Source organism: Prenolepis imparis, unplaced genomic scaffold (assembly GCF_030444845.1).
Source record: "Prenolepis imparis isolate NDT839.2.m4 unplaced genomic scaffold, iyPreImpa1.0 SCAF_3, whole genome shotgun sequence".
NCBI lineage: Eukaryota > Metazoa > Arthropoda > Insecta > Hymenoptera > Formicidae > Prenolepis > Prenolepis imparis.
The window spans coordinates 3483969-3553615 of record NW_028141161.1 but is presented as its reverse complement, the minus strand read 5'-3'; the positions used below and the strand labels follow the sequence as shown (position 1 = coordinate 3553615).

The following is a 69647-nucleotide window of genomic DNA, read 5'->3' as shown; positions in this document are numbered from 1 at the left end:
ATCTACGTGTATCTCGCAATATATAGAGAATTTTATTTTATCCGCTTGACACTGTAAATTTTCAAAGCTGGATGTCGCTCGGAGAGAGCATCAATTCGATAAATATTGAACCAGGTGGGGTATCAATCACCATCAATGCGTCTTGTCCCGAAAAACCCGAACAAAGTCGCAAATGGCCAACTGTGAACATGTGCCCTTCCTTGCGGTGACGCTGATATCACGCATCGTTTGTCATTATTATCTGTATCCGTAATTAAAATTTTCCAACTTATGATGAAGGATTACATGACCTGATTTCCAGGAAAATAAAATGACCATCATAAATATCACGCTTCGCGCTCTACATAAAAACGTAACATAAGACATTCAGAAAATGATATTTCAACGTTTTTCAGTGCGAAGTAAAATACGCTCTGATCCTGTGAAAATTCACCGCAAGGGAGAGAGAGAATAATGTTTTCTTATATAAAATTACATATCAAGAAAATATTATATTAAATAAATTAAGAAAATAGTATGTAGCACACACTTCATGAAGATTTTTTTCTTGAATTTGTTATTTACATAATAACTTTTATAAACTTTTTATTATAATTATTTTTAATTATTTATATAATTATTTTTAATTATTTATATAATTATTTTTAATTATTTATATAATTATTTTATTTATATAATATATTTATTTACATAATTGTTACTTCTATATCAATGACTAACGCGATATATAATTAGATAAAATCTTGAGAGATAGAATGCTTAGATATATTATCACGAAATTATACTTTTCGAGGCATAATTTCTTTTAAGTGCATACTTGCGATTCTAATGGATTCTTGCTGATCGGTATCGACATGTGAAGCTTTTTAAAGGAAGCGATTTAAAGGAAGATATATGCAGAAACGCGAAAATATAATACATACCATAAACAGAAATATATTTTATTAATATTAGAGAGTTAATAAATGTACTAACATTTGTTAAACTCAAGGTTAAACTACTTTAAGAAGATACTTCTGAAGATACATTTGTATAATATTACATAATGGTGGAATCGTGAAAATACGTAATTGTAAATTACAAACGAGCCGACTGCGATGGATACAAAATGAATTACATATTTTCTCGATCCCGAGTTCGAATTTTTGCATTAAGAAACGCAATCGGCATATTTGCCTTCTTTAGAAAATGGCGCCCGTCATCAGTAATCGACACATGCGAGTTGAAGCAATACCATAGATTATGTATCAGCGTTTCTCGCTCAATGGTTCCGTGCTCAATGATTCGTAAATTGCTATCTGGTCCATGTGACCGCACGCTGCTTGCCAAATCTGCTCTTTGATAATTCTGACAATTCAAACTATATATATTCATATATATTCATATGTGTTATATATATTTCGAAACATATAACATATATATAATCAATCTTTTTCAGCAGTATCAGCGCATTATATGTGTAGATATTGTTTTTTATAAATTCAATAATTTATTTAAAACTCTGGAAAATTGTACAAAAATAGAGGTTGAGAAAATATTTTCAAAATATGTTACAAAACGTTATTGTATCATAGTATTTGTATCATCACATGCTAATATATCTAAATACAATTATTTATATAAATATATCAATAAATTTTATATTTCACTGTGGTTTGATATCCAATTTTATAAATTAATATCTATGTTTAAAATTTTATTATTATATAATATTGAAATATCGCTGCATAAAAGAATGTGGGAGTAGTAATATGCGAAATTCAACGACTGTAAATTTGAATATGTAAATGAAAACAAATTATTATCGCGGTTCAGCGAACTCTGATATTATTACAAAGACTATTATAAACAGTATCGGAAAAAATTGCAAACGCATACATATTGATACCCTCGCGATAATAATATCGTCTAAAAATATTATTTCAATTCGGAATATATTTTCGCGAATATTATCGCTCTCTTGAATGTCTGTCGAACGTTAATGAGACCATCAGATTAAGCGACCTCTCGGCTTTATTTCATTATTTGATAAGTGATTCGCGCCATTTCGTCCCAATATATACATAATTCCGGAGCAACGTCTTGTTTGCCTACCGAGATACGAGATAGTAAGATCGATCATCCGAGGGTCATGTGCGGATGTGTGGTACATCGTCAAATGAACGGATGATCGGACATACCGGATGCCGGATGTAGGGTCGAAGCTTTTCGTCCGGCGTTCCCTCCCCCCTCTCGTAGAAACAAAAAGAAGAATTTGATAGCCCGCGCCAAAAACATTTTCGTGAATTACATACAACGACTGGGAAAATATTGGAGGTTCCACGAGGGTCCTTTTCCGGCTCTCTTTCTTTCTCTCTCTCTTCCTTTTTCTCGCGCGATGAAATGTCACGCTTGACGTATCGCACCGGCCTGGAAATTTTCGAAGGGCAATTTCCCGAGTATGATTCGTTCGCGGACTGACAGAGACGCGCTTCTTCTCTCAAAGAACAGGCGAAAATCAAGCACGCATGTATCAATCGCGAGTGCCAATCTCCACTCCGACGAAGGAGGGAAGGACGACGAAGGTGGTGGCCTTTATCTCCTCGCCTTTGATATCAGAGGTCCCCCGAGTGCGCTATGCGATGCCTTTCTATGGAAAACTTTTATGCGAAAGTACCTCGGCGTTATTTGGAAACTCTCGGGCTTAATATCTACGCGTAGAGAGCGATAGTTTCGCCGAGAAATTCCAATTTGACCGATCGCGAATCAAATGACGAAATAATACGTCCGACGCTTCGAGAAATCTCTCTCTGTCCTCCTTTCTCTCGCTATATGAAAATGCATTTTCTATTTTTATCGCCTCATTCCGTACGAACAATTTCAATATTGTTGTATTATAACATAACTCTCTTCCCGCGAATCGGAGAGATAATGGATACCTTAAGCTTCTCAACGCGAATGAAATAATAATAAAAGTGGGAAGGCGAAACATTTTTTTATTTGGATTCTACATTTTGTATGAAATCAATATTAATCTTCGGAATCAGAGAAATTTTTCCGTAAATAACTCAACTGTTACCGTGGTTTAATCTGCCGATGGTAAAAATAATATGCCGATATCTCTTCAAATATTCTAGGCAAAAAAGCCCAAAGTGTAATCAATAACAATACAATTTTATCGGGTAGAAATATTTTTCAGCGAGACATTACGAAGCGAAACTGCAAAACTGCAGCTGCGCTACCCAATCGTGAATGTATATACATTCAATTCTATCTATTATTAAAATCATCAATTATTAAAAATCAGTTTTTAACACACATGTATATTTAAACAATATAATATATATGCAATATAATATATATGCAATATATATGTACATATATATATATATTATTTAAATATTGTACACATACATTTTATTATATTATTTATATGTACATGTGTGTTAAAAGACTGATTTTTAATAATTAATAGAATAATTAATTATTAATATATATATTACTATTATTATTAATTATTAATTTTTATAATTAATTATATATATAATATATTATATATAATATTTATTTTGTATATATGTATATTATATATATATATGTATACACACATATATATATATATATACATATATACATACATAAATATAGTTCAATAAAATATAAAGTAGATTGAATGGTTTGACAAAAATGTCGGAATTTGTGCAAATTTAACAAAACAGAACTAAAAAATATTATCAGAGCAACAAACTTGCCCCCTTTCTGCACCACAGTCGCGTTTGTTTTCGATTTTTTTGCATAGAAAAGATTGCTTTCAATATCTTACGAAGACGGTCGTAGAACTCGATTTTTGTAAAAACGACATTGCGGGGCCGTCCAAGCAGACGTTATGTCACACAAGCTTTCTCTCTCTCACTCATACACACGCGCGTTTGCTCCTTCCATCTTCGTTTCCAGTTGACGATTAAGCCGGAAATAAGCAATCGTGACGATGCCTTTGCGCAGTTCCGCTCGTTTCAAAAACGAAGGAATTGATTGAAACGCGACTCCCTCGACGCGCAAAAATCCGATGTCCCGTATTTCATTCAAAAGCGCCATTGTTGATGAGGACATCGCGTTGTTAGCAAACGCGATTCACGATCCCTGTGGAATCACGAATAAAATCCAGAAAAAAACTATATTTTGGAGAAGATGTGAGAAATTTGTAAATATTTTAAGCGATAATTACATCTTATCGAACTGTCACTTAGCTGTCAAAGTCGAGCGATCAGCTGATTGCATATATATAATTTTGATCTTCTAACTAAGAATAACTAACGAAGAATATATCATAGGTTTTTGTTTGAATAATGTATATATCTCGATAAGACTTTTCGTGTATAAACACGTGTCATCCACTCTCGTGCCCCTCCTTCCCCCCTCTTAGATCTTGGGGAGAGGGCAGGGGCGCGAGAAATGTCGCGCGGTACCTATTGCTCAACGAAACGAGATTATCATTGCGACTTATGTATTTCAAGAATCATCGGCTCCGTGATGTGAAACATAATTTACCGGCTTTGAGAATTCTAAGCACAGACACTTTTCCAACGGGTAACGTGTTTCCACCCATGATGCTCCCTCGGCGACGGTTTAGGGGTGCATCGCACGTAAGCCAACGCTGTTACTTGATTCGCTTCATCTTCCACCGGCCGGCTTAGAGAGGGATAGAAACTTTTATCTTATCCTCTCTCTTGTGCTCTCCTCTCTCTCTTCTTTTTCCTTTTTTTTCCTTCTTCCTTTGACCTCGCCGTCTTCCGCGGCGCTTGTGCGGAGCTCGTGGAACTCCGCTCGTGAAAATTGTACTCCAATTTAGTAAGATCCAATTTGTATGGATGGTTGTGCCCGGAATATCAGACCGGAGGTATCGAGTGCAAGAGCGCCGCGGAATTTTGATGGCGTCGAATTGCGATAGGTGGTAAAGTCCGCGGTGGTGTTTGACACGTTATCAAAAAATTAATATGTCGCTATTGATCTCTGGATAGCTCCCCATTCTTTAACCGGGTAAATGCACCTTACGTACGGCAAAAACTTTCCATGTCTATATTGGAATCGTTGTGACGCGTAAAAGGAACTTTCTAAGCATGATTTACAAGAAAACAGTCGGAAGTGTCCCTCACCGATTTTAATGGGGTTTGGATATATTGTAAGCATTAAAAAATATTAGACCCATATTTTTTTTAGCTGCGTATTTTGACGTTTAGGGGGTGAAACACCTCGTTGAAGAAAATCGGTTTTTTTATTTCTGAGCTAATAACGTCAAAACGGTAAAAGATATAAAAAAATATTTCAAATAAAAGTTTTATGGTTTTTAATGTTCTTTAAAACAGTGTAATAATATTTTACAAAAATTTAAAACAGTGTAATAATATTTTACAAAAATTTGACATTTTTGAAAAATATTATTACACTCTCGAATGGACCATGACAAAAAATAAATGTCCCCATGCGAAGAAAACGATTAGGGCCATATTGGCCCGACATGGTTTTCCTCGAAATTTTGTCAAACTGTCAGATTATCAGCACAAAACTTTATAATACAAATTTATTTGTTAAATTTGATACCTCGAGAAAAAAATCAGCATACCACATTGTATAAGAATATTAAAACTTTAATCGACGTTTTGGGACCGTTGGAAGGGTTTTAGTGAAAAATGACTAACCAGGGAACAGTCGGAAGTGTTCCTCACCGATTTTGATGCGCTTTGGATATGTTGTAGAGCATCAAAAAATAGATAGATAGATAGATAGATATAATTTTATTGTCCCCTTTAGGGTTTCAATTTACATACATTGTATACAATCTCCTCCAGCTCCATTACACAGAATAATAAAAAAAAAAATAAAAAAAAAACATGAAAATAAAAAACAATAAGAGTATAAAATCATAAGAATCGGCAAACAATTGCCGATACAATAAATACAAAAATACAAAAAATAATACAAAAGAAAATTCCCTCCTCTCGCCGCTAACCTACCTCTCCACACACACACACGCCTATCCCCCATCCTACCTCTCTTCTTAACCTAACAACTTAACCTAATGTCTTAACCTAATGGCTTAACTTACTAATACTTAACCTAATGGGACTTCCGCTTCCGGCTTATTTCTTTTACATTCCATTACATGCGAGTGTTTACGTGTCTGTCTCTCTCTCTCTCTCAGTCTCTCTCTCTCTCTCTCTCTCTCTCTCTCTCTCTCTCTCTCTCTCTCTCTCTCTCTCTCTCTCTCTCTCTCTCTCTCTCTCTCTCTCTCTCTCTCTCTCTCTCTCCCCCTCCCTCTCTCTCTCACTCTTTCATTCTCTTCTTCTCTCTCCCCCCTCTCTCCCTCCCCTTCTCCCCAATCATTTTCTTCACTCTCCCTTTTCTCCTCCTCCTCATCGCTCCCTTGTGCTATCTCTCCCCTCCTCCCTTCCCTGATTTTCTCCAATTCTCTCAGCCACTTCTCTCCCTCCCCCTCTTCCCCTAAAACTATCTCTACCATGTCCTGCCAAATCCCCGACCCTCCCCATCCCAAACACTCCTCCCAGACATGTTCCCAATTCGTCACCCCTCCCCCGCATATTCTACACCTCCTCTCCTCTTCATCTGCCCAATATTTATTTCCCTTCATCCCATTCCCCAACCTAAATCGCGCAACCCTCTGCCATCTCCCTTCTCCCCAACCCTTCTTCAGATATGCTGGAATACCTTCCCCCTTGATCCATTTATACCATACATTATATTCCGACCCCTCAATCTTACCCCTTCTTTCTTCTCTCTGTCTTTCCTTGTCGCTTAATTCTATTTCTTCCCATCGGAATTCACCTTTCTCTCTAGATTCCTCCACCTCTATCAAGTTCTTTCCCCTATCGTTGAAAAAGTCTCTTCTCTCCTCTTCCCATTCCGATAATCCGCTACCTTTTTTCGCTCTGGTCTTTATTTCCTCCCAACATTTCCTCGCCAACAAACCTCCCCTTCCCTCTTCCAACCTTCCCTCATATCCCCATGCCCTTCTACCCATCCTTGCCCTCATCTTTTCCCTTTGCAGCTCTTCCCTTATCATATACCCCGGAGTCCCCCACTCCATTCCCATTACCCATCTTAGATATCTCTCCTGAATCCTTTCTATTCCTTCTCTCTCCCCATTCCCACACCTCCACCCCATATCCCATCACCGCCCATACTAACGCATCAAATAACCATACTCTTTTCCCCCAATCCGCTCCAAATCGTCTCTTCCCTATTCCCCATACTTGCCCCAGTATAGCTGCCCCTTTCGCTACTCTTTCCCTTACCTGCTTATCCTGCCTTCCATTTCTCTGTACTATATATCCCAGATATTTATATTCCTTGACTTCTTCTATTTCCATTCCCTTCCATCTCCAACTGACCTTCTTGAACCTCCCTCCCCCCTTCCTACACCTCATTATCTTCGATTTCTTCGTGTTTAATTCCAATCCCTTTCCCTCTAAATATCTTCCCAACCTCTCCAGCATGCACCTCATCCCTCCCTCCTCCTCTGCCATTACCACAACATCGTCTGCATACGCCAATGTGTAGACTTTGTCCCCTCCCAACTTCACCCCTCCCCATAACCCCCTCCTCATCTCATCCTCCAAGTCCGCCATCAATAAATTGAAGAGTAACGGACTCAAAGGACATCCTTGTCTCACTCCTCTTCCTGTCCAAAACCTCTCCCCTGTTTCCTCCCCTATTTTCACTCTGAAGCTTACCTCTCCCAACACATCCTCGCTCCTTTTTACCAAGCCCTCTCTCATCCCTCTCTCCCTCATTGCCGCTAATAATACTGATCTATCCACCGAATCAAACGCGGCCTTCAGGTCCACGAAGAATAATACCAACATCCCCCCCTTTCTACTAATTCGTTTATTTATCAGGTAGTTTAACACATATACATTATCCATCGTCCCCATTCCCCTCCTAAAGCCCGCCTGATTCGGCGGAATCAGCCCCTTCCCTTCTATATCTATCCTTAACCTCTCTGCCAACACCGCCATATATACCTTGTACAACGACGGTGTCAGCGTAACTCCTCTAAAGTCCGAAACTTCTTTTCCTTCTCCCTTCTTCAAAATCGGCACCACCAATCCCTCACACCATTCCCCTATCCATCCCTCCTCCTTCCAAATCCTACTACAAATCTCCCATACCCACTCCTCCATTTTCTCCCCTCCGTACTTCCATACCTCCCCCGGTATCCCATCAATACCCACTGCCTTTTTCTCCTTCATTTTATTTATCGCCCTTCTTACTTCCTCCCTACTTAATGCGATCTCCTCATCCCCCCTTTGTCCCCCATGCATCCCCCTCACCACCCTTGTGTCTACTGCTCCTAGTAAATCCCTAAAATAATTATCCCACATACTCCTCTCTATTCCTTCTCCCGTCTCCTTCCTCCCTCCCTTCCTTTCTCTTCTCACTATCTCCCACACCTGACCCTCCGTTTTCGCCTCCTTGGCCTTTTTTATCCACTCCTCGTTCTCTTCCTCTTTTTTCCTCCTGCACAGTTTCCCATACCCTCTTTTCATCTCTTTATATTCCATCCCCTCTCCTCCTTCCCTTCACCATTTTCTCAACTCCTTTCTCACCTTTCTTTTCTCCTCTCTACACTCCCCGTCAAACCACCCTCTCCCTTTCCCTTTGTTCCCCCCTCCGACCTTGTTACCCTTCTTCATTATCGTTACCAGTTTTTCCTTCATCCTCATCCAATCCTCCTCTAATCCGCTCTTCTCTTTGCACCTCCCCCAATTCTTCCCTGAATTCCTTTCTCTCCTCCTCAGATCAGTTCCACCTTTTCATACCCTTTTCTCTCTTTTTGCTTCTATTAACTCCTTCCCCTCTGATACCTATTGTCACCGGCATATGATCCGAGTCCACTCTTACCCCCACCCTCAGATACCCAACCCTTTCCCTTATTTCCTTGTTTCCTATTATATAATCAATCACTGAATTCCCATTTGGCCCCATATACGTCCAATCACCCTCTTCATCTCCTTCCATCCCTCCGTTGAAAATTTCCCATCCCATCTCCTCTAGTTTACTCACCACCATCCTTCCATCCGCATTTACTTTCTTGTCCTTTGACTTCCTCCCTTCCTCTACCCAACTTATCTCCTCCTCCCGGCCCCCCAAACTCCCTGTCCTCGCGTTGAAGTCTCCACCAATTATTGTCCTTGTATTTCCTCCTTCCTCCTCCATCCATTCTTCCATCCCCTTCAATTTTTCCACTATATCCCCATTTATATAAACTCCCACCATCCTCCATCTCTCCTTCCCCAATAAGACCGTCTTTTCCATCATACCCTCCCTTTCTTCTCCCGATTTATTTTCTACAGTTATCCCCTTCTTAACTCCTACCACAATTCCTCCCATAGCCCTCCCCTTTTTATTTCTTCTCTTAGCAAATTGAACCTCCCAAATAAATCCCTTCGGTAACCTCCCTTTTATCTTCTCCCACCCCTTTATATCCACCCAAGTTTCTATTAAAAAGATGACATCCTTTTCCCCTATCATTCCCTCCTTATCTCCACTTGTCCTCTACTGCTTTCTTTAATCTCCTCCTTAATTTCATCCTTCATTCCCCTCATCCCCTCTAATAATTCATTTAATATTTCGTTTTTTAATTCCCTATTCATCTCCCTAATATAATCTTTCCACCCTTCCGGTCCCTCCCTCTTTTCCTCCTCCGGTCCCACCCTCTTTTTCTCTTCCGGTGATCTTACTATTCTTCTACTTCTCCCGAATAACCTTTTCCTCTCCCCTTCCCTTTCTACCACTTTTCCTATTTCTTCCTCATCCCTTTCATCCCTTTTTCTTTTTAACATCTCTTCATTGGATCCTACACTCCCCTTTCTATCAATCGTCGTACTTTCCTTAATTCCCGTTTTCTCGTCCATATTCCCTTCTTCGTGCTCTATACTCTATGCTTATCTGTTCCTTATGCGCTGCCTATCACAATTTCCCTGCTCTCGTTCCGTGCGCTAGCTCCCTCTCTTTATCCCCACGGTATTCAATTCCCTAGCCCCCCTTCCACTCCCTCCGCCACCCTCTTCTACCTCCCAATCTGCTGACTCACCCAGCTGTCACTTTTCCCTGCTCTCTCTCACTCTCTCACTGCATTCTTACATTCTCTCTCCTTGCACACGTTCCGTACCTATCCTCCTTGCATCCCTCTCACCCTTATTCCACACTTATTCCACTCTTAACACTCTTTTTCTTTTCTAATTTACCTCTCTCACTTTCACCTCAACTGTCACCGTTAACACCGGAAACGGAAGTGCATCAAAAAATATTAGACCCGTATTTTTTTATAGGTGCTTATCTCAACGTTTAGGGGTTGAAACAACCCCTCGAAAATAATAAACTTTCATTTTTAGCGAATATCTGCGAAAATATAAGAGATATAAAAAAATGTTTTATACAAAAGTTTTATGGTATTTTATACTCTTTACAATGGTGTAATCACATTTTTCGAAAATGTGAAATTTTTTAATCGACCCCTCCCTCCACCTATTTTGCAAAATTTAAAAATTATGTAAGAACAAAATTGAAGAGCATTAAGTTCCAAATCCATCTATGTATAATACATTAATATTATGTTTCCACGATTAAACGTTGAGATAAGCACCTACAAAAAAATACAGGTCTAATATTTTTTGATGCTCTACAACATATCCAAAGCGCATCAAAATCGGTGAGGGACACTTCCGACCGTTCCCTTGTAAGAACAAAAGTTATGTATTTTTTTTACGTAGAATGCGAATCTGTAATAAAAAGTAGGGGTTCCTAATTGAAAAAATTGACTTGAGTTTTATTGGGCTTAAAATAGGTCCCGGGCCCAAAATTTAAATATTTCTTTTAATAGTCCCTTTGAAACCCTACAACTTTTATTTGAAACATTTTTTTTTTTTAGAATGCTTTGATTTTGAGATATTTGAGTGTATAAGTTAAAATGGGATTTCCTTTGGGACATCCTTTATATAACATAATATACATATAATATTGTTCAAATTATTATATAATTTACATATAAATAATAATTATAAATTATTATTTGTTATATTATTATAATATGCAGAAATTATTATAAATTATTATTTATTAATAAATTATGTATGGAATAAAAATCTCAAGTATAAGATATATACAAGACTTGGCAGTATACCAAGTAGTAAAATTCGTGCCCTGTGTACAATTAATTTAATTCCAGCGAAAAATTAAATTTCGTTGGAATACGCATCAACATCCGCGTTCGGCTCTTAAGGCCTATCACTTATATTTGTATTTAATACGGAAGAGCCTTAATAATAATAATTCTTATTGTTTATTTACGCCGGCCGAAAAGGCGTTATTTAAAGTATTTACTTAAAAGCAGAGAAAAATATAGAATCGAAAGGATCTGAATAGCTCAGTTGGAAGAGCAGTCGCCCGGCAAGCGAAAGGTCTCGGGTTCGATTCCCGATTCAGCGACTTTCGGATCTATATTTTTCTCTCGCATCTAATTCTTTAGGGGGGTTAGAGAGGATGTATGGAATAAAAATCTCAAGTATGAGATTATTCCATACAAGACTTGGCAGTATACCAAGTAGTAAAATTCGTGCCCTGTGCACAATTAATTTAATTCCAGCGAAAAATTAAATTTCGTTGGAATACGTATCAACATCCGCGTTCGGCTCTTAAGGCCTATCACTTATATTTGTATTTAATAAATTATATTATACAAATTATATTCCATTATTAAAAAGAAGATGTAAAGTCGATTCTCGCATATATATCGAAGATCGTGTCACCGCTTTATCTGCGATGTTAATTGATTGTCCCGATGTCGAATAATCGCGCGAAACCTCTTGACGAACACTAACTTTTATTATTTCCGAGTTATTCCGCGTTATAAAAAACGGAGCTGTCTCAAACACGACCGCACTGTTTGACAGCTGTCACAAATCCAAGAAGTCCGCCGTGAGACGTGAATTTTGCTTAATATCCTTGAAATTGTCTAATTATTGTGCTTATTTCAAGATGTTGATTTATTTTGTTATGAACGTTTAAACTTTGAATTCAAAAATTAAGGCCTGTGTAGAACATTTTCTTCGGGTTTATTTTGTAGGCCTTGAAGAGACCTTTATAAAACGCGCCCACAGAAAATGTTCTCTGACTTACACAGGCCTTAATTTTCGCGAAAAACGTTTAAACTTTGATTGCAAAAATTAAGGCCTATATAGGCCCTAGAACATTTTTTGTAGGCTCGTTTTGTAGGCCTTTTTGACGTTAAATGTAAAATATCTTGTAAAATATTCAGTTTTCGGTAATCTTACTTTAATACTTTTACGGACGGAATAATGAGACAAATCATAATTGATGTAAAAAAACACATAATTGCTTTTAAGAAAAAGTACGCATGTTGCAAATTACATAAATTTTTTTGAACAATAATCTACAAAATATGCATATGCTTATCATACAAGAATATGCAAGAAATAAGAAATAATAGGTTCCATTTAAGAAATTGAAGGTGATCTCTATGTGATCTTTAAACGATTATCTAATATATACATATATCTAATATATACATACCGGGTGAGGCAATAATTATTAGCACCTTAAATATCTTTATAAATATTGATTTTAGACAAAAATGTTTCAAACAAAAGTTGTAGGATTTCGAGGGGGATATAACATCGTAATCAAGAATTGCCCTTGAGTGGCGTTTTTCAAGGTCATTTGAAGGTCATTTATGTTTTTTTAAATGGAATTATCTAAATTTTTTTTATATAAATCGATTCCCCGCAATATTCACTCAATAAATATACATATAGTAATAATTCTTCTATTATATTCTTCTAAAATTTGACATTATACTTTATATGTTTATACGCAATTCAAAAGAAAATAATTATATGGTTGTTAAAAAATATTTATTTAGCAACAAAATCTATTATTATATATGTACATATATAACATCGAAAAAACAAATAAATAGTATTAAATAATATAACACTGTGTTATACTCAATTTGTATACAATTATTTTAATAACATTCAAATATATATGTATACATAATTAGTTTTTTGAATATTAATTAAATACAAATAATTAAAAATTGTAAATTGTTTATTCAAGCGATTAATTATAGTTATTTATTAAATAACAATTGTGAATAACAATAATATTATTTCTTGACTAATATCAAGAAATTAATAAGTGATTATAAACACAAGAAATGATTAAAATAACTAAAGTTTTGAAATAACATTATTGTTATTCAATAAATAACTAATTAGTCGCTTACGTAAAAAAATAATTAGTCATTATAATTATTTGTACTAATTTGATATCAATCTTAATACTTCTTTTCTTTAGATACGTTAGTATAACATGTCTTATAAAAATCATAAAATAAGTAAAGATTTATTAGTACATTTACACTAAAAATAGCATGTATAACTAAATAAAACTGCGCTTGTGATTGACAAACTGGATTTGCAAACTGCATTAGGTATATTATTATTGCAATAAGGTGTGTCTAATTTCGCAAATAGAAAAACAAAATAATTATACAAATATGCATTATATTACGGAAACATAAATTATTGAAATATGTATATGTTGTGTGTGTGTGTGTAAAGTTAGATGTGTTAAGTTTTGTTATAAAATATTATATAATACAACTTACCATTTGTATTTTAGTTATAAAAGGCTTAAAAGGAGACAATATTTGTTGATATTTCGGCCCCCTTGAAGAGATCAAATAATACATATATATGATTACGTGTACGGCACAATTAAGCAGAGTAACTAATGCCGTTCTTTCGTCCAAAACATATTTTAAATAAGTCCAGACGAAAAATATATTTGATACATGATGGTACAAGTGAAAATAGGAAGCCTGATTTTGTTTCTTTCTTAATACAAATATGCATGTATCAACAAGATCGAATATTTTCAATAATAGAAACCACCACGTAATATTGTAGATCTGAAATTCAACTTTGATAATACAAAGTATACAAAGTACTACTAAAGAATTTAAAAAGAATATTGCCTATATAAATGATCGAGTCACTTATAGATCTTATACCACTATCGTATTTTCTCTGCTTATGTATTCTCCTTACATATTTAATAATTACATATAATTTTACCTTTTCTAGCAAACAATATAATCGATAACAAGTAATAATTATTATTATATATTGTGAAAATATACTTTGATCGCATTGGAAGAATCCGGAGATGACACTGGATGCATTATTACACCATATTGTAAGCTTGGGGCTTAAATAAAAGAAACCAAGTAATAAAAATACAAAAATAAAGTTTATTTAAATTAAACGAAATAATTTGCAACTTTCCGGCGCAAGCCAATTTCCATAACAAAATACAAATAACCGTAATCGTAATGAACTTTATACAGTCCTCTCACGCTACTAACAATTTCCTGATAACTTTTCCCGATATCGATCAGTCCTTCGATCTTATCTCTTTTTCGCACTCTTCACAGCCCAAGCTCAACTCTTTCTGCCTGCCGGCTTATTCCTCTCCTGCCTCTACCCTTTACTCCGAAATTTTGCAAATCATCATCGATTACGGCGCTCTTGTCCCTTACCCAGAATTAAGGCCAACTTTTCCCCGAAATTCTGCTATTCCGCCGAATCGATGAATCTCTACCTTATCGATTTCTTTCGGTGTATGGATATCTCTCTCTTACGCTTACAATATTCTGAGAACCAACCGGAAGATATATGTTCTTGTATGACCCATATGTTTGCTAAAATTTGTATTACGTTATAAAGTAACATAATGGTTCTCAATTGATACGGCGATCGATTTTTCATGTAGCGAGGACCAGCGTAAAGAACAAAAAATAAATATCCAAAAATTATGAACGTTAACGGAAATAGTGAAGACATCAATGGCCATTCGCGAGTTTGTAAAGCTGTAAAAAAAATGCAAAATGGTTTTTGAAATATAATATACAGTGTGCACAAATATCTTTGGTAATCAAATTTAAAGGCGGAGAGTTCGTTCATTAATATTTACAATTTTGTATATTATAGAGTATCATTATTTAAATAATATTATTTAAATAATATTATACTTTCTTACGCCAACATTTATATAAGTATAAGAAATTTGTATCGCTAATAAAACAAAGTCGCTTTTAAACACTTCAAGAAGATAATGCGGACTTTCTACCGTTTAGGTAAAGAAAGCGTGACAATTCAAACTTTCAATTTTATTTATTTTTTACCATCACATTTGTTCACGCGCGAGCTGTCCGTTTTTTTTGTTCGTCGCGGTGAATTGAGAAGAGAGAGTTTGCTGATCGCGAGAGAGAATCGAAGTCGGAAAGAGGGAATGTGATTCCGCTAAGACTGAGGAGCGAGAAGGATAGCGAATGCTATTGTGTATCAGTTTGACGGTTGAGGTTTAGAGATAACAGCGGAGCGTGATAGAGTGAGAGAGTGAGAGAGAAAGAGTGAGAGCGAAAGAGGAGATTGAGAGTTTAAGAGAAGTGCGATAATACAGGCGATTCGTTATTAGAAAAGAATGTCTTTATTTTAGTAATGTCGAAAATGCGGACGCGATTAATACATAGATTAAATTAACTCTTGAAGTGTCCGAGCACCATTAAAGTCACGTCTTTTATAAAGAGTTCGTCTTTTTCGCACTCGCAGTCACTGAAAGATTTGCGATCGCAGTACAGAAAGTTAATCTATCGCCGTGTTCGCACTTAACTCAGATTTGTATTAGCGTATGTTTATTACTCGATTATATTTTCGATAAGAGACCCGAGACAGTCGCATCCTCGGTATTTAAACTCGGGAAACGTCTAGAAATTTCGAAGAACGGAGAAAGGGAATCCCAAGCTTCGGGTAATCATCGAATATTTCCATGAAACGGTTGTCTGTTGATTATTTATATGAGATATAAATACGAAGACGAGAAAAACACATCGAGAATCAAGACGATTGTTATTGAGCGCGTATTTGCGGATTATCCGCTTTGTAAAGGCAGCACGGCGATAAGACTTTATTATGTTCCAGTTATATATATATAAATTTATTATTCTCGAATTTAACAGATTTAAATTTATTATTCGCGATTTTCACATATATGAATTTATTCTTTCCGATTTTAACAACATTTTCTTCAATTCTTGAATCTTTATTATTTTCTAAATGTAATTTTAATAAGAATGATGAGTTATCTATATTATAAAATGTTTATATAATATTTAGATTTATGAAATATCAAAAAAATGAGATTTGTATAATTAAAAGGTAATTTTTACTTAATAATTATACGGGGTATTTACTTTGACGTAAATAAGAATAAGTTTTGAAGTTTATTCAAGAATATCGCGTATAAAACACTCTGTTTTAATAGCACAAATTTTATCTTAATGTAACAGTCTTTAGAATTTAGAATTAATATATACGTATACTTTTGTAGCATCTTAAAGAATGCATTAACTTGATTAAAAAGATAGAATTACTTACCAGAGAGCTTGACAAATAAATAGTTATACATTTTTTTCATTATGACTACAAATGTCAATAACTATGATCACTTCTGATACTTATTGAAGGTAAATCGCGATTATGTCGTTCCTGCAGTCACTTTGATAGTGAATAAGCAACTGCTTCATTGTGCACTTTAATATACTCTATTCAATGAGAGTATACGTGCTGCGGTTCGGACGAAAACTCGTCCGTTTCGGTCATGTCTCCGCCCATAGTCTCCCCCTCCACGGCTTGTATAACTTTTAGTGCCCGCAACGCATAGCACCAGGCCCCCGAAACATCGGCCCGCCGATATCATATCACATATCGCATATCGCGACGCTTATAATAAAGTTATTTTAAAATTTAAAGTAAAAAGTGTTATAAAGTATATATTCATTAAGTTTATATATATGTGTAGTAGTATTCAGTTTTACAGTTTTGTGAAGAATATGGAAGTACCACAAATATCTCCTGTAAAGAAAAATAAACCGCCAGTTTAAATAAAAGGCCAGGTAAATGATAAATAAAAATTATTAATTTGTTTAGTATATAAGACAGTTTTAAGGTTTTTGTCCTTTTTAGTATGAGTTTATTGCGAGAAACATGTTGACATTTATATTGTTAGGTTACATTGATCTGACGTTTCAATAAACATTTATTAATAATAATATTAATTTAATATTAATATTAATGATGACAAACATTATTATTAATATTAAATTAATTAATTTAATATTAATATTTTTACTTATTTATTTAAATTAATAATAATATTAATAAATTACAAATTCAAAAGGAGGCTATATGGAGTCACGCGTAGGGTGTAAGTACGCAAATATTAAAAACAAACTTGTTGGAAAAACAAATTTATTGAATCTAAACGTTTCGGTCCTTTCTTTGGACCTTCTTCAGTAAATTTAATACAATAAATAATAATGGGGAATCTACATACTACCGCACGTAGCGCAAAAGCCGTGAGCCTCCCCTATCGATATCCCATTAGATAGACAAAGTGACATAATATGTCATGAGGTACTCAAAAGTGGACTATAATGACGAGTATAGTGAGGAATTTCCGAAAGGGGGCTCACTCTTACTCACACACTCATCCATCGCACGTTCACACGACCGTACGCGGACGCGCCCGACGCACGAGTGAAGAAGATATTCGTTCTGATGCTATTTATAAGGCGCCCTACCACGGCTCATAGCCTGTTATCGAAGTCAATGTCAAACAATGTGTGGAATTTATTTCTCCTTCTCTCTCTCTCTCTCCCTCTCCCTCTCCCACTCCACTCTCTCTCCCTCTCCCTCTCCCACTCCACTCTCTCTCCCTTTCCCCCCTCCGTCTCTCACCCTCTATCCCTGTCCCCCCTTCCTCTCGCTTCCCCCCCCCTTTTCTCTATCTCCCTCTCTCAAACATACGATGTATGGAGATTAATGTTACAAATGATTTATGGCTCTCTAAAGGAATTCGATAACAACTAAACGAAGACCGTCTTTCAAGAAATTTGAGGCATATTTGTCACAACAGATATATATGCTTGACTTAGATACTCTGTGTCTTCTTGTCGGTTTAGGCCATTTATTTGGCGCCTGATAAACAGCATCTCTGAAACAAGTCTCTTCCTTAGAAACGGTTCCTCATCCAAGATCTCAACGTTATCCCAATCAAATTCGTGGTTATTCAGCCTGTGATCCGTGATCACGGATTTTTGCGCGGTGTTTCTTTTTATGTGATTTCTGTGCTCCCTAATGCGTGTTCTCAATTGCCTGCTGGTCTGACCGACATAAGAGGCATTACAATTTTGACATGAAATTTTGTATATAACGTTATTATGCCAATCTTTCTGCAGTGTGTCTTTATGCACGCGGATAAACGAGCGTAACTTATTCAAACCTGTGTAGGACATTTTTACATCTAGATCACGGACCACATGGCTAAACCGCTCGGACCATTTGGGTATGTATGGGACATTAAAATATGCAACGCGAGCCGAATTAGTATCAGGTGTTCTGTTAGCGTCACCTGAATTATTATTTTTATTTCTCGCAAACAAAGTCCTAAGCCTTTCGTGAAATGTTTCAAAAATCAGTTGTAATGGATACCCATTATCACGTAACACCCCAATGACCAATTCAAGGTTCTTTTGGTGATATCTTGGATGTGATAACCAGAAACCCCTATCTATTAGGCCAAATATTGTGCCTCTCTCTTGTGGCAGAGAGGGTGACAGGAGTAATAATTCAGATATCTTCCCGAAAATGTTGGTTTATGATACCAATCGAATTCAACGTATCCCCGGTTTAGAATGAATGTAACATCCAAAAAATCGAGTCTATTGCCCCCCTTTTCCAAAGTAAACTGTAATCTGTTATGACAAGCGTTAAACTGTCTTAGTATCGCCTGGCTCGTCCCGGGAGGTACGGCCAACGCGATATCATCAACATAGCGTACGTAGATCGGGAGTTCAAAAGGAAGGTCTCCTATCACCCTGCTCTCCAAATCGCGCATGGTTAAATCGGCTACTATGGGAGACAGCGGAGAACCCATGGGCGCTCCGAAGGTTTGTTGATAGATTATGCCATCAAAGGTGAAAAAAGTTGAGTGAAGAACAAGCCGGACTGCCCCCAAAAATTCCACGCGCGGTATCGTACAGTTATTTTCTATGAAATTCCACCTCGCGGCTATGCCGTCGACTGCCAAATCCAATGGGACGTTAGTGAATAGAGAGACCACATCCAGTGAAATAAGTTCACAATTGTCACCAACGTAAGTTCCATCGAGTTTGTTGACCAGTCGAAAGCTATTCTCCACATGACTGTCCGCCGCCGGGACCGACTTGTATATGATTTTGTGGAGAAACGTCGCAGGACGGTGCAGCGGCGTGTTCAGTGAGGAGACGATTCGCAGGGGGCAGCCCGACTTGTGAATCTTAGGGAGCCCATAGGCTCTCGGCAGTACTCCCTCCGAACAATTCAACGACCTGTATGTCGTATCGGATATATAATCTAAGTTTTTCCACCTTGTAAGCAATTCATGCAAACTGTTGATAATTCTTCTGGTGGGATCCTTCTTTACTCTAATGTAAGTATTTGTATCACCAAGGAGGACCTTCATCTTGTCCAAATAAGATGTCTTTTCTAAAGCGACTGTTATATTGCCCTTATCGGCTCGCGTAAAAATGATATTAGGATTATCGCGTATAAACGTTCTCGCTGCTAGGGACGCGCCCGAGAGCTCCTTATCAAACAAAGATTCTTCAGGGTTGCAACTGGCCAACTTGTTAACAATTGCCGACGACCTCTGGCGAACCAAAGGCCGAACGCCAACTTCCACTCTGTCGATACTATATTCTATACTTTTGATAAATTCCATAAGAACTCGATCTTTATTCTTATTTGGCAAACAAAAGTTGTCGCCCAGTTGCAAAACTCCCTGTATTTCTAATGGAATATCTGTTGAGGAAAGGTTTTTAAACCACTTCTCCCTGATGTGCAAAGGGGAGACTGTGTGGTTGTCAAAGGATAAGGGGTTCAAGTTAATAGTAAAGGAGGAGGAAGTAGAAGGAGCGTTTAGAGGTATGAAGGAAAATTCGGAACCCCCGGACGGTCGCGCACGACGCCCGTTAAACGGGATCAATGACGCGCCAAGATTAACTCCTCCCTGCTGATCACGTGCCACAGAAAAATATTGGACTGGACGAATATTAGCTCTAATCAATCGTTCTTTTTTGGCAATGAGCCAATTAAATTTCTTATCCAGTCTGCTACTTTCACTCACAACAAGTGGAAACGAAGAGACCTGTTTTGTCTAGCAAAAAACTCATTGCAGATGGTGATTGGTAGTGCGCGCGCGACGCTACGTGCCAGTCTGCAACTATGCGTACGTATCGCCTGAATACGCCTATGAGCATCACAGATCTCTACGTGTGTCATACTTTTGGTAAACCGATCAATAATATGATTCAACTTATTTATTGATCTAAAATGGTACAGATTTTTTGTAGCATGCACCTCGTTCTAAGTGCGGCGGTGTAATGTTGTACTTGAGGCAACCTTTCAGAAATTTAATCCCCAATCTAAATTTTGAAATAGACTTCTGTAAGTCTATCCACTTCTTCATATTCTTAACCACGTCGTTACCAAAATTAAATTTAATAAATTGGAAAAATGTTACGGGACGCATAGTTTCAGCCAGCGTATAAATAATAAGTAACAATGTAGGCTCCCTGCATTGATAAATTACAAATTCAAAAGGAGGCTATATGGAGCCACGCGTAGGGTGTAGGTACGCAAATATTAAAAACAAACTTGTTGGAAAAACAAATTTATTGAATCTAAACGTTTCGGTCCTTTCTTTGGACCTTTTTCAGTAAATTTAATACAAAAAATAATAATGGGGAATCTACATACTACCGCACGTAGCGCAAAAGCCGTGAGCCCCCCCTATCGATATCCCATTAGATAGACAAAGTGACATAATATGTCATGAGGTACTCAAAAGTGGACTATAATGACGAGTATAGTGAGGAATTTCCGAAAGGGGGCTCACTCTTACTCACACACTCATCCATCGCACGTTCACAAGACCGTACGCGGACGCGCCCGACGCACGAGTGAAGAAGATATTCGTTCTGATGCTATTTATAAGGCGCCCTACCACGGCTCATAGCCTGTTATCGAAGTCAATGTCAAACAATGTGTGGAATTTATTTCTCCTTCTCTCTCTCTCTCCCTCTCCCTCTCCCACTCCACTCTCTCTCTCTCCCTCTCTCTCCCCCCTCTCTCATAAATGGCCTAAACCGACAAGAAGACACAGAGTGTCTAAGTCAAGCATATATATCTGTTGTGACAAATATGCCTCAAATTTCTTGAAAGACGGTCTTCGTTTAGTTGTTATCGAATTCCTTTAGAGAGATAAATCATTTGTAACATTAATCTCCATACATCGTATGTTTGAGAGAGGGTGATAGAGAAAAGGGGGGGGGGAAGCGAGAGGAAGGGGGGACAGTGATAGAGGGTGAGAGACGTAGGGGGGAGGGAGAGAGGGAGAGAGAGAGAGAGTGGAGTGGGAGAGGGAGAGGGAGAGAGAGAGAGAGAAGGAGAAATAAATTCCACACATTGTTTGACATTGACTTCGATAACAGGCTATGAGCCGTGGTAGGGCGCCTTATAAATAGCATCAGAACGAATATCTTCTTCACTCGTGCGTCGGGCGCGTCCGCGTACGGTCGTGTGAACGTGCGATGGATGAGTGTGTGAGTAAGAGTGAGCCCCCTTTCGGAAATTCCTCACTATACTCGTCATTATAGTCCACTTTTGAGTACCTCATGACATATTATGTCACTTTGTCTATCTAATGGGATATCGATAGGGGGGGCTCAGGGCTTTTGCGCTACATGCGGTAGTATGTAGATTCCCCATTATTATTTATTGTATTAAATTTATTGAAGAAGGTCCAAAGAAAGGACCGAAACGTTTAGATTCAATAAATTTGTTTTTCCAACAAGGTTGTTTTTAATATTTGCGTACCTACACTCTACGCGTGGCTCCATATAGCCTCCTTTTGAATTTGTAATTTATCAATGCAGGGAGCCTACATTGTTACTTAATAATATTAATATAATAATAATATTAATTTATTAATAATTTATTTATATTAATTTATTATTAATTTAATAATATTAATATTTAATTAATTATTAATTATTATTTATGTATTCTTATTTGCTGTTTTTTGTAACCTATATTTTTTATTTGTATTTTCAGCCGGTTTGCAGATGTAAAAAAATTATGATAATCAATTTGTACAAGAAAATAAAAGAAAACAACCCAAACCTTGTAAATAAAGATGCTATTCCTCAATTGATAGAACAGTCGGGTATTGGTATTAATAGCATAAGAAAAACATTGCAGGAATATACAAAAACAGGTACGGTTACATCCCCAAATAAAAGGAAACGTCGCCTATCTTTTAAAGATAAAATCGACGAATTTGATAAGAGTGCTATTCGGAAAAAAGTTCACGAATTTTACATGAATAAAGAATTATCAACGTTGGACAAAATCCTGCATGCAGTAAACGCTGACAAAAATCTCCCAAATTTTAAACGAACAACTTTTTACTCATTATTAAAAGAATTAAATTTTACATATACTACCCGACACCGCAATAGCATCTTAACAGAGAGAGAAGATTTGATTGTTTGGAGGAGAAATTATTTGAGGAGTATAAAGAAATACCGAAAAGAAAATCGGCAAATTTATTATCTGAATGAGACTTGTTGGATTAACGCCGGTGACGAATTCGTACAACTGTAGCTTCTCTACAACTGATTGTTATGAAAAAGAGGAAGAAATGATTTTATTATTTTAATCAATGCTATCTGGATGTTGTTTCTTGTTGGAATAATTATTCAGAAAATTTCAATGCAAGAAATAATTATCCAGAAAATTTCAATGCAAGAAATATTTTTAATAATGTCTATTGTTATAATGTTGAATATTGATTAAATATAATGCCTATAAAAGATATAATAAAAGAATCAAATATGGAAGGACAGGATATCTGATATTCTAATATTACTTGAAATTGATGATTATAACAAAAATTATGTTATAGTGGAAGCAGCTTTGGGTGGCCCTTCTCGTATCTATCCTCTCCACGTGTCATGCAGATGCAAATCGTGAGAGAAGCAAACGTGCGACAAAGAATAACCAGAATAATTATCAATATTTTCTGCCATCCATGTAAGTACGACTGAATATTTTGAAACTTAAATACTTTTATATAATGCTATTAGTATGATTTTATTTATACATAAAATATTTTGATTCCAAACTTATCGAATTGAATAATAATAAATAATGATTTTTTATTGCATATATTTGTAAACTAATAATTACATTGACAGAGAAATACAAAGGGGCATAGGGAATCAGCTATTCACATTCACGGGATATACATATACAACCCCGAAGACAGAATCGGATGGATATGTTTATAGAATACCGGATGTTACAATATCGACTACAACTTCAACAAAAAAACCAGATGAATATACAATCTCAGATATTAAAATATCGATTGCAACATCAACAAAAAAACCGAATGAATATACTTATAAAATTCCGGATGTTAAAATATCGGCACAATTACGATAACTTTGGCCCCTCAATTTGATAGGTGTTTTCGATAGTTTTTTTTATCGAGAAAAAGAATGCCGCAAAAACCACAATGTTCTACAATCAATAGTTTTCAAGAGTTATCAAATTTTTAAAGTTGTATTAAATTAAAACTTTAGTAAATCGGAGTCAGCCCCAATAGCTTTGCGTGTAAAGTTGTAAACTCATGTGAAACCTCGCTTCTCGCGTGAAAAGTTATAAACTTGTGTGAAATCTCACTTCTCGCATTAAAAAGTGTCTGCGTGGAGGCAGTGTATTCCGTTTCCCCTGCGGGGAGCTTCACCAAAAAGCTAGACACATAGGTTTGTGTTGAACTTCGCTTCGCATAAAAAGTTGTAAACCTATTACGACTTTTAAAATTCGATATCTCAAAAACTATTGATTGTAGCAGCATTCTTTTTTTGGTAAAAAACTATCGAAAACACCTATCAACTTGAAGGGCTAAAGTTATCGTAATTGTCCTAAAATATTAACTACGACGTCAACAGAATAGCCGGATGGATATATTTATCCAATCCCAAATAATAAAATATCGACTACAACGTCAATAAAAAAGTCAGACAGATATACAATTTCAAGTTTTAAAATATGGACTACCACGTCAACAGGAACACCAGGCGGATATACTTATATAACTCCGGATATTAGAAAATCAACTACTGCAGCAACAAGAAAGCCAGATGGATATATTTACAAAATTCCGAATGTTACAATATCAACTACAACGTCAACGCCATCACCATTCGTTTCTGCAATACCAAGCGAAAATAAAGCAACACATATATCGTCACAAACTTCAACTAGGCCATCTTATGTACCACCATCATTACCTCTAACTAGACCACTTTATGTACCACCATTATCATCTGTAACTAGACCAGCCTATACTCGGCCACCGCCACTATCACCATCACCTCCAACTAGACTATCTTATATACTACCATCATCATTTCCAACTAGACTACCCTATGTACCACCGTCACTACCATTTGTAACTCAACAACCCTATACTCGATCATCGCTACCACCAACACCTCCTCCAACTTATCTACCACCGGGTAATAATCTTAATGCTATATCTTCGATATCGCCAAGAGCAAACAAAATCTCCACTAAAGCCTCCACTAAATCACTAACATCATCTGTAACTTCAACGCCTGTCACGCAAATTACAACTCTGATTTCGACTACCACCAGGTATAGTCTATTAATAAAAAAAAGTATATTAATAAATACATCTATTAATATGATCTATAAATGTAGTCTATAAATAATGTAATGTACGAATTCTTAACGATTTAATTCTTTTTTATCTCGCTTGTTAAGTTTGCTCTGAAAAGTTGATACTTTTTTCATCACTGATAGTCAGTAAATTGATAATTGCTTTGTTTATTTTTTATATTTCTTTATATTTAAGGTCGAAAAATTATAAAAAATGCTCAATTAATGCAAATTTAATTTTTAGGGACGAGAACATCGATAAATCGAAATCAATGGGGACTGAGGGACATTTGACCAATCATTTCGCGATCGAGGAATCGAAGTTCAAGGAGAATCATAAATTAAGACTAGATGAGAATTATGCTAGCACGGGGAAATATGAAATAAACGCGCAAAAAATGGTAATGAATACGAAGAATTTCGCAAATTCAATTTTGAGGCACAATACCCATAAATCGGAATCAACGGGGACTCAGGGACATTCGATCAATCATTCTGCGATCGAGGAATCGAATTCCAAGAAGAATCAAAATTCGGAAAGGACCAGTATACCAATAATGCGATCTCACAAGATGAACCAAGAAGATAAGCGCGAGAAAAACGGAGAATTTGTGTTAAATAATTCCAAGTCAGAAATCTATTCGGATCTGGATAACAATGATGGTATTGTTGGGAATACCACCACGTTTTCGAATCATAAATTAACCCTAGATGAGAATTATGTCAGCACGGAGAAATATGAAATAAACGCGCAAAAAATAATAATAAATACAAAGAATTTCACAAATTTAATTTTGAGGCACAATACCCGTAAATCGGAATCGACGGGGACTCAGGGACATTCGATCAATCATTCTGCGATCGAGGAATCGAATACCGAGAAGAATCAAAATTCGGAAAAGACCAGTATACCGATAATGCGATCTCACAAGATGAACCAAGAAGATAAACGCGAGAAAAACAGAGAATTTGTGTTAAATAATTCCAAGTCAGAAATCTATTCGGATCCGGACATTATACTGTTAGGAATCCATTTTCGAATAAATTAAGCCTAGATGAGGATTATGCCAGGACGGAGAAATATGAAATAAACGCGCAAAAAATAATGAGTACGGAGAAGAATTTTACACAAATTGCGATAATGCAACGGTGCTCGACTGTTCGAAGGTCAATGTATTTTTATATACAATGCAATTGTTCTCGTATCTTGATTGAGAAATATATTTTTATAATATTTTTGTATTTTTTGTAATTTTGAATTGTAATTTCTTTATCGAAATTTATTTTAAAACTTTGTTATACAATGCTTTATTATTATTTTAGAGAATGTTTCAGATTTTGCCAAAAAAAATAAAATGTGATTAATGTAATAAAGCTATTTATATCTACATGCGTGTATTTACAAGACAGAATGCAAATAAGTTCAATAATCGTGCAACAGGCTTTTATTAATAACAGAAATAAAAATTTGTCTCTATTATTTTGGACATTTCTGGAGGAAAAAATGACGTCAATGTACTTGCCACGTAATCAGCTAAAAATTTCAATATTACGTTTATAACTCATTCGAATCCGAAACTGCTTCCGCACTTTGATATTTGCGTTTAAAGCATTTGGATCAAATCTCTGATAATTTTTAGCGAGAATGATCGAAAGATTTATCGCTTACCGAAGATTTCTTCATAGATGCGGGACATATCAATTATATTTAAAGATACGAAATTAATAAAACTACTAGAACAACTTTTCATTTATCACATGAAATAATAAATATGAAAAAAATATTTTGTACATGAATTATGCTATATTATGGCAAATCTTCAAAAAGTTTCAATCAATTTAAGATTATTTATCTGACATATATGTATATTTATTTTAAAATCGATATATTAAGTATGTAATTAAAAGTGTGACATATTTATATATTATTTCTTATAAATGACGAAGATTAAATCGACCAATTCTGGCAAAAATGAACTTTATTAATTCACGACGTTTCGACCGTAGATTTCGGTCCTTATCAAGTGCTATGATACAAAAATATATACAATTATGAAACCAAAAATTAAAAAGTCACGCTAAATTATTTCACAATTTTTTACACATTTTGCAACATACCTGTGTTCTTAAGACATTAGTCAAATAAATAAGTTATTCGATGTACAGAAGATAACATGTTTAAATAATTAGAGAAGAGAAACGACTGTGTTGTATATGATAGAAATGATGAGTAATCTAGGAACAGAACCGAGACCCCTTATATGACCTTTATTACTTTATCATAAATATTATTTAAATTCTCCGTATCTGTTTGTAAGTTGATTGTTTCGTTGTATTTTTTAATATAGAACATCTCAGCAATTTCTCTTTTCTTGACAAATTTTTCATTATGTAAAATAATTGGATCTAACCAATTAAACTCATGACCATATTCCAATTTAAATATGAAAGATAAATACATTAGTGACAGCGAACTATTAATTTCCCTAGATGTCACATCACTCTTTACGAACATCCCGAAAGAATTAGTAATCAATGGTATCAAAGACAGGTGGACGGAGATTTCTTCGAACACGAAATTTAACTTACCCCAATTTGTACATGCTATCGAGTTTATTATGGAGTCGACTAGTTTTTCTTTCAATGGACAGTATTACGAACAAATTTTTGGCACACCGATGGGATCTCCGCTTTCACCTATTTTAGCGGACATTGTAATGGACGATTTAGAGACTTATTGCTTGGAGAAATTGAGTTTTAAAACGTCGATGTTCTATCGTTATGTTGACGATATTTTTGCGATTATCCCGGTCAATAGTGTCGATGAAATTTTATCTGTTTTTAATAGCACCCTAGACTCAAATTCACTCACGAAATGGAAAACAGTGACTGCATTAATTTTTTGAATACTACGGTCTTTAGAAAAAATGGCATACTTGTTATGCCCTTGTGAGGCACAGGATAGATAAGGGATCGTTACCGAATTAGAACTAGGAAGCTCGGGAACGTCAGGGGGAATTTCACTCCCGTTTGTGGTCTCACAATATATTTAATATAAATAGTCAGTTGTACAAAGTATATGAGCGTCTTGGGATGACGCAAATTAAAGTATGCTTACACAGTTGTTGCGTAGATCACTTGTGCACAATCGTGTCGTGGTTTGGTATTAACGTACTTGCGCTTTACTACAGCTTGACTGGGACCTCGAGAGTTGTCTTAGGGTCCTTTTTATATCTAATAATTGGGTTACTAGTCGCAAGCGAAGGAGGTTAATGGAACGCTTTGCTTGCGATTTTGGTAATTTCTTAATTAGCGCAGTGCTTACTCAGCGTTAGTCTCGTTTTTCGGATTTCGTATGCTTGTCGAAATTCTTATTGCCTCAGCGCTTTTGCAAGCATGCGTCTTACTTATTTTTGTGTAATATATACAAAATAATAATAATTATATTAAGTGATTTTAACAATTATAGTTATAGCTTTTAGGGCTATAACATCCCTCCCCCGTTAGGAAAGAAAACGAGGCACGTAGTTTTCTTAGTTCTATAGCGATATTTACAATGCTTTACAATTTTTGTTCTTACTTCTAATATCGCGTGCTTAGACTACGTTTTAATATTGGTTTTGGTCTTGGTATTGTTGTAGGTTTGTATACGGTTTTCCTGGTTTTTTTTGTTATATAAATTATTATTGCTATTACTACGGTAAGGATTATTCCGTTGGTTGCCATTGGGTATAGAAAGTATTTTTTGGTAAAAAACCTTTGCTCATTGTTTTCCAAGTTATTATTTATCGTGTGTAATTTGGCTCTTAATTCTGTTAATTCAGTTTCGTGTTCTGTGACGTCTGTTAACGTTATATTGTTGTTAGTTTTGAGATCGCGTAATAGTGTTATGTTTAATTCTGGTAGGTACGTTTCCGTTTCTGTTTCGAAAACTGTGTTTCTTGTTTGTATCGTCATTTCTGTGGTTGTCAATTTGCATTTTCCTTGTAGTGTTATTTGTCCCGTATTTCTTATTGTTTCTCTGTACTCATGTTGTCCGTTGCATTGTATAATTACTTGCAGGTCAGTGGTGGTTGAATATAACCAAGTGCCTGGCTGGTGTAATGCGATCCAGACTGCTTTTCTTTCAATAGTTCGCTTTATTTTACAATTGTTATGATACTGTTGTCGCTGTTCGTACATTTGAATTTCGCACGGGGCGTTCGCGTTTATACGGTATATTGGATGTGTCTTTAGACATATATAATCGTAGTTGTTCCTTTTACACTTTTCTAACACGTTTTCTGTTATTAGTACGTATGTTAGCGTTTCCTTATTTAACGCGAGTAGTTCGTTTGTTATTTCTGTGCTTGACATTATCGCGTTATGGTCCGGAATAGGGAGCGCTACTACTCTTATGATATCGTACGTAGGTTTTGTTATTAGCGGAAAATGAAGGATGGTGAAAATTTTTGTTTTATCGCAATATGCGCTTACTGTCATGTATTTTTCTATTTGTAACCAATTCTCGGCATGTATTGAGAACGGGAAATATGAACCTTGCGGTATTTGGTGTACCGCTTCCTTTAAATGCGCGGTTATTATATCTACCGGCATTAATTTTAGTTGTATTGTTTCTTTTTGTATGTGTGTCAGGTAATCTAGTACATTTTCTGCGTCGCGTATTAGTTCTGTAATGACCGCAGTGGTTATCGCAAAATGTTCAGAAATGTCTTCGCGTTCGAAAAATGCCTGTACTTGTTTGCGTAATAGATTTTCGTTTCGTTGAACTATATTTTCTAACGTTTCTATGTGCGCTATCGTTGCGTTTACTACCTTTAATTGGGTTTTTATTGCATGCTGCATCGTTTGTTGGTTGTCGTTTAGTAGCTCGAGTTGTTGGTTGATATGTTCTTCATCTTCTGCGTCCATCGTTCCAAATAATGTTTTCGCTATTGTTCCTATTCCGTTTATTAATCCTCGACGTTTGTTAGTCGGCGGTCTGTAAACCGTTTGGATTTGTGTCATGAGGTTCTTCAGATATTTAGCTTCTTTATTTGTGATGGTCTCGAAGCTAGTACATGCGTCCTTTTGATACTGAACGTGGAACTTCAGTGTGTCGCATTTCAGTTGGTGCTGTTGTACGTATTCTTCTATTTGTTCGTACCTTTGCATTAGTTCTTCTAAGTTTAATTTAATTACAAGTTTCCATGTTCCTTCGGTATAATGTAATTTTCCGATTTTTTCAAAATGTAGGCCTGGGTTGTGAATAAATTCGTGTATTTTATATGGGCGATCCTTGTCGTCGTGGGGCCTTGCGAGTACCTTGCTGTTCCAGCAAGTAAGCATCCTGTAATAATACAGTTCGTTTATGCTTCTATAAATTGTTTGAGTTTATTTGCGTGTATACGTATAGTCTTTCTTCCTTTTTTTATTGTATAATTTACGTCTGAGTTCCTTTCGAGTATGACGTATGGTCCGGTCCATAATGATTCGAGTTTCTTTGATCGTCCTCGTCGTAACGTCTCGTCGTAGACCAGTACCTTGTCGCCTACTCTAAATTTTGTTATTTTTGTTTCTTTATCGTATTGTTGTTTGGCTTTAATTTTCTTATCCTTTAGATGTTCCCTTGCCTGTTGATTGGTAGCTCGTATTCTTTCTCGCATCTCTTGTGCGTAATCGTCGTAATTATATGTTAGCCTTGGGGGTTTCGTTAGTGCAGTCGGTAATTCTGCTTGTCGTCCATATATTAGTTCGAAGGGCGTGTATCCTGTTGCTGTGTGTGGTGTGGTGTTATAAGAAAAAATTGCGAACGGTATCCATTCATCCCAATCGGTTTGGTCTTCGTTAATGTAATGTCGTAAATATTCTGCCAGCGTGCGATGTGATCGTTCTAGTGCGCCGTTGCTTTCAGGGTGATATGCAGTTGTCTGTATTTTGTTTATTTTTAACAGCTTGCATGTATTTTTGAATATTTCACTGAGGAAATTTGTTCCTTGATCCGTAAGGATTTTTTCTGGCGTCCCGTGTTTGAGAACGATTTTTGTAATAAATTCCTTGCTGACCGTGTTCGCTTCTTGGTTTGGGATTGGTACTGCTTCGCTATATTTTGTTAAACTATCTTGGAATGTTAGCAAATATTTGTTTCCCTTCGTGGTTACTGTTAGTGGTCCGACTATATCTAATGCACATTTCTCGAATGATGCAGTGGGTGTATCTGTTATTATTAAAGGCATTTTAGTTTTTCGTGACAATTTGTTTTTTTGACACGATTCGCATTTAGCTATATATTTCTCGACGTCTTTTGTTATTCCGTGCCAATCGTGTTTTAGGCGAATTCTTTTTAAAGTTCGCTCGACACCTTGATGTCCTCCTATGGGGGCGTCGTGATATTCATGTAATATTTGTTTCCTTTCTTCTTCCGTATAATTTTCAGTATTTTCAGTGCTTGTGTTGTTTACTTCTATTGCATGTATTTTTTGCTCCTTTTCCGATTCGCTTGTATCTCGGATTACATTACGGCTTAATGCGTCAGCGTTTGCGTTCGCTCGACCCGCCTTGTGTATTATTTCGTAATCGTATTCTTCTAACTTGAGCCTCCATCGAATCAGTCTCGATCCGGGGTCGTTGACATTGAATAGCCATATTAGTGGTTTATGATCGGTCACGATTTTGAATTTCGTGCCGTATATGTATGGTCTAAAATGTTTGGCGGCCCATATTATTGCGAGTAGCTCTTTTTCAGTTGTGTTATAATTTTTTTCTGCTCGTGACAAAATTCTGCTTGCGTAAGCAATGGGGCGATCATTACCTATTTTACCTTGCGATAGCACTGCTCCGATAGCGTAATTGGAAGCATCGGTAGTCACTATAAATTCTTGTGCGAAGTCGGGATATTGCAACACTGGCGCAGTCATCAGTTTTTCTTTTAATGTTTCAAAGGCGTTTTGTTGGTCTGTGGTCCACTCGAATTTTTCTGACTTTCTTGTCAGCTTTGTTAATGGCTTGGCGATTTTTGAGAAGTCCTCTATAAATTTTCGATAATATCCGGCAAGGCCTATGAATGACTGTATGTCCTTTACTTTTTCGGGCCTTGGGAATTCTTTTATTGCCGTTAATTTCGAGGGATCTGGCGATATTCCATTTTCTGTTATTATGTGGCCTAGATATATAACTTCCTTTCGTAGGAACTCACATTTATTGGGTTGGAGTTTTAAGTTATTCTTTCGGAGTCGTTGCAGTACTTCCTTGAGTCGTTTATTATGTTCTTCTAGGCTGGCTCCGTATATGACGATGTCATCTAAATAAACTAAGCATTTGAGCCCTTGCATTCCGCTGAGTATGGAGTTCATCAACCGCTGGAAAGTTGCTGGCGCATTTCTTAGTCCGAACGGCATTCGATTAAATTCGTAGTGTCCGTGGGGTGTTGAAAATGCGGTTTTATTTTTGTCTTTTTCGGCCATTGGAATTTGGTGATATCCTGAGGCCAAATCCAGCGTGGTAAAATATTTGGCGTTGCCTAACTGATCTAATATGTCAGTAATATTCGGAAGAGGATATGAATCGCCTATGGTTAGATCGTTCAGTCTTCGGAAGTCTATTACTACTCGAAGTTTAGGTTGTCCGGATGCGTCCATCTTCTTAGGCACAACTAGTAGGGGTGCATTCCACTGACTCATACTCGGCCTTATTATTTTTGCTTTTAGCATCTCGGTTATTTGTTGGCTTACTTCGGTTTTATGTTTTTCGGGTAAGCGATATGGTCTTATATTTACGGGTGAAGTATTACAACGCGTATTTATTTCGTGCTCTATTGTGGTGGTGCACGTTAAGGGTTCCCCTTCTACATGAAATATGTCTTGGTATTCTTCACAGATATTTAAAAGTGCCCTGTGTTCTTCATTGTTTAGATGGTCGGTTCGTAATAATTTGCAAACGCGGTTCTTCCGTGGTTCTTCTAGTTTGGTTAATTTGTCGCTAATTATTGCGTTTATCCCGGTTGTAGTGTCTCGTTCGATTTCTTCGATGGTCACTGTTGGTGTTTCTATTTCGACCTCCTCGTCTGTCGTGTTTATCATACTGATCGGGCAAGTGAAGTCGATCGGTTCTACTAGCGCATTTCCGATGTATATACCGGGGGCGGTTTCTGCTGCTTGAACTATGCCTATTTTGTTTATATTTGTCGTGGCTCTAATTATGGTTTCGCAGCGAGGTTTTAAGATAATCTTGCTAGTGGAGTGTAGGTTTAAGATACCTTTCCCTAGCCTTAACTGTGCTTTCTCGAAATCGCAGACGGTGGAATGTTTTTGTAGGAAGTCGAATCCTAAGATTCCGTCGTTTTCGATGGGCATATCGTCTTTTACCACGTAGAACGCGTGTTTTATTTTATGGTCACCTATCTTGATTGTAGCGTTTATCTTTCCTATGGTGTGTACCTTGTGTCCCGTTATTCCGGTGAGTGAAATATCGTCTTCATGGATTAAAGTATCATCTTTTAATTCCTTTAATTTTATTAATGAAGTGGTTGCTCCTGAGTCGCACATCATTTTTACCCTCCCTTGTTTTGCTTCGCGTATGGGTAGTGTTACTGTAGGTAATCCTGGTTCGCCTTTTATGTGTGCGACGCGGTATTCTAGCGCCCTTTTTGGCGGGTTTTTCTTGTCTTTGCTTTCGTCTTCGCTGCCGCTATTAGAGTCGGTGCTCTGTTTTCGTCGACGATGCGATTCGCGTTGCTCGCGTGTATATTTGGAGTGTGATTTTAGGTCTTCGTCTTGTTTTTTATATCCGCTAATTTTTGGTCGTTCGTTTAATTTCCAACATTCGTTGCGGTTGTGCCCGGATTTCTTGCAATAATTACAGTACTTAATGATCGCGTTTACTTGCGATCGTTTCTCCGGTTTTGGGAGCGCGAACTTGAAGCTACTGCGGCAGTCGCGTCCGTAGTGTCCGTTTTTTCCGCATTTGTGGCATTGAATCCGCGTTGCATGCGGATGCTGCGAATACTTTGATTCGTGCGTTTGCTTATCCGCGGCCCTAGGGGTCTCGAGGAGTTTTTCGTCTTCGCCGGCGCCGGTTATTGCCTCTTGTAGAGTTTTAAAGCGTTGCGCCCGTGCGAGGATTTTAAGGTCATGGCGTAACCCTATTTGGAAATTTATTAGTGCTTGTTCCTTTATGGTTTGCTGTATTCCACATTTATTTTCCGGGGTGTAGCCCTTTCCCTCAGTTATTGAGTCGTATAGTTTCATTGCTAATAGGTCGACGCGTTGACCGAATTCTTGTGTGCTTTCGTTTGGTTGTTGTTTTAGTGAATTGAACTCTAATTGTAGGCTCGTCGTGCTGCGTTTGGATTTATAGCATGACTCTAATTGTTCCTTTAATTCTTCGAATGTTTGAATATCGTGCGTTTCAAAGTCTTGCATGGCTTTTCCGTCTAGTTTTGTGAATAAGACCTCTTGAATTAAGGATTCTTCGTCCTCGGGGTGAATTTTTTTCATGGCGTAAGTACATGCATTTAAAAATTTTTTGAGTTTATGAGGCGTCCCATTGAATTCGGGGATCATGGCGCGTGCTTCCTTTAGGGCCAGATACCTTGAAGGGAGACTTCGTCGGTTCCTCACGTCGTTTCCTGATCTTCCGTACGTATAGGTCGTGTCGAGGTCACGGTCTGTATTTCGCGCATTTTCTAATTGGTGTCGGTTCGACGTTTGTTGTGTCTCTCGGTTATTCGTGGGCTGGTCCCGTATCTGGGTGCGTAATCGGTCTATTTCGTTCCGCATTTCGCGTTGCCCTTGTATGAGTTCAATAAGTAGGTCGTTTTTTGGACTGAAAACTGGACGTCCGGCATCGGCATAACACGCGGCGGCATTACCGTCGATTATTGATCGTAAGCGTTCGATTTCCCTGTCGACATCTTCAGGGGGGGCATTCCGCGTCGGAGGGTTTCGTCTCATGTCGTCCTCGCTTTGCGTGCCTAAAACGCTATCGTCGACTGATACGGGGGAATAGTTTCTCCTAACCGAAATTCGCTCGGAAGACGCGCGATCCGAGGGGCGTCTTCCTTCGTCTAAATTAGAAGGACGTACGTTTTCCTCGATAGGTTCGGCACCTACTTCTGGTGAGCTAGCGTCCGAGTAACGTCTATCTAAATTTGTGCGTACGTTATCGCGAATGTCGCGTACCGCTTCCTCGGCTACTTGTACGGGTGTTACGGAACCGAATCTACGATTAAGTTGAGCTGGTCCGCTCCAGAATCGTGGCTTAAATGAGACGCGTTTTTTAGGTCGTTCCGACATTGAGTAACTTCGGGCTTATTTCTCGACGCTAGAGGGGTTTCTCCCTTACAAGAGTATTTTTATAATAGTTAGTTTCGCACTTACAGCAGTAGTGCAGCTCGCATTTTCGATGTATTTCGTATCAGCGGCTGGTGTGGTGGTCCCAGGTTCCGTGGATGCTGTGGCGGTCTGCAGCTTGGCGGTGCTGTCTCGTCAATGGTGGTCCCACGGTGTTGGTCGTCGTTTTTACGGCGATGGCTCTCGGCGTTTCGTACGTTCACTGTTTTATCACTAACGGTGTCAGTTCTCGTGATTGATTTTGTCAACTGATTTTCGGAAGTATTTGTCACTCCTTGTCACAAGACGATCCTTCGGTATATCCCACCGCTGCCACCAAATTATGTTATGCCCTTGTGAGGCACAGGATAGATAAGGGATCGTTACCGAATTAGAACTAGGAAGCTCGGGAACGTCAGGGGGAATTTCACTCCCGTTTGTGGTCTCACAATATATTTAATATAAATAGTCAGTTGTACAAAGTATATGAGCGTCTTGGGATGACGCAAATTAAAGTATGCTTACACAGTTGTTGCGTAGATCACTTGTGCACAATCGTGTCGTGGTTTGGTATTAACGTACTTGCGCTTTACTACAGCTTGACTGGGACCTCGAGAGTTGTCTTAGGGTCCTTTTTATATCTAATAATTGGGTTACTAGTCGCAAGCGAAGGAGGTTAATGGAACGCTTTGCTTGCGATTTTGGTAATTTCTTAATTAGCGCAGTGCTTACTCAGCGTTAGTCTCGTTTTTCGGATTTCGTATGCTTGTCGAAATTCTTATTGCCTCAGCGCTTTTGCAAGCATGCGTCTTACTTATTTTTGTGTAATATATACAAAATAATAATAATTATATTAAGTGATTTTAACAATTATAGTTATAGCTTTTAGGGCTATAACATACTCATGACTAACTGGTTTATGAAACCTACTTGCTCTGGTAGATACATCAATTATCATTCGAATCACCCATTTATACATAAAAAAATACGATTTTTAGCCTAGTGGATCACGCAATTTTACTATCTGACGATCAATTCCATAAAAAGAATATTGACATCGTTAAATTGATTTTGTCTAATAATTGTTTCCCGCGGAATATTATTAATAAGTTTGTTAGCGATAGATTAAATATACTTAAGAAACGTAGTAATGTTGATCAAACCGGTGATAATGACATCCTAAGTAACAAAGAACATGATTATATACAGATACCATACGTTAGAGATCTTAGTGAAAATATCGCTAGATTGTTACGAGATATAGGCCTAACACGGTTTTTAGCATACCGAAAAAACTGAATACAGTGATTAGACGGGTTAAAGACACAATACCTATAAAAAATAGAACGGAGGTCGTCTATAGAATTAATTGTGAAAATTGTCCTTCAATTTATATTGGTCAAACTAAGAGACATTTAAGTACTCGGTTGAAAGAACATTTTAATAATATCAAAGCACACGTTAGCAATCATTCTGTAATTAGTAAACATAAATTGGAATGTGGTCATGAGTTTAATTGGTTAGATCCAATTATTTTACATAATGAAAAATTTGTCAAGAAAAGAGAAATTGCTGAGATGTTCTATATTAAAAAACACAACGAAACAATCAACTTACAAACAGATACGGAGAATTTAAATAATATTTATGATAAAGTAATAAAGGTCGTATAAGGGGTCTCGGTTCTGTTCCTAGATTACTCATCATTTCTATCATATACAACACAGTCGTTTCTCTTCTCTAATTATTTAAACATGTTATCTTCTGTACATCGAATAACTTATTTATTTGACTAATGTCTTAAGAACACAGGTATGTTGCAAAATGTGTAAAAAATTGTGAAATAATTTAGCGTGACTTTTTAATTTTTGGTTTCATAATTGTATATATTTTTGTATCATAGCACTTGATAAGGACCGAAATCTACGGTCGAAACGTCGTGAATTAATAAAGTTCATTTTTGCCAGAATTGGTCGATTTAATCTTCGTCATTTTTAATTATTGTCTGGTGACTCTACAGTTAACATTTGTTACTATTTCTTATACTGTAAATGTAAGTAAATTTCTAAATTTATTCTTTCATCAAACATTTGAACACAGAACCTTAGAAAAAATTAAAATTAAATTATACAAACTTAAAAATGTATATACATATACATATATATATATATATATATATGTATATATATATATACTACGCAAAACAATTAGGGGAGCGCTTTAAAACTTGCAAAATTGGATGATTTTTAAGAAGCTTAGAGAGATCGTAGAATAATGTTTCTGGGTGCATTTTAACGGGTGAAGCCTCAACTTTAAAGTGGGTAATGTAGCATTATTCGTCTCATCGAACTGTTTTTCGTGCGAGGCTTAAAATCAGATGGTGAAAAAACTCTGAAAATTTCTTGACTTTGTAGTTGTCCATGGAAAAAGCAGGGATGGAACCATAAATGCCACCATATTGGCTTTGAAGTAGGAACCCTTCCCTTTAAAATGCCACAAGAAACATTGCTCTATCATGCCTAGGAGCCGAGTTATCGCATTTCAAAGTCACCTCATTTTGAAAGATTTTTAGCAATACCGCCAGCATTCGCGTTATCCAATGTGCACCACGGGAAGGTTGCTCGGTCGGATTTTGCACATCATGTGTATGGTGTATGTGTACGTCAATGTTAAATGTGTGCGTGATGCGCGCGCGCGCGCGCGCGCGTGTGTGTGTGTGTGTGTGTGTGTGTGTGTGTGTGTGTGTGTGTCAGCAGAGATAAGGACCCCATGGTTCATCGCATCATTTTTGTATTCTAGTATATAATGTATCGTCAGACTTACGCTAGGAATCCACGAAATATTCATATTGTTTATGCTAACTTCGCTCAAAGTTATATTGTTCGGTTCCGAGTACGTGTCCACGGTTTTGAACAAACTGTCATTATAGAGATCGATGTAGTTTTAGCTGGATACATACGTACATATACAAAGTATTTCTGTTTTGGCAGCAACGATTGGATTATTGTAAAAAATTTGTTGTCTACTTTATTATTAATAAATGGTTTTTCTATCGGTTGCGTGCTGTTCACCGAGTTAATTGTTTCCCAATATACTCTATAAGTTACTGTCGCACAACTCAGTTTCGTGGGTAGCATCCAATAAACTGCCGCTGTAGTGGGCGTCAAAACCTGAACCGTTACATTTTCCGGTGCATTGAGTTTGCTCACGTTAGTTGTCAGTATTACTTCCGATCGGAATTGCAGGTCCATCGATAATTGATCGAAGTAAAAATTGCTCATAGCTAGCCTCAGCTTGTATTTTGTAAACGGTGTTAAATTCTGAATTTCATAATTGCGCTCGTGTGACTGCATATAGAATTCATCGAGCTTGTTATCAAGGTTATTATTCAAACAGCTTACATAGATGATGTAATAAGTAGTTGGTACGTTGTTTTTGCATTTGTGCTTGCGAGTCGATTTTGTCGTATTAAATTTCAAAACAATACTGTTCGCTGTTATTTTTATTATTGTAATATTATAAATTTTTTCATCAGGTATAAGGCATTCCTTCCGAGGATATGGTTGTAAGGAGAATGATTTACCAAACGATATCATGGGAGTAAAGTAATCCGTGCTTTTTATTATTTGCACGTGTTTAGATGCGTTTTTTTCACTGTTGACAAGTGCATACTTCTTTTTTAAAGCATAAAGATGAGTACTTGATGTATTTACATTACGTCTATTTACATAAATATTTGTTTTTCAATTATAAAATATGGCGAAAACTTCGTGCCAATTTCAGCGATTGAAATTGAATTACATTTATTTATTTTAATGTTCACCACAATTAATTCATGTTTATTTATTCAGTATATTAGCGGCTCCTCTGCATTTATAGTGTCAATCTTCATATAATGATTTAACGCATTTGACATTTTGGATGGACAAAAGGTTATATTGGTTTTTAAAATAAATTGCACATTTTTTCCGTCAAGATCTGATTTCATTATTGCATACTGCCTAACTGATGGCCTATCTATCCAGTATAAAAATCTGGAAAATATATATATTATTATATATGTGTATTATAAAACATAGTTTTAAACGTGAAGTTAAAAAAATAATAAACTTAAGTTCTTACAATTTTATATTAATGATTTTATGATTCTTTATATCTTTATTACAAAATCATAGTATATTACTGCAAAATTAGAAAATAATATAAATTCTTAACTGAAAGACACAAAAGTGTTTATTTTTTCAAGTGAATTAAAGTTAACGTACCCCACAGACGGCTGTATAGTTAAATAAAGAGTGTTTCTGCTCAAGATCTTATCATATTTGACTATGCCAATTTGCCACATTGTTAAGTCCAGCTTTATAATGTATTTCGTGAGTCGTCATATTCCATCCAATATAGATTTCTTCCTATCCAATCGATGCAGAGATTGGAGTGTGCATTTTCTTCTAAACTAGTTATTTTTGTAATATTATTTTTATTCATATCCCTTATCATTAAATCTTGTATATACTTATACTCATCATTAGGAATCGACTGGATCCAATAAATTTTATGTTCTGCTATAGAATAAGCCACATCTATTGCATTAACATAGCTATTAAGGATAAAGAGATTGACGTAGGTTCTTGAATCCAGATCCCATATTGCAATAATATTATCCATTGTAATCAATAATTGAGGTATCGGATTTTCGTGCATCGTTGATACGTTCATTAAATCTATATAAGGACCAGCTATAGTATGCGCTCGTACTCGAAAATAGTACGTTGTATTAGGTTTTAGATTATACTCTGTGCACTCCATTGTAGTTAAAATAGTTTTGTCGTCACAGATTTGAATCTTTTCGTAGTTTTCGATGAACCAACATTGCACTGTATATCCTTGTATCACTTTGTTTGCAAATTCAGGTTGGTTCCATCTGTAAGACAAATTTTAGCTATTTCATATTTAATAATTTTTTAACAGAATTAATATTTGTATATGTCTATGTTAAATTTTAAAGAACGAAAGGATATAGACTAAAAACTTAGATTCTTCACCTGAACGTCACAGAAATGTTAATTTTTTCATTTAGAAATCCATTGAACTCTACGAATGCTCTTGGCTCGCTCGGAATTTTTCCTAGAGATTTTAAGATGGTACATATTAATATATTTAAGTTGATTATCTTGGTAAATTAAAAAAAAAAAAAAATAATTTAACATGAAATTAAAAAAAAAACATATATTAGAAAATTAATATAACAAGTTTTTAAAATAATGAAATAACATAAAACCTTTGTGTATGTGTTTTAAGACTTATGTTATAAAAGTAATTGCTAAGTTATAATCAAAAAACCTTGCAATAAAATGCTAAACACTTTTCTAAAATTTCCTATTGATTCACAAATCAGAAGTATATTATTTGCGACTGATTTAAAACAAACACAAGAAAAATAATGAAATTGATGGTGTTATCTAAATTTTGCTTTATGTTACATATAGTGTATACATTTTTTTCTCTCTTTTCGAGAATGAATTTTATATTATCTTTGCTATTAGAAAATAGTTTGATATTTTTTTAAATTGAATTTTCACTCTTTCTTGAATTTACATTATACTTACAACTTGCAAATTTTTTGTTAATTATTTATTAACGTTCTATATATTCATTGCATCTTACCAATAAATTCTGGGCTCATGGACATATTTGCAAATGTAACTTCATCGACTTCATCGACTTCATTTTTTATAGTCACGCTATCAGAATAATTGTGATCCGGCTGGAGATTTTGTAAAATGAGATGATTGTTGTTTTCGGGCACTGGAATATCCTTAATAAAATACAACATATAAAAAAAATAAATAAGGCAGCTAGGACAGAAATTTCACGGTATCTTTAATGATAAATAAAATATATATATAGAAATACATATAAATAACATTATCATAAAAAATAACATATATGTCGAAATAACTAAAATAAGCATAACATTTTTTGTTTTGTAATAATATTAGCTTGATATTTTTATTTATAATTCGATTCCTTATTTATAATGTGTGAAATGTTATGTAATTTTATTTCTAAAATATTTATTCTTATTATTTTTCAACATATTTTCTTGTGAAATATCAAACATGATTCTTATATTAAAAAGAAAGTCACGCAGAATAGGCAGAAATATAGATTATTTAATAAGCATTCATAATCGTTTCTTTTTTAACAAATGATATATGAAAATGTTACTCTCTTCGATTCCTGAAGCAATTTTGCTGATAGTTATAGCTAATGATTTAGTCTTTTTGCGATTGTTAGTTAACTTTTTAAAACAAGCGAGTTTATTTTTTAATAATCCGTCAGTTATGATTAAAATTTCAATAATGTTTGTATTTCAACAATAAAAATGTTTAAAATATTGTCTTTTATGTGTATATGTGTGATTATACAAATTATATAAATTTTTGTACTTAAAATCTTGTCAAAATTCTTTTTGATTATTATTATATCTTTTAACGCAAACAAATTCTGGAAAACACGATACCATAAACTTTCGACTGACATTACCACGATATACATATAAGAATATGTACATATTCTACATATAACTATTTAAATGGATATACTATGAATATTATATACTGCGACGACTTTTTCTCCCGACTCGACTAAGAGTCGGAAGAACGGAGCTTGGCCGTCGTCAAAACACAGGGGTTTCTAATGTTTCACGCGGCGGGAACTAAGATCGCGGTCGTTCCGCGCGTGCCGCAGCAGAACGCCAGCCGTGATATTCGCGAGAAGCTAGTTTTGGGCGCCAGACGCGGTCTTTCATGCGTCAAATCACAAATCGCGAAACAAACGCAAAATTTTGGCCGGGAATCCCGCTACGGGCTGACTAGCTCGCCTAACGGCAGAGGGGCAGGGTGTGGTTGCCGAAATTACTCTAACGAAATTATGAAGGACACAGAAATTACGACACAGACGTTTAATTGGACAGCACGAAAGAAAATCGGTACACGATTTAGTTGAGCAAAGCAAAATAATGAATTTTATTATAAACCAAAGTAATGGAAATAACTATGAGAGAAAATTATAATACTCTGACTGTAATAAATGAAATAAGTAATATAACAAAAGAGATAATTGGAAACTATAATACTAAAATACCAAAAAAGAATATAAAGACAAAAGATAATATAAACGACAGTGTAAACCAAAATCCTATACAAAAGAAAATATTTCGACGATTGAACACAGCAGTATATTCGCGACAAGCTTAAGTCCGAAATCCGCGCATCGATATGCTAGAAAATTCCGAGAGAATAGCCGCGACTCTACAGATAGACATTTAACGAACTGACTCTTAGATCGCGAACAATCGGAAGTTCGGCTCGGCGACGAGACTGGAGAGTGATACAATCTTTGGAACAATGTATTTGTCGCGATCCGACGGGCGAAATTCACGGGTGAAACGCGGGCGCCGGAATTTCCCCTCGCTTTCTCTCTCGCACTCGCGTTCTCGATTGCGTTCGCTTTCTCGCTCGCACTCTCTCTCGTACGCGCTCGCCGGTGGTCGCGCAGTAAGCTCTCTCTTTATTAATTTCGGATCTATCGCGACGAAGTTCACACAATAACGACTTCCGGACACAACCGGGTAAATCACACCACGCTGATATGCAACAGGCATACACAATAGAATATCTTATACAAGGGCGCGACAACTATATACTACGAGACGCGACCCATACAACCGAATCCCAGAGAGACGAAGATTTCGCGTTAATATGATTCACTTGCCCGAATGCGCGAAAGTACTCGCCGCTTGACGTCGATTGCTCTTACACCAAATAGTCTCCCGAATAGGGCAGAGCTCACGCGACAAAACTTCACTAAACGAGTTAATCGCGTCAGAACGGACGAGACTCGGATTAACACCGTGACAGACGTGATAATTATTCGATACGCTTACGGAAGGATAGCCTCACCGGTACTTCCCCCTTCGACTTGGTCCCTCTCGAGTTCGTCTTTCTCGTCAAAAAAGATCTTAGCTCGCCACACGTCTAACAAGGATGAGTGGTCGCACCAATCTGCCGGATCTATCGGCCCGAAATCGACAACTGGATCAATTCTGCGCACGCGGGGTGCGTACGCGATAACCAATTACGGCGCCGTGCCGTCTACTGTCGTCGCGCGAGATTAGCAAAACCGTACGGGGGTTCACAGCACCCCTCGCGATAGTGACCAAACATTTTTATCCGCGCGGTATTTGTGCGGGATTTTGAGGCCCTCGCGATCTCGCGCCGCGGGCTTCCACACGGCGGCCTTGCGTCCAGTATCCGACGGAGCGATAACTCGCGGGTGGGAATTTATCCTCCCGGTCTCGGGCCCTTCCTGCGCCTATTGTCGGGCGCCTCACTGGATCTCCTGTCAGTAGATCGCCAAGGCCGAATTCCTTGGTGACGCGCTGTATTTGCTTCCTTCCTGGTTGTTCGGAAGGTCAGCTCTTGTTGTTTTTCGGCTGTATGTTCGTCTCGCTAATCTCTCAAACCGCGGCAGTTTCTCTCCTGCCAACACCACTCTCTCTCTCTCTCCGTCGATAATGTTCTCTCTCGGTCAAGCTCCCAAAAATAAAGTAAAATACACGCGAATTAATAATAATTGAGAATGCTTCGCTCAGTCTCTCTGGGATTTCCGGTTTCGTTCTCTCTTTCTCTCGCTCTCTCGCGATTGGCGTGACCGCTTGGCTTTTTGCCCCGTGATTAGGCTGGAGCGGACGCGCGTCGTGACGATCACGTCACAATACATATACATGTATTTTGAGCGAGTAGCTAGTAATTGCTGTTACGTATATTATTCATTTAACTATTGGCCCTATAAAGTTAATTGATACAATTTGAATTTTATTATACCAATATAGTCGAGATTCCTTTATATGTATATAGCACAAATGCAACTATCCTTGACACATCAAAATGACGCTGACTCTTTGAATTAGTTTAGCTAAATAAAAATTAATTTACAAGTCTTATTATATCATTAAATAATTATAAATATTTAATAAAGTAAATAAGATCTTTTTACAAATTAATGAAAAATCACATAAAACTCAATTCAAGTGTCATATATGTATGTATGTATGTATGTATCAAAATAGTGATAAATTAACAGAAAATCTTATTAATATTAATAATTATTATTCTAAAAAATAGCAATAGAAACACAAACATAATACAGTCAAATTTTAATATTTTATCTTAATTAAGTTTAACTTTGTACTATATTATACATCCATTTATAAACAAAATAAAATTTTCAAGCTTTATACACAGGTTGTCTAAAAAGAAACCGAACTTTTGCTGTAGAAAAAAAAAATTCAAGAAGTGTTTTTATAAATACGTTTCTTTATTCAAAATAAGCTCCCTCTGCATCAATACATCGTTCAGAACGAGTAATGAGCATTTTGAAAGACCTTTCCAACTTCTGTTTCGGTATCTTGTTCAATACTGCGGTCACGGCGGCCTTAATCTCGGAAATGTCCTTGTGTTGAAATAAAAGTCCGGTGAGAATTCTGGTTGGTTGGAGTGAGGCGGAAATATGGGCAGAAACCACTCAAACAAAAAAGGCGATGTTTCACTCAACAATATAATTAAATGGAGACAAAAATAATACTGGCCTGCTGCCAATGTACCTCAAAATAATAAATGTCTTTGGCAATTAATCACAGTTTTGAAGGTGAGCAGTCCGATTGTTCTTGATACACGTGCCGTTAAACGGGACCGGTAATGGCCGCACCGCGGATCACGCAGCACTTGTGTGGGTTGATTGAGATTCATTTGTCGTTGTTCGTGGTCACTATGAGAGATTCTAGAATAGTTCCGTGGAGATAGAGAGTCCGAGAGATAGCACTGGTCCGTTATAGAGTTTTCTGATATCACTGTTTTGTCCGTTCGCTTACTTATGTTCACGTTTAGCCGAGAGAGAACTGCTCGAGGTAACCGGAAACGAAATACTGAGACGATGATAGCGAGATCCTTTGAGAGACGACATGTGCGCACGATGATTGATGTGTTGCTCCTTGGTTGGCCTAGTTACCTCAGAGAGATAGCCCGTCCTGGAGGGCGGTCTCCTCCTTCTGCAGCGACGTAATGAAGCAGAAGGAGGAGGCCGAAAGGGAGCGGGAGAGGGCTCCAAGGGAGGGAAGCAGCGAGGAGGACGACGGCGGGCCGGTTAGGAGAAGGAGGAGAAGACGAGCCCGGCGGCAGGACCCCGCGCACCCCCCGAGACCCGGGGGAAGAGGTCGAGGAGGGGGGCGCTGGATTCCCCTCATAGTGCGGCCTCGCGGGACGAGAGAGAAAGTAAATCTCTCAGGAAGTAGAGGAAGATAATACCTCCCTATGCGGCAGGCTTGCGGCAAGCCTGCCGCATAGGGAGATGGGGATCGGGCCTCGAGCGGGAAACTCGAGACCCGATCCCGCCCCCTGGGGAACAATTTCCCCCGGGAGGGCGTGGCGTGAAGGTGCGACCCCTTTGCGCCACAACAACAAGGGTTGAACCCCCCCTCGCCGAGCCATTTACGGCGAGGGGCCGGGAGTCTCCGCAGTTACAAGCGGAGACTCCCGCTGGCAGAACAGGGCGGGGGGCCTCCGGAAGTAGTGCAATTGCCAGATTCCCGGGGGCTCCCTGCAACGCCCGAGTAGGTCGTCGTGTGGGTTTTAGTGGGTACCTCGATGAAGCCACGCACAACAGTCAAGTGCGTTGTGGAGGGAAGTCCCACATAACCCGCGTTCCCTTTCCCGAGGGGCGCGGGTATGCATAAAGCATTTCCCACACGTTAAAAAAAAAAAAAAAAAAAAAAAAAAAAAGAGAGATAGCCCGTGATTTGTGGGTCACGGCCGTGGGAAAAGGGGAGCGAGAATGCGTGTGAAGTCAGAAAGAGAGAGAATGAGAGAGCGAGTGATAGCGGGTGAGTGGGAGTGAGAACGAACAAGGAAGAGGTCGTTTACACCTTGTAACGTGTCCCTTTCATTGGAATTTTTAATTTTGGCGTCCTTGGACACTCCCAACTCCTCTGCCAATATTCTACAGGTCACATTCGGATGCTCGCCCAATATTTGACGCACTTTTTCAATGTTAGTGTCCGTAGTTGACGTCTTCGGACGACCACTTTTCGGGTCGTCTTCAATTGATTCCCGGCCGTTTTTGAATCGAGTAAACCAGCCGTAAACTTGTGTATGGGATAGGCAGTTATCCCCATACACTTGTTTTAGTAACGTAAACGTTTCGGTAAAAGTTTTCTTTAGTTTCACGCAGAACTTAATGTTGATGCGTTGTTCTATCGGTTCTAGCGGTTTTGTGACGAGGGTCACGAAACATTTCTTATATTTCGCGCTAAACAACGGGCTGTTTTGAACCGATTCAAATGCTATTGTGCATGATTGATAATATAACTTTCAAGCTGTTAAATTTTTCCCATTACAACTACATGGCGCGACTAGTATCATTCGGACAGCAAAAGTTCGGTTTCTTTTTAGACAACCTGTGTACATCCTTTCGCATTGCATCATACTTTTTAATTTTTGTATAGTTTTATTTTATTATAGTTTTATTTTATTACAGTATGTAATATTATTATATTACACGTTTTAGTTACTCAAATAAACTGCACTATTACTTGTAATAACATTTAATTGTTTTTTAATGAAGCGAAAGAAATCTCTTACCTGCGTGAAAAGGTTGTCCGGAACGGTAGTATGATTCTTTGTCAAAATCGCGATAGCTGCTTTCAGCAGCATTAAACTTTTCAATAAAACGCATAATCTCATCTTAAACATAATAATCTCTTCCTTTGGTGAATGTTTGCGCTCAATTTTTAATCACTAGTATTGTTTTTTTTATTCTATGGATGATTCAGATTTGATTTAATCGACTCGATACTTTATTATGTGCTCGATGAATTCTTTAGAATCTAGTTTGCGAATCGCGTTATTGTCTTCCAATACATTTTAATATATCTTTTTATGATCAATCACAATATTCTAGTAAATAGTAATTCTTATAATTTTTTGATGGGAACCAATAACAAAAATAAATATGAAGCGACACGTATTCACTTGATTGTATCCAAAATAATAAGTTATCTTTGTTGTAATTTCTTTTAATATTTCGTAAATAGATAATCAATAAAAATATAATCGAACAATTTATAAGCAATCCGAAAATTATAGAATTATAAATTTTCTGTCACTTTCACCGCTATTCAAGCATAAAATATTATCCACGTTGATATTTGTCATATTTTTTGTTTCACTAAAATATAGAAAATTATGATTACTTTTTTTATGCATATTGTATACTACGCATGTTTTTAGGATCCACTATATGTGCATATTGTTGTGTGACGTTTATATGACAGTATTTGAATCAAATGACGCGTAACGTTGTCTTTTTTCATGGCAATCACAATCGTAACTGACTTCGCAGATTAGACTGATCATGCTTTATTTGCTGCGCTCTGTATGATTCATTTCGCTCTGCATGTTCGATGATATCCTCACAATCAATGTTATTTCCAACAGTTATTTTTTCTAACACAGATAGAATTTTCTTTTAGAATTTACATTCTTTAGAATTTACCCCAGAAAATCATGGTAATCGTGAGACAATATGGTATGAAAAAATTTTAAAAATATGCTTGATTAATTTTACTATACTTTTAGTAAAATTAATCAAACATATTTTATATTTCATTGTAATAGATATTATTTTTTTTTATTGTGATACATATTAATCAGAAAAATTCTCATAAAAATCTTTCCATCCCATATTGTCCCGCGATTATCATGATTAAAGGTAAATTCTAAGAGAAAATTTCTCTCTGTGTACAGTTTCGACGAAACTATATATATATATATATATATATATATATATATATATACATATATATAAAATATAATTATTCGTAGAAACTGTTCACAAAGAGTTTCAATTTTTTAATTGCACTGCTCTACATTTAAAATAAAAAAATATTTATATTTACAATCTTCGTGAAAAAAGTAATAGAAGTGCATAAGGTATATTTAAAATTATATACAGCCTCACACATATCATAGACTATTTTTTAAAAGGAACAGTAATTCATTAAGTGATTTTTTGATACATGCAAATGATTATAACATGCTCTTTCCAGTGAGAAATCGTGATCGAATCGATCGTGATCAAATTGACATCGATTCGACCAATCATTTCTCGCTGGGTTGATGGTCAAATGTTTAAATTAAAAGATGCAGACAAATATTGTCCCGAAGTATAGTTAATGCTATAAATAATTGGCAAGTTTAGTTTGCTTGTAGGTATTCTATTCATGTCAAAAAAATATTAATCGAGTTTAAAATATTATAACATATTTTTCACAACATTTTTATTTTGGTTTTTATAACAGATTATTATTTTAAAATTTATTTAGCGAATTAACGCTTTAATCAGCTGATTTAAACGCTTTCAACAACTTTGTATATTATACTGTCAAAATAATCTGGAATTCACAGAAATTGCAAATCAGACAAGTCGCAAGACGGAATTTAGAAGACAGAATAAATAATTAGATCACATAAAGACAAGATACAAGTAGAAAAAACAAAATAAACAGCGAGTGTTACTTTCATAGTTTGATAGCAATCGAGCAATATTGCATGAATGATTTTCTACAAATTCAACGATTTCTATTTTAAAATTGAAACATTATATTTTTAAAATATTAATTTAATCTTTGTTTGTATAATTAAATATTTAAAAAATCCGTTTTTATATTGAAAAGAAAATATCGATGATTACCACCTTGATTAGAAACGACTTTTTTGTGAAATAATTTTTGTCTGAAATTATAATTAATTATTTTGCAATACGAAGTTTTGTATCAAAATGAATTATCTTAGGAACAGAGGCATTTTCAGGATTTTGTTTCGGGAAACTGGAACTTTGTAAAAGAGCGATTACATAAAAAAGAATTTATATTTAACAATTAAGCAATAGAATTTTATTTACTTAAAAAACTGATCTATAAAAGCAAAAATGTTGACAACTTAGTTTAGGGACTGAAAAAAAATTTATATTATTCGTCGACCAACTTTCAAAGGAGACTCTTGAGGCTGCTTACAATAAAGATATCAGATATTATCATGAGCATCACACAAAGAAATCCAGTAAACGAGACAGTAATGAAGATCTTTTTAAAAGAGAGCTTTTAAGCTCAGATCCATATATTGCGTTATTAGAAGAAAAAAGTTAAAAAACACTGCAAATTTCCAAAGGAAGTCGAACAATTTTTAGAATTCGCAGATGAAAATTAACATAAACAAGCACTCGCGCATGCATATATTTTCAATTATATTATATTATAGAAATATATAATTTATTATAAACTAGAACAACACAAGCGCGTCATTCTTCGATTTTATATTAAAGAGAATAATTATTAAAATAATAATATTTTTTTGACAGAATCAACTAATAACTGTCAAAAAATATTAATCGAGTTTAAAGTACCATAATATATTATTTAAAACAAATTATTATTTTAATTCTTAAAACATATTATTATTTAAAAATTTAATTAACAAATTGACGCTTTAATCAGCTGATTCCTGTCAAAAAATATTACTAAAGCGTTAATTTGCTAATTAAATTTTTAAGTAATAATATGTTATAAAAATTAAAGTAGTAATGTTGATAATACTTTATCCTATATTAATATTTTTTGATAGAAATCAACTAATAACTGTCAAAAATAATAACCGAGTTTAAAGTAGCTTATTTCTATCAAAAAATATTAATAAATCTTTTCGTCAATAAAATCGTAATTAGTCTCGATGTTGTGGTTATCTCGATTATTAAAAGATTCTTGTAGAAAATTCTATTTTTTTGTTAACACTTTCTGTTCATTATATAAATATAAAATTTTTAATGCACAGCATAATTAATAAATAATTAATTAATATATTTTTTTAAGCATTAATTGCAATACATGCATAAAAATATGTGAATTAATTGTGCAATGCATACAAATTTATTATTTAAATCTTTAACAGAGAACAAAAAAAATAGAATTTTTTACAAGAAACTTTCGATCAAAATATCTGCGCTCCCATTAAATTCGCGCGTCTGTACACATCCATCTCGCTACACATCTCGCGCGAGACTGACCGCAAGCCGCAAGACAGAGCAGCGGTATCGCCAAGCGCAGCTATACGTCCGTCACGCTGCGCGTCTCGCGCGAGACTGATTCCTCGATCTCGAGTCTCGACTGATCGTCATCGTCAGTCTCGCGAAACGCGCAGCGTAGTGGACCTATGGGCTGCGTTTGGCGATACCGCTGCTCAAAGTCTTGCGGTCAGTCTCGCGCGAGACGTGCAGCGTGATGGATATGAACAGACGCGCGAATCTAATAGAAACGCAGATATTTTGATCAAAGATTCTTCTAAGAAATTCTATTTTCTTTTGTTCTCTGTTAAAGATTTTAATAACAAATTTTTATGCATTGCATAATTAATTCACATATTTTCATGCATGTATTGCAATCAACACATAAAAAATATATATTAAATAATTATGCAATGCATAAAAATTCAGTATTTAAATCTAAAACAGAAAGTGCGAACAAAAAAATAGAATTTTCTATAAGAATCTTTTGATAATCGAGATAATCACAACGTCGAGATTAATTATGATTTTATTGACGAAAAGATTTATTTATATTTTTTGATAGAAATTAGCAATTTTAAACTTTGTTAATATTTTTGACAGTTATCAGCTGATTTCTGTATCATTCTCTTTAACATAAAATTGAGGAATCGCGCTTGTGTCGTTCTAGTCCCTTTCTAAAAAAGGCATGTTAAGTCGATTCTCGCAAATATTGTTGTCTCTTTTTCGCGATGTTGATTAGCTGCCTCGATTTGCGTCGTACGTTATATTCATAGCATCGAGAGAGAGAGAGAGAGAGAGAGAGAGAGAGAGAGAGAGAGAGAGAGAGAGAGAGAGAGAGAGAGAGAGAGAGAGAGAGAGAGAGAGAGAGGTTGTCGCGAGGATTAGCAGTTTTAAAGTTAGTCCAAAATAAAATAAAATAAAATAATCATATGTTTTAAATAATATGTTACAATATTTAAAACTCTGTTAATATTCTGACAGTTATCAGCTGATAATCTTGATGCTACAAATATAACGCACAACGTGAATTGAGACAGCCAATTAGCATTGCGAAAAAGAAGCAACAATACTTCGAGGCTTTCATGAGAATCGACTTAACATCTTTCGTCTTTTTTTATAAAGGGATTATTGCAAAAAATAAATACATATATTAATATACATATATTGAATTTTACCATTTTTTAATTTATAATTATCCTTCTATATTACTTTTAAAATTATATTGCGCTCAATTCTTTATTTAAAACAAAATTACATTAAGCTCTTTTATATAAATATTAATGTAACAATTTACAATTTAACAATTTTAATAGAAAAAATTAAAATATACAGTATATAAGGAAAAATGTGAAAAATCTTATTTTCCGTATTTTTTTATGTGTAAGAAAGATAAATTGAGTATTATTAATAATATAACAATATTGATTATATTGCTTGAAATATGTGTAGATATTTTTATAATTTTTATTAATTTCAATTAAAGTTATAGAATTTTGTCAACAACTTTCAAAGTCCTTGATGTGTGTTTTACTGATCTTTCAATAAACATAAACAGATATCTGAGCATAATATACGATATTTTAAAATTTAAAGTATCTTATCATGAAAATTTCATTTTTATCTCATTTCAACATATAATCATATGATTACATGGCAAATAGTAGGAGAGCAGCGCGAGACATATTTTGAAGAAAAGTAACTATAATATAAAAGAAAACTAAAATAGAGAGAAATGTTAGAAAAAAATTATGTTATCTTTTTAAAGTTCCAACACCAAAATAATGAGCTATATTGCAAATTTTACATCGATACTAAAAAAGAAGCCAGATGTTACAAAGGGAAATATTTATTATAAAATGAAAGCTTATGAAATGACAATGACCAATTTACATACAGACATATATGTATATACAGACATATAATACAGACATATTTTCAAATATCTCAAATAGATTTGTAAAAATTTGTTTCGCTTTAATATACACATGTTCAAATCATTAATTAATTGTGCCGGCTAGATAATATTCATATTGGATGCAATTCTGCGTCACTTCTTAACTCTATAATATTGTTCAGACAAAGTTTAAAATTTGGTCTGGCATTCGCTACACCCCAGCAACGCTGCATCAACTGATATAATGAGGATGGACAATCAAGAGGCATTTGCAACTTGCCTCCCTCGCGTACGTAACTTATCACTTCGAGATTAGATTTTGTAGAGTAAGGTTGCTCACCCAATGATGTAATCTCCCACATTAGTACTCCGAATGACCAAACATCGCTCTGAGAAGTAAATATTCCGTTCACTAGGGATTTCGGTGCCATCCAGCGAACAGGAAGCAGATCTTCTCCTTCCTAAAATATAATTTTAACGAAGTTAAATCTTTTATTCAAATTATTATATACGTATATAGTTTTTGTTTCTTTTAAATTTTAATTCGACGTAAAAATATATAATATTATAAAGACGCAAAAATATAAATATAAAAATACACTTTCAAAAAGTTTCATCTTTTTTAATTAATTGCATTTACCTTGCGATAATAGTCATCTCTGTAAATATCTTTAGCAAGTCCGAAATCACCGATTTTGACGATACGATTCTCTCGATCTCTCGCAGACACTAAACAATTTCGGCACGCGAGATCTCTATGCACAAAGCGCAGCTCTTCCAAATAACAACAACCTCGCGCAACATCTTCGCACATAGCGAGAAAATCTTGTAAACGCAAAGCATGTAAATCAGAAGGTTGTAATATTCGATACTCTCTCAAATATTTTTGCAGATCAGTTTCCATTAATTCCAACACGAGTAATGGAGAATCTTCGTCTAAGCAGACTGTTACGTCCAGACTCAAGGAAGGAAGAGTCGAAAGGAAGGACGTAACTAAATTTATCTTTTCGAACGACGGCAGACTATCAGTCTGTTCGACCCGAACGAACGTCTGGGTCCAAATAGGTCAACGACCGCAAGGGTCGCTCTTACTCTATTTAAAGGGCCGTTCGCTCGGTGGTCCCTTTTTGGCAAGAGAATTTAATCTCTTTTACGCAGGATGGGACCTTGTGCGATCTTGGTTTACGGGAATGAGTGGGAACGGGTTATTAATAAATGAAAATCATTTGTGTTGAAATTTATAAATTTATTCCTAATATAGAGACGAAAGTATTTATATACATAATAATATAATCGACGGACTTAGTTGCTAATGAAAGAGTGAGTGTATGTGTATGGGTCGCGGGTGATACATTAGTACGGAGGTCTTCAATCGGGGCAGAAAGGGGTAAGAGTTATTGTTTAAATTTTAGGGTCCCGATTAGTGGTTACAATAATTTAAGCGCTAATAGAGATATAATTTTGTGTCCATGTTTGTGCGTGTGAGAGAGAATGCTAGGTTATGAAAGTTCGGTAATTTCGACGGTGGAAGGGAAAAGGAAAGCGCGGAGGATATCGACGGGGAATCCGATAAGGTTGGGATGGATAGGGGTAAACATAGGGATGAGGGCGCCGGGGAGACTTCCCGCTACAATTCTCATGAACTGTTCTTCATCGGGATCGTCTGGCCCGCAGGTGTAAACACCTTCTGGGAGTGGGAGCTCTAGTATAGGGAAATTAGAAAGGAGCCATCTATAACATTCGTCTTCGCGTTGGAATGGAATTTGCCCGATGTGTCTCCTTAAAAAGGAGTAGGCCTCGTTATAAATGAAGGGGATTTCTACTGCCTCTTGACAAGTGCAACCTTCGTCACACTCTATATTAAGTGGTGAGGGGGAGGGAGAATGATTGAGACAAGGAGAGGGAGGGTGGTTCTGAGGTGCAGAAGATGGAATGTGCGATGGCTCTGGAGAGGAAATCAGAGGGTCAAGGGGAGTGTCAGGGTTCCTATTTCTGCTGTGTTTATTTATTATATTAATGTGTTCTGTAATTAAGCGCTCTAATAATTCCTGGGTTGAACTATCGTCCGGGAATGAATAGGCCGTAGCCCGAGCCACTTCTTGTCTCAGGCGTCGATTCCGACGATTTCGCGCATGCTTTGCTCCAGCTCTCGAAGTCCGCTTTTTTAAGTCGTCCACTAAGAATGACGAACGATAAGAAAAATAGATCGAGGCGATCGAGTGCAATTTCGAAATAATTCTTGGAATACTATTCTCGTTTCATTCTGTCGTTATTAATTCTATTTCTTATTCCTTGCGCTTGTAGTATTCTAGAGAGAGAGGAAGGGTGAGAGAGAGAGAGAGAGAGAGAGAGAGAGAGAGAGAGAGAGAGAGAGAGAGAGACTGGATAATGTTGAATAGGGGAAAGGTATGGTAAACGGTATCACGAATCTCGCCGTTATCACGGGTAATCCTGAGTGATTTTTCGGGATGGATGAAATCACGGATCTCGCCGTTATCACGGGAAATCCTGAGTGATTTTCGGGGTGAAGGAAATCACGGATCTCGCCGTTATCACGGGAAATCCTGAGTGATTTTTGGAGATGGAAGAAATCACGGATCTCGCCGTTATCACGGGAAATCCTGAGTGATTTTCGGGGTGAAGGAAATCACGGATCTCGCCGTTATCACGGGAAATCCTGAGTGATTTTTGGAGATGGAAGAAATCACGGATCTCGCCGTTATCACGGGAAATCCTGAGTGATTTTCGGGGTGAAGGAAATCACGGATCTCGCCGTTATCACAGGAAATCCTGAGTCATTTTTGGAGATGGATGAAATCACGGATCTCGCCGTTATCACGAGAAATCCTGAGTGATTTTTCGGGATGAAAGAGAGAGGGAGAAGAAGGTTTAGGGTTGGATATGATAGCATTTGCGCAAAAGGAGATAAAGAAGATGGCTTTATCTTAAATCCAAGAATTATTTTGATACGGGGTGAAAATTGTACTTTATCTTTTTCCCTTGTTATATACATATATGTGTGTCTTGACTTACTGTTAGTAGAGTGCGTTGTTAATAATTGCTGCAGGGTTCTAGTCTGGTTGTGTGGTCTTCCGGACTTCCACTAAGTTTTTTTTTCTCACTTGCACTCTAACGAACGTCGAAATTTGAGTTGAAAGCGGATTTCGAAATTGAAAGTATAAAAATCCGAAGAGTCTAGATACGATCCCGGATAGCTTATACACGGCAAACTGCGCTCGAAAGTTCGGACTAAAATCTAATCTCTCGAGGGATATCGCGGGTATATAAACTTTCTTGCTCCTCCTTCCCGTTAGTTTGTTAACATTTCCTGACGAATAGGAAATTTTTCAATGACGCCCTTTCAGTCCCGGAGGCGTCTCTTGACTTTAAAAGTTTATCGGGATTGGTCAGGGCTTTTGTTTAGGGCCCTAGGTTTTGACCAATGGAGAATTTGTTAAGGTTTATATTTTTATTATCCTCTCGAGATTATCTCGGTGATCTGTCAGGCGACATTTGTTTGGATTCGGTTATCATTGTTAGTCTGGTAAAATTTTATTCGTTTTCAAGTGGAAGTTTTCTTCTAAATTTTTATTGATTTTCAAGTGGAGATTTCCTTCTAAAAAGTTTTTATTACGTTTTAAGTAAAATTTTCCTTTAAAAGAAAGATTTTTATTGCTTTTCAAGCGCGAGTTGTCAACTAGTCAAAGCGAGAATTTCAGACACCGCGAGTTACATCTGGTATGTATCTCTCCTTTTTTTATTTTTATTTTTACGATTAACCGTCTCCGGTCAGCTGCTTCGCCTGCCAGATCATAGTCTTATTCCCACGCCTGTGATTTTTCAATCATCGCCTTGCATTCTTTGAAAGAAAAGAATCGTGGAGTCCACAGGACGTAACACAGACAGCTAGTAATCTTAACACATGTTCGTGTCTAAAGTGATTCATAAGCTTAGCCTCTTGCAAGAATTTCTTTTTTTCTTCCACGGAAGCACACTTTTCTAACATTTTTATAGCAACGGATGTCTCTGATCCCGGTTCTTCTAAATCTTTGACATTCCCTTGAAACACCTGCGAAATATTAAAAATTAATGTAACTTTTATTAAAAAAGAAAAGATAATTTAATTTTGTATAACGTTACACATATATATTTTGTTTTATTTTAAATATTTCAACGAAAAAGAATAAAGTGCATATGTATGTCTCATAAAAATTAATGTATTACTATCTCTTTTAAAAAGTTGATTTATATATCCGAAAAAATTGTATTCTCCTCTTAAGTATATCCCACTTATTTTTGAAATATCTTTCACTAAAATAGGCGCCAAAAGAATCCTCTTAATTTAGAAGGAAAAAATTCTCTAAAGAGATATTCTTAACATGCAAGAATATATACTTAATGAGATGTTTTTTTATCAGTGTATTATTGAAATTATTAATTGATATAATAAAAAACAGTCTTACAAATGGACATTTGTTACTTATTTACACGTATATTTAAATGTTACACATATAATTGAATATTTTTTATGTATTTGACATAGTTAAATACACATTTTTGCTTATTATGTTATTATTTTTAATATTAATTGTAAACTTATAAATTTATTATAAATTTAAATAATAATATTTTATTAATTTTTATCTTAAATTTATTATTAATTTATTATTTTTATTTATTGCTGCGCTAAAAATGCAAAAAAATTAAGAATATATTCTCAATTTAAAAGATGGAAATATTCATTAAGAATATCTATTAGGAGGTCTTATAAATGTATTTCAAGAAAACAATTTTTTCGGTGTAAGATTTACTAAGAAATGTGTATTTCTCATTTCTACACCTAAACATTAATGACTTAAAATATGACGTTACGAAAATTTTACCATTCCGAATGCGCCGCTGCCAAGAAGTTTCGTTAGTGTGATTTGCTCACGGTTGATTTTAATCAGCATAAATTTATTTGAATTAAATTGCAACGCAGGACTGTATAGCGCATTGAGCTGAACGTTTCCGATAGGTACCTCATGTAGAATCCTAGTCAAAAGTTGCTCGTTATCTTCTTTGCGTTGTCGGTATACTATTATAAAGTTATAATATATTAAAATAATATTATGCATTGCAAATTTAAAATTTTGCTGTTTTAACAAGTTAACGTTTTTTTAGAAAATCTCTCTACTTATTACATTACTCATAATTTGTAATTTAAAAAATGTGTATCAAATATACTTACAACAATAAATAAAGTGGCAGATGCAGATTACAATAACGATAGCAGCAAGGCTTAACATCAATGTTAGATTATATTGCGTAGTTCGAATTATCGAATCGTCACCTTTGTTACATAAAAATATAGTTTTAATTTTCTTGTCTTATTTGAATATTTCTACTTATAATTTTATCATTAAAAATATTTAATTCTTAAAATTTTGTAATACATTTATGTAAAATAAACAGATTATATTAAAATATCTATATGTTATCATATTTGCTTACCAAGTGTTTGAAAAATAAATCTTTCATCAGATGGCCATGTAAAGTTCTCGTACTCAGGATATGTCAGTATCAAACGAAACTTGTATAAAGTTGCCGGTAGCAAGTTTTCTATATAATACATTACTGTCTCATTACTCGTCTCAAAATTATCTGCGAATTGCCACTTTTGCATCGCATAATTTTTGTATTCCAGTATATAATGTATCGTCAGATTAACGCTAGGAATCCACGAAATACTCATATTGTTTATGCTAACTCCGCTCAAAGTTATACTGTTCGGTTCCGAGTACGTGTACACGATTTTGCTCAAACTGTCATTATAGAGATTGGTGTAGTTGGCTGGATACACACGTACATATAATAAGTATTTCTGTTCTGGCAGAAACGATTGGATTATTGTAAAAAATTTGTTGTCTACTTTATTATTAATAAATGGTTTTTCTATCGGTTGCGTGCTGTTCACCGAGTTAATTGTTTCCCAATATACTCTATAAGTTACTGTCGTACAATTCAGTTTCGTGGGTAGCATCCAATAAACTGCCGCTGTAGTGGGCGTCAAAACCTGAACCGTTACATTTTCCGGTGTATTAAGTTTGCCCACGTTAGTTTTCAGTACTTCTTCCGAGCTGAATTGTAGGTCCATCGACAATTGATCAGAGTAGAAATTGCTCACAGCTAGCTTCAGCTTGTATTTTGTAAACGGTGTTAAATTCTGAATTTTATAATGTCGCTCGTATGTCTGCATATAGAATTCATCGAACTTGTTATTAAGGTTATTATTCAAACAGCTTACGTAGATAATATATTTAGTAGTTGATACGTTATTTTTGCATTTGTGCTTGCGAGTCGATTCTGTCGTATTAAATTTCAAAACAATACTGTTTGCTGTTATTTTTATTATTATAATATTATAAATTTTTTCATCAGGTATAAGGCATTCCTTCCGAGGATATGGTTGTAAGGATTTACTCATAAGTATTAAGGGTATAAAAGTAATCTCTGGTTTTTATTATTTGCACGTGTTTAGATGCGTTTTTTTCACTGTCGAGAAGTGCATACTTCTTTTTTAAAATATAAAGATGAGTACCTGATGATGCATTTTCTTTACGTCTAATTACATAAATGTTTGTATTATCAATTATAAAATATGGCGCAAACCACGTGCCAATTTCAGCAATTGAAATTGAATTACATTTATTTATTTTAATGTTCGCCACAATTAATTCATGTTTATCTATCCAGTATACTAGCTGCTCCTCTGCATTTATAGTGTCAATCTTCATATTTACAAATTTATAATAGATTGCCATTTTGGATGGACAAATATCGGATTTTAAAAAAATTTGCACCATTTTTCCGTTAAGATCCGATTTCGTTTTTACATACTGTTTATTATATGACTTTGCAAGTAACATTTCTGTGAAGTATAAAAATCTGGAAAATATATATATTATTATATATGTGTATTATATATATATATATATATATATATATATATATATGTATATAAAACACAATTTTAAACGTGAAGTTAAAAAAATAATAAACTTAAGTTCTTACAATTTTATGATAATTAATGATTTTATGATTCTTTATTATTACAAAATCATAGTATATTACTGCAAAATTAGAAAATAATATAAATTCTTAACTGAAAGACACAAAAGTGTTTATTTTTTCAAGTGAATAAGAGTTAACGTACCCCATAGACGGCTGTATAGTTAATGAAATAATAAAATCTCTTTTCAAAATCTTATCATATTTGACTATGCCATTTTGCCACATTGTTAAGTCCAGTTTTAAAATTGACTCGTAATTTTCCATCCAATATAGATTTCTTCCTATCCAAAGATCGTGTGAATTTTTTTTTAAACTAATTATTTTTGTAATATTATTTTTATTCATATCCCATATCATTATATCTTGTATATTCTCATGCTTAATAATCGACTGGATCCAATAAATTTTATGTTCTGCTACAAAATAAGCCACACTTATTGCTTTAATATTCCTATTAAAGGTAAAGAGATTGACGTAGGATTTTGAATCCAGATCCCATATTGCAATAGTATTACACACTAAAACCAATAATTGAGGTATCGGATTTTCGTGCGTCGTTGATACGTTCATTAAATCTGTATAAGGACCAGCACCAGCTTTAGTATGCGCTCGTACTCGAAAATAGTACGTTGTATTAGGTTTTAGATTATACTCTGTGCACTCCATTGTAGTTAAAATAGTTTTGTCGGCACAGATTTGAATCTTTTTTAGGTTTTCGATGAACCAACATTGCACTGTATATCCATGTACCACTTTGTTTGCAAATTCAGGTTGGTTCCATCTGTAAGACAAATTTTAGCTATTTCATATTTAATAATTTTTTAGCAAAATTAATATTTTTATTGAATATGTCTATGTTAAGTTTGAGAGAAAAAAAGAATATAGACTGAAAACTTAGATTCTTCACCTGAATGTCACAGAAATGTTGATTTTTTCATTTAGAAATCCATTGAACTCTACGAATGCTCTTGGCTCGCTCGGAATTTTTCCTAGAGATATTAAGATGGTACCTATTAATATGTATAAGTTGATTATCTCGGTATATAAAAAAGAAATAATTTAACGTAAAAATAAAGAAAAAAAAGAAAAAAATAAACATATATTACAAAATTAACATAGCAAATTTTTAAAACAATGAAATAACATAAAACCCCTGTGTATGTGTTTTAAGACTTATGTTAGAAAAGTAATTGCTAAGTTATAATCAAAAAAGCTTCCAATAAAGTGCTAAACATACTTTTCTAAAATTTCCTATTGATTCACAAATCAGAAGTATATTATTTGCGACTGATTTAAAACAAACAAGAAAAATAATGAAATTGATAGTGTTATCTAAATTTGGCTTTATTTTACATACAGTGTATACATTTTTTTCTCTCTTTTCGAGAATGAATTATATATTATCTTTGTTATTAGAAAATAGTTTGATATTTTTTAAAATTTAATTTTCACTTTCTCTTAAATTTACATTATACTTACAACTTGTAAATTTTTTGTTAATTTTTTATTAACGTTCTATATATTCATTGCATCTTACCAATAGATTCTGGGTTCATGGACATATTTGCAAATGTAACTTCATCTACTTCATCAACTTCATTTCTTATAGTCACAACGCTATCAGAATAATTCTAATCCGGCTGGAGATTTTGTAAAATGAGATGATTGTTGTTTTCGGGCACTGGAATATCCTTAATAAAATATAACATATAAAAAAAAATAAGTTAGGCAGCTTGGCCAGAAATTCCACGGTATCATTAATGATAAATAAAATAGTATATATAGAAATATATATAAATAAGATTACCATAAGCAATGACATATATATCAAAATAAATAAAATAAGCATAAAATTTTTTGTTTTGTAATAATATTAGCTTGATATTTTTATTTATAATTCCTCTTTTATTTTATTTTATTTTATTATACAGTATGTAATATTACACGTTTTAGTTACTCAAATAAACTGCATTATTACTTTTAATAACATTCAATTGTTTTTTAATGAAACAAAGGAAATCTCTTACCTGTGTGAAATTTAAATCCGGGTACATAGAAAAACACTTTTCCTGAAGGTTGTCCGAAACGGTATGATTTTTTGTCAAAATCGCGATAGCTGCTTTCACCAGCATTAAACTTTTCAATAAAACGCATAATCTCATCTTAAACATAATAATCTCTTCCTTTGGTGAATGTTTGCGCTCAATTTTTAATCACTAGTATTGTTTTTTTTATTCTATGGATGATTCAGATTTGATTTAATCGACTCGATACTTTATTATGTGCTCGATGAATTCTTTAGAATCTAGTTTGCGAATCGCGTTATTGTCTTCCAATACATTTTAATATATCTTTTTATGATCAATCACAATATTCTAATAAATAGTAATTCTTATAATTTTTTGATGGGAACCAATAACAAAAATAAATATGAAGCGACACGTATTCACTTGATTGTATCCAAAATAATAAGTTATCTTTGTTGTAATTTCTTTTAATATTTCGTAAATAGATAATCAATAAAAATATAATCGAACAATTTATAAGCAATCCGAAAATTATAGAATTATAAATTTTCTGTCACTTTCACCGCTATTCAAGCATAAAATATTATCCACGTTGATATTTGTCATATTTTTTGTTTCACTAAAATATAGAAAATTATGATTACTTTTTTTATGCATATTGTATACTACGCATGCTTTTAAGATGCACTATATGTGCATATTGTTGTGTGACGTTTATATGACAGTATTTGAATCAAATGACGCGCAACGTTGTCTTTTTTCGTGGCAATCACAATCGTAACTGACTTCGCAAACTAGACTGATCTGATCATGCTTTATTTGCTGCGCTTTGTTTATGATTCATTTCTCTCTGCATGATCGACGATACTCACAATCAGTGTTACTCCAACAGTTACTTATTCCAACACAGAGAGCATTTTTTTTTAGAATTTACTTTGAAAATCATGGTAATCGTGAGACAATATGGTATGGAATCTACATTTTCGCTGAGGAAAAATCGTCTCCAAATGATCCCAGGAATCTGCCCACGACAGATGAAACGCGAATCACCGGACACCCTGTATATATATATATATTAATATATAAGTAAGATAATATATGTATATATAAATAAAAAATAATCTATGAAATAAGTAAACTTAGCATAAAATTTCTTGTTTTGTTGTAATAATAATCGGCTTTATATCTTTTTATTTTTACTTTCAATTTCTAATTTATAATGTGTTAAATACTGCTGTAACTACCATATTTTTTAAATCTATATTTATTATTTATGAAGATATTTTCTTGCAAAATATCAAATATGATTCTTATATCAAAAAGAAAGTCACGCAGAACAGATTAGTGAAGGTTTTTTTTTTAATAAGAATTTATAATCGCTTCTCTCTTGACAAATAATATATAAAAATATTACTTTCTTCGATTATTGAAGCAATTTTGCTAATGATTACAGCTAATAATTTAGTTTCTTTCACAATTGATTAGCTTAAGTAAACGACTTTACTTTTTAAGAATCCGTCTGTAATGATTAAAATTTCAATAATGTTTGCATTTCAAGAATAAAAATGTTTAAAATATGATCTTTTTTATCATTTTCGAAATTATATAAATTCTTATATTATCTTGTCGAATTCCTTTTCGATTATCGTTACATATTTTAACGCAAACAAATCCTGGAGGACACGATGTCATAAACTTTCGACTGACATTATACCTTGATAAGAATGTATATAGCTACATAAATAAATGTATACGTATATAGCTATATAAACGGATATATCTGTATTTGTATTCATATACATATAAATAAATATACTATAGATATTATATATAAATTCGAGCTGATTGCTGTTGCGTATATTGTTCATTCAACAATTGGCCTTATTAGAGTTAATTGATACAATTCGAATTTCCAATTGTGGCAATATAGTCGACATTCCATTACATACATATACAACTATCCTTGACACAAAAAATAATGCTGACTTTTTGAATAAATTTTGTTAAATAAAAATTAATTTACAAATCTCATTATATCAATAATTATAAATATTTAGAAAATTAAAGAAGTTCTCTTTAGGATTTGATGAAAAATCACATAAAACTGAGTTCAAATGTTATACATATATATTTCATAATACATGTCATATATATGTATTAATGTAGCGGAAAATTAACAGAAACTTTCATTAATATTAATCATTCTTATTCTTAAAAAATAGCAATTACACACAGAGAGAATTTATTTCATTTTTTCAACATATAATAATCATATGAGAACATGGCAAATAATCAGAGAGCAGCTCGCGAGACAAATTTTGAAGAAAAGAAATTAATATAGAAGGAACTAAAATATAGGGAGAGGAAATGTTAGAAAAAAAATTGATTGCATATTTATTCTTACTTTCTTAAATTAAAGTTCCAACACTAAATGATGAGCTATATCGCAAACTTTATCGATATTTAAAAAAAGCCAGATGTGTACAAGTGGAAATATTTATTATAAATCAAAGCTTATACATGTATGTTTGTCATTAAATAACAATATATTTGCACCTGAGAGCTATAGTACGCTTCGAAAGCTTCAGTATATTATACTAATATTATGCAACATCGCATATATGATAAAACAGTACCTACGTATATTCATTCGTGTCTGTGAGCCAATATATATTTATACTTTTCCAACATTATTTATCGCTCGGCACGATTATCGCAAGTTTTGTAGCGAAACTTAAATTTATGATTTCATTGTACATGTATCATAAAACAGTTTTATTTATATATCAAGTTTAAAAGATATGATATATTGAAATTTGAGTTTATAGAAATAGAGATCTTTTATATTTTTTAATTATTATAAAATAAACTAAATACAATTTTTAAAAAAAATTTCACTTGATACGAAATGTACAATAGAATAATAAAGTCAAATCTTGGCATCGAACTATAATAATCATACTGACTGTTACTGATGATTATTTATTCATCCCAAATATAAAAGCATCGTTATTTCTCGAAAAAAATTTTGATTTGATGAGATTCCGTTTGGTAGATCTAATGACATTAATTCTAAACTATGTTTTTTGTGACAAAATAAAGTTTCGTTTACTTTTTCTTTATATAAATATTATAGAAACAAAATGAATTATTCAGTTTTCTCTATATCGCAAAACGACGCAAAATATATTGCACAAAAATTTAGTAAAATTAATCGAATAAAAATTAATTCCGTTTCTTGATCAAATAGATCATTTTTGTAAAATTTGATCTCAATACAGAAAAATATAAATACTTTTTTAATTTAATCGAATATTTCAACAAATTATATTTACTCTAAAAATCCAACAAGGATTATTTATTTATCTTTTTTATATTTAAGTAAATCAGATACTTAGACATTACAGATACATAAATAAGTCAGATATATTGAAATTTTACTCAATTTACTTAAAATAAAATTTATTTTAATATGTTTAAAAAAAACACATACAGTGTCAAAATTATACATTGTCTACAAATAATCACGCTATATCTATATTGCAGAAAAAGAACCTATCGCTTTATTTTATTTTATTAAAAAATTTTAATAATACAACGCACCATAATTATGTGAATATGATTGTGTTATATTTATATGTTTGTGAGTGTATATATACGTTGTTTCATTGTAAATTCTTATAAATAACAAAATAGAGAAAAAAACATGTTTTGTTAATTTTATAAGATATGCTTTGTGTGAGCTCGTTACCTTTCTCTTTAATTTATACGTTTATAATTTTATTATAAAATAATTTCAAATCATCTTATATTCGCAAAAATAATAAAAGTTTAATTTTTAGTTTAAATACAGATATAACTTTATTTTGATACCATGAGATTTAAATGATGTCATTGAAACAAATTCTCTAAAAATGAAATATTGCTTAGGAATTAATTTTAATCTATTATTATACTATCGTATGCATTAAGAGGTTTTAAAAAACTCTTTTCTAAATCAGATTTCCAAGTTCTTACGGAGTTTAAAAGACGCCGCTACAATTGATATCCATTAAATGAAATCAAATCGAAAGAGAATTTAGGCCTTTTAGGCTCTCATGCAAAGCGAAATGCATGGAAAGCAGAGAAGGTGACGTTATAGTTAGAATATCGGGAATGAAAAATAATTGAAATTGACCTGTAAAAATAAAGAGCTAATATTCCGAGCAAAAATTCAACATTTTTTCACTTCTCGCACATTGGATTGTCAGATTCGTGAATTAAACATGTAAATCCGATATTGAAACTTAATTACTGAAATTGCATAATTTCGTTTAAATATTTTCATTATTTTATAATGACGTATAGAATTCTTAATAATTAGCAAATTTTTTAAATTTAATTTTCTGATAACTTTCGAAGTTTTTCGTATAAAAAATTCTTTAAAAAACTGTGGTTTTCAAGTAATAAATAATAAAGAAAATCAATCGTATATCTTTGTCACTTAAAACTAAGAGAAGTAAAAATTAAAAAATTAAAAATCATCACATACAAAAAACTTAAATGGTAAACAAGTCAATTAGTCAAGCATTGATTATGCTTGAATAGCCTTAAGTCAAGAATACTCGATAAAAATGCTCAATTATAATTAAATCGCTTACTGTTTCGTAGAATTTTGTTATTTTGGGGGGATTTAGTTTTCCAGGTCCAAGAACGACGAAACTCAAATAAAACAATAAATACTGCGTGATAACATAACTTTTTTATAATACTTAAAAATTCATAAAAAGGAATATATATATATACGAGGGTGGATCAATAAGTACCCGTGTTTGAAGACAGGTGGTATTGCTGAGGGAAGTTCGCATTATCATCGTGTATTATCATCTTTCAAACGACACCATACCAAATTTCAGACTGATTCATAGATTAGTTTTGATTTGACAGCCATTTGTATTAAACGTGTTTGGTGTTTTTCGATACAATGGAAAAAGAGCAATATCGATCCGTAATTCGCTTTTTATTTTTGAATGGAAAAACGTGCGAAGAAATAAAAGTGAAGTTGGATGCTGTCTATGGGGACCCTTCGTCGTTTTTCCATTAAAAAATAAAAAGCGAATTACGGATCGATATTGCTCTTTTTCCATTGTATCGAAAAACACCAAACACGTTTAATACAAATGGCTGTCAAATCAAAACTAATCTATGAATCAGTCTGAAATTTGGTATGGCGTCGTTTGAAAGATGATAATACACGATGATAATGCGAACTTCCCTCAGCAATACCACCTGTCTTCAAACACGGGTACTTATTGATCCACCCTCGTATATATATGCGTGCATAACTATTCTTTTCCTTACAGTCTTCTTGTCAGTTATAAATCGATTCAGATTGAAAAATGATGAGTCATGTGATAAAAATATTTAAACAAATATAGAATAAAATTTACTTTTTATATCTATAGATTTCTTAGATATACATACATAGTTGTTAATAAAAGTATAGAGATATTTTTTTTATTTTGGTGATTTTTGGAACAAATCCGATATTTTAATACGTAATTTTGTTCTAACAATAAGATTGTAGTTAACAATATTCATGTCCTTAAAAAATAAATTTTGCACCAATCGATATTAAATGCATTGTGAAAAAGCACAAAAAGAGAGAATTTGATATTAATTTATATTTACTATATTTGAAAACGATGATTTTAATGCATATAATTAAACTCGTCAAAACTTATCGAAAATATTGCAATCTTTTGTGATTCATACAGTATAGCTTAGAATATACAGTGCGTTTTTTCTACTAAATTGTATACAAGCTAGTAAATCAGAGAGAGTCACATTTTCCTTATTTTAAAATTATTAGCATTGAACATTTTCGGTATATTCCAAGATTTTCGCTCACTCTTTATTTGTATTCTAATGATACACATAATTAAGATGAAAATGTCTTTTATTTGCTTTCTTACTCGAACTTAATCACGCGATCAGATGAAAAAATGAAAAAGAGCGGCATAAAAAAAACTTTTTCTTAATTTCGAAAAAAAATTTTTAAATAGGAAATAATTTTTAGAAAAAAAACAGCAATTAGAAATGTGCTCTGTATTGTTTGGCACATTTCTAATAAAAAAAATTTACTAATTCGTATGCAAAAAGTTTAGCTTATATAAAAAAGACGTGCAAAGAATCTAACATAAGAAAACGCAGTGTTGTCGTAGGCATATAGCATTGCTTGAAAGTAGACCATTTTCTGGCAATTACAAGTCCAGGTTGACTTGTCGATTTATTAATATTAATTCTTTATTTCCTTGTTTTACAAATTGAAGAATTTTTATTACCTTACCAGACTTTCTCGAATCCACATTTCTAAAAAATTATTTTGAAGAAATGGAGATTATACGGACTTATACGAGGGAAGGACTGAAAAATAAAAAAAATGTTTTATTAAGTTTTATCATCCTCCCTCGTAACTTTACGCCCCATGAAAACTTCAGAAAAATATATCTAGAAGATCTCACAGAGTGTGAAAAACATAAATTCACTTTTTAAAAGAATGAATTTTAAAAAATAACCTCTTAAAATAATAAAAAAAAAAAAGATTTCTTCAATTGTTGCACGAAAGGAAAGATGTTTTCTCTTTTTTAAGAAACTCTTTTAACGCATTCATTATTGCAGATAATATGTTTATATAAATATAATAAATATTAACAATTATACAAATAAATTTAAAAAATTAATGTAAAATACGTTTTTTTTATATCAAGTTTTTTTTTTTTTTTTTTTTTTTTTTTGTCATCCTAATTTTATTACAATCTGTCCATGTATGTAGGACATTTAGCAATATTTATGTCTTAGAATTGAACATGGGAAGGACGTTTCCAGTGATACGACCTTATATATAGATTATACTTTGTATAATTATATGATTATTAATACTTGAAGTAGTTTTAAAGTTTTTAGGGTAAGTTAAGTTATCTCACATATTCATACAATGTTGTATATTAGTATATTTTAGGATATGAAGTCTGTTGGTATTTTTCTCTTGTCTTCTCATTTTAAAGAATTTTTTCATGAGGTTTACTGTTAGAGAGTTCGGGTGATCTAGAAGTCTGTTACGATAGTTTACACAACACTTAACAATTTCTTCTTTGATGCTCGGTATTTGGAGGTCTTGTTGTATGGAATCATTAGTTACAAACCATGGAGCGTCTAGAATCATTCTTAGGACCTTGGATTGGAAACGCTGCAGTATTTCCACGTTGGAGTTAGATGCTGTTCCCCATAGCTGGATGCCATACGTCCATACTGGTTTTAATATTGCCTTATACAACAGTAGTTTATTCTTCACTGATAGTTGTGATCCTCGTCGTAGTAACCAGAACATTTTACGTAGTTTAAGTCCGAGCTGTTTCCTTTTGGTGAAAATGTGTGTTTGCCAGTTCAATCGACGATCGAAGTGAATGCCTAGGTATTTAGCGGACTCTGATTGTGGAATTGGTTGGCCATTGAGTGTCACCTGAAGGCAGGTTTCTCTTCGGGTAGTAAAGGTCACATGGACTGATTTGGTTTCATTAGCCTTTATACGCCACTTCTTCAGCCACTTTTGAATGGCATTAAGATTTGTTTGTAGCATCTGAGAGGCTGTTACAGGGTTTGTGTGAGAGGCTATAACTGCAGTATCATCCGCGAATGTTGCCGTTGTTACTCCAATTGTTGTAGGTAAGTCAGCCGTATAGAGGAGGTAGAGCACTGGGCCTAGCACACTTCCCTGCGGCACTCCCGCTTGTATTTTGTGAAGATCCGTGGTTACGTCTTGATTTTTTACAAAGAAGTGTCTATCTTGAAGATACGATTTTAGGAGAATGAAGTAGTTTATAGGTAGATTTTGTCTGATTTTGTATAATAGGCCATCATGCCATACCTTGTCAAAGGCTTGAGTGATATCCAGAAAGGCAGCCGAGCAATACTTTTTCTCCTCTAAGCCTGTGTGTATTTTTTTATAGATATGGTGAGCCTGCTCGGTAGTAGCGTGTTTTTGTCGAAAGCCGAACTGATGGTTAGGAATTAGTCCTTTTTTTTCTATTATTGGTCTTAACCTTGAGAGCAGTAATTTTTCAAAGACCTTTGACAAGATTGGTAGAAGACTGATTGGACGATATGATTTGATATCTTCCGGTTTTTTCCCTGGCTTCAATATGAGTATGATCTGAGACACCTTCCATTGTAGTGGAAAGAACTTGGTTCTCATTATAGCATTGAATAGTTGAGTTAT

General features: G+C 34.5%; 1 protein-coding gene and 1 pseudogene across 2 annotated transcripts; both read right to left on the bottom strand.

Moving 5' to 3' along the window:
• Window positions 1–13354: 13354 nt before the first annotated feature.
• LOC145934269 (very long chain fatty acid elongase AAEL008004-like) lies at window positions 13355–14263 on the bottom strand. Its single transcript, XM_083034632.1, has 3 exons — window positions 14222–14263; window positions 13688–13990; window positions 13355–13537 (listed from the first exon to the last, which is right to left on the bottom strand). The coding sequence occupies exons 1-3, from the start codon at window positions 14261–14263 to the stop codon at window positions 13355–13357; spliced, it is 528 nt and encodes a 175-aa protein (XP_082890758.1).
• A 38095-nt stretch (window positions 14264–52358) lies between these two features.
• LOC145933934 (proto-oncogene tyrosine-protein kinase ROS-like) lies at window positions 52359–61760 on the bottom strand (annotated as a pseudogene). Its single transcript, XR_014424952.1, has 10 exons — window positions 61391–61760; window positions 60901–61054; window positions 60271–60352; window positions 59506–60144; window positions 57804–59237; window positions 57541–57642; window positions 57194–57387; window positions 56199–56379; window positions 52951–53240; window positions 52359–52771 (listed from the first exon to the last, which is right to left on the bottom strand). The product of XR_014424952.1 is annotated as a proto-oncogene tyrosine-protein kinase ROS-like (transcript).
• Window positions 61761–69647: the final 7887 nt, after the last annotated feature.

Coding starts and splice junctions, on each gene's coding strand:
- LOC145934269 (XM_083034632.1), bottom strand. CDS start 14,263: ATGCATCCAGTGTCATCTCCGGATTCTTCCAATGCGATCAAA. Junction 13,991..14,221: donor ATTCTTCCAATGCGATCAAA/GTATATTTTCAC, acceptor GTTGAATTTCAG/ATCTACAATATTACGTGGTG. Junction 13,538..13,687: donor TTATAACTAAAATACAAATG/GTAAGTTGTATT, acceptor TTGCGAAATTAG/ACACACCTTATTGCAATAAT.